Source organism: Henckelia pumila, chromosome 2 (genome assembly GCF_033568475.1).
Source record: "Henckelia pumila isolate YLH828 chromosome 2, ASM3356847v2, whole genome shotgun sequence".
Taxonomy (NCBI): domain Eukaryota; kingdom Viridiplantae; phylum Streptophyta; class Magnoliopsida; order Lamiales; family Gesneriaceae; genus Henckelia; species Henckelia pumila.
Genome location: NC_133121.1, coordinates 161,661,780 through 161,733,868, shown reverse-complemented (window position 1 = coordinate 161,733,868; position 72,089 = coordinate 161,661,780). Strand labels below are relative to the sequence as shown.

At 34.8% G+C, this 72,089-nt stretch overlaps 5 protein-coding genes across 10 annotated transcripts; 2 read left to right on the top strand and 3 right to left on the bottom strand.

The window, feature by feature from the left end:
• Positions 1–24,167: 24,167 nt before the first annotated feature.
• On the top strand, positions 24,168–26,105 carry LOC140884021 (GDSL esterase/lipase At1g71691-like). Its single transcript, XM_073290684.1, has 5 exons — positions 24,168–24,540; positions 24,641–24,762; positions 25,086–25,316; positions 25,475–25,724; positions 25,842–26,105. Exons 1-5 carry the CDS (start codon positions 24,300–24,302, stop codon positions 26,060–26,062), a joined length of 1,065 nt encoding a protein of 354 aa, XP_073146785.1. The 5' UTR covers positions 24,168–24,299; the 3' UTR covers positions 26,063–26,105.
• Positions 26,106–26,324: 219 nt separating this feature from the next.
• LOC140884310 (GDSL esterase/lipase At1g33811-like) lies at positions 26,325–27,838 on the bottom strand. The gene is made up of 5 exons (XM_073291028.1): positions 27,579–27,838; positions 27,356–27,480; positions 27,013–27,261; positions 26,672–26,936; positions 26,325–26,548 (listed from the first exon to the last, which is right to left on the bottom strand). Exons 1-5 carry the CDS (start codon positions 27,814–27,816, stop codon positions 26,325–26,327), a joined length of 1,101 nt encoding a protein of 366 aa, XP_073147129.1. The 5' UTR covers positions 27,817–27,838.
• Positions 27,839–42,489: 14,651 nt separating this feature from the next.
• Positions 42,490–54,017, bottom strand: LOC140879767 (protein SENSITIVITY TO RED LIGHT REDUCED 1-like). 6 transcript variants are annotated; one of them, XM_073283661.1, is made up of 6 exons: positions 53,639–53,999; positions 51,742–51,816; positions 51,231–51,406; positions 45,936–46,013; positions 44,694–44,765; positions 42,490–43,591 (listed from the first exon to the last, which is right to left on the bottom strand). In XM_073283661.1, the coding sequence occupies exon 6, from the start codon at positions 43,516–43,518 to the stop codon at positions 42,688–42,690; it is 831 nt and encodes a 276-aa protein (XP_073139762.1). In that variant the 5' UTR covers positions 43,519–43,591; positions 44,694–44,765; positions 45,936–46,013; positions 51,231–51,406; positions 51,742–51,816; positions 53,639–53,999; the 3' UTR covers positions 42,490–42,687. The 6 variants fall into 6 exon arrangements, with proteins under 6 accessions (XP_073139762.1, XP_073139761.1, XP_073139760.1 ...); XM_073283660.1 differs by having other exon boundaries at positions 51,746–51,816; XM_073283663.1 differs by having other exon boundaries at positions 43,515–43,591; positions 51,746–51,816; positions 53,639–54,017.
• A 12-nt stretch (positions 54,018–54,029) lies between these two features.
• Positions 54,030–54,786, top strand: LOC140879769 (uncharacterized). Its single transcript, XM_073283665.1, has 3 exons — positions 54,030–54,293; positions 54,380–54,494; positions 54,573–54,786. The coding sequence occupies exons 1-3, from the start codon at positions 54,075–54,077 to the stop codon at positions 54,644–54,646; spliced, it is 408 nt and encodes a 135-aa protein (XP_073139766.1). The 5' UTR covers positions 54,030–54,074; the 3' UTR covers positions 54,647–54,786.
• A 124-nt stretch (positions 54,787–54,910) lies between these two features.
• LOC140879768 (uncharacterized) lies at positions 54,911–57,464 on the bottom strand. The gene is made up of 6 exons (XM_073283664.1): positions 57,120–57,464; positions 56,861–56,934; positions 56,660–56,780; positions 55,524–55,646; positions 55,159–55,383; positions 54,911–55,063 (listed from the first exon to the last, which is right to left on the bottom strand). The coding sequence occupies exons 1-6, from the start codon at positions 57,198–57,200 to the stop codon at positions 54,923–54,925; spliced, it is 765 nt and encodes a 254-aa protein (XP_073139765.1). The 5' UTR covers positions 57,201–57,464; the 3' UTR covers positions 54,911–54,922.
• Positions 57,465–72,089: the final 14,625 nt, after the last annotated feature.

Genomic DNA, 72,089 nt, shown 5'->3' with positions numbered 1-72,089 from the left:
ATACGGTCCGGCTCATATTATTGGGGGGGCCCGTTCGTCGGAAAGCTGTACATTGGATCGACACATGTTGTAAGTTGGGTGGAACTCACATGGGATTGGCTCATATTATTGGGGATCCACATGGCGACCGTCCATCACAACTTAATATTGATGGGTCATCTTGACATGTCACAATAAACGGCATCATATTATTGGGCCCTTATTGGACATGAGGTAAAAACATGGAGGTTGCTTTGGAAGCAATTGGGCTCTACCTTTTGAAAATTATGGTTGGCTGATATTATTCGGGACCATAGTTTGTCAATTGGACTCCATGTTTCCACTAAAGAAAATGTTTCTCGTTTTCACTAGAGGGTAGTAAAATCGTCAAAATAGTGGGAGTGTGATTCATAAAATAAAATTCGCCATATTTTATGTCTTAGTAAATTATTAAACAAATCATCGATTATTGTCTGTTTCATCTCAGTATTTCATTACAATGAATTCGTAATCCACATGTTTCAATTCTCGAACAAAACAAATTTTCTGGCGCAATCTATACAAGATGGTTCCATAAGTTAAGATTGTCATGAGTTCGGAAAAGATTTTCTAAGTGTTAGAAAAGGCTTCTCCGAAAACAGCCTCGGCTGATGTAACAGCCGAAAGGTTGGCCGAACTAGAGAAATGGTTGGACCATGATATCAAGGCCAAATGTTACATGCAAAATTCGACAAGTCTAAACAAGTTTGCCATTACTGCAAGAAACCCGATCATTGGAAACGTAACTGCAAGGAATACCTCGAGCAGTTAAGAACTGCAAAGGGTATGTTTTACATTGAAATAAATGTTTTACTTAATACTACTTCTTGGGTATTGGATATCAGATATAGATCTCACATTTACAATGAGTTGCAAATGATGACAAGAAGTAATAAGCTAAGGATGGGTGAGACCCAGCTAAGGCTCAGGAATGGTTCTAGAGTCGAAGCCAAAGCTATAGGAGACATTTATTTAGTTTTGCAGAACAATTTTAAGTTATTTTTGAGAGATGTTTTATATGTTCCAGATTTGGTCAAAAACATTATATCTATTTCTATGCTTGATAGAGATGGTTTTTCTTGCAATTTTGTAAATGCGATTTGCAATATTTACAAGAATGAATATTTGATTGAAAATGGACAACTTGAAAACGATCTATATAGCTTAAAATTAAAAGACATTCCAATTAATTATGTTGATAAACCGGTAACAACAATTAAAAGGAAGGACGATAGTCAAAACCCGGCAAACCTTTGGCATGCTAGGCTAGGTCATATTTTCTCAAGGAGGATGAACAAGCTAGTGGGAGAGGGCATGTTTGATATGTCTGATATTAACTCTCTACCTACTTGTGAGTCCTGCCTAAAGGGAAAAATGACTAAATATCCTTTCAAAGGGAAACCTGAGCGTAGTCAAAATCTGTTGGATTTGATCCATACATAGATGTTTGCGGTCCATTTAGGATTGGTACTAAATGTGGCAACACCTACTTCATTACCTTTTGTTAGAACCTAATGGGGGGGGGGGGGGATTAGGTTCTTTGGCAACTTTAGCAATTTAAAGCGATTATACTAAACGCAAGCGGAAGACTAGTAAAGCAATCAAATATAAAGCGGTAAATAAATGCGTAAAGGAAATAAAGCAGTAAAAGAGAGATAGGAATTGTTTATGGAAGTTCGACGATAAATCGTCTACGTCTCCCCTTCTTGGTTAAGTACGATTAACCAAGGATCCACTAGCACTCGAACACTTGGCCTTGATGGCTCCAAGGATAGCCTTTACAACTCAACACGATCACCGCGCCGATACAACTCGAACACTTGGCCTTAATGGCTCCAAGGATAGCCTCAACACAAACACTTGACTTCACACTCAAGTGTTTACAACAATCTCACAATACACTTGGCTTCAAACTAAGTGTTTACAACAATAGCACAACCAACTCACAAACTATTTTCACAAATAACTCTTAAATATTGATTGAGCACTTTGATAGAGAGAATATTGCTTGCAAATGAGAGAAGAAATGAGTTGGGATGTCTCTAAATGGTCTTGGCAAGCCTCTATTTATAGTTGGCAAAGATTTGAATTTGAATTTGTGTGCTTGGAGCATTTATTGGGAAGCCAAGGAGTAGAGACAAAGTGTAGGCGCCGCTGCCTTCTTTTCCAGCACTGAGCGGATTTTGTGGAAAAATCATATATCTCAATCTAACCGTTGGATTGAGCTCAAATTTGGACAGTCGCTTGAAAACATCTCAATTCTTATCTGAACGGTGGAGATTGAATTTGAAAGAATCAAACACGTCCATTAAATCTCGGAAGTCGCAAAATCACGTTCTCGCTTTTGTTCTGAGCATTACTTTTCAAAAATTCGAATCTCACAATCCATCTGTTGGATTGGCCTGAAATTAACACACCATCTTTGTAACATCCTGATAGTGATAGTGATTGGTGGAGATTGGATTTGGATTCCTCCATCGATTCCAGTAGTTTTCTGAGTCCGATACTTCAGCAGTTAGCTCCTTGCAGAAATAGCTACTGTTCAACATATTTGCAAAAATCATAACTCCATATCCAGCCGTTGGATTGATTTAAAATTTGGGTACAGACTTTAAAACATCATGAAAACCCATGTGATCGGTAGAGATCGGATTTTAATAACCGAAGCATTCCCAGTTATTTTCTGAAGTTGAGTCTTCATAGTTCATTCCTTGCAGAAGTAAGTACTGTGCAGCTTTGTTAAAAAAATCATATCTCCATATCCAGCCGTTGGATTGCTATGAAATTTGGAGATAAGCTTGAGAACATCCTGATCTTGATTTTCACTATTGGAGATCTGATTTGGATGACTGGAAAGTGCCCGGTGAATTTTGCAAGTTTCTGCTTTATAATATTGGCTTGTCCTTGTCCATTTCTTTTACAACTTCAAAGTAACTTCCAAGAATTTGATTGTTAATATGATCTAATCTGCAAAGTCTCACTTTAAATGGTTAGTAACAATTAACCGAGTTTTGTAATCATCAAAACATAATAATATGAGATTTGTTAATGCATTAAAAATATTAATCTCATAACACGAGATTTGTATGCGTTTAAGGCGTAACAATCTCCCCCTTTTTGATGATCACAAAACTTGGTTAAATAGGGGAAATAAAAGTACAATATTAAATAAACAATTTAAATTTGCACAATATAATTGCAAGAATAAAACTGTGCATAAATAAAACTTCCCCTTTTTTTTATAGCATATTATTCTCCCCCTTAGTTAACCATTTATATTCTCTCCCTTTTTGTGATAATCAAAAAGGCTGGAAAATTAAATGAAGAAAATAAAAAATATGATTTCTAAATACAACACATAAATTTACATAATTAACAAAATATGAGCGTTTAATATTGAATAAATACAATTAATTTGTATTATCCAACATTAAATTTGCTCGAATTTTATATTAAGCTCTCACTTAATATGACATTAAATTTATTTATGTCTTCAAATGATTACAATTCAATCATTCCAAGTTCACCACGCAAACGAATAAAAATATTTTCATCTAGTGGTTTTGTAAAAATATCGGCAATTTGATTTTTAGTGTCAACATATTGAAGTTCAACTTCATTTCGTTCGATGTGGTCACGAATAAAATGATGACGAATGTCAATATGTTTGGTGCGCGAATGTTGAATCGGATTCTTTGTAAGACATATGGCGCTAGTGTTGTCACAGAAAATAGGGATTTTTGAAAAAGAGACGCCATAGTCGAGCAATTGATGCTTCATCCAAAGAATTTGCGCACAACAACTACCGGCAGCCATATATTCGGCTTCGGTCGTTGATAACGCAACACAGTTTTGCTTTTTGGAAAACCAAGAAACCAAACAGTTTCCTAAAAAGAAACAGGTTCCACTAGTGCTTTTCCGGTCCACCTTAGATCCACCAAAGTCGGCATCACAGTAAGCTTTTAAATCAAAGAAAGAATTTTTCGAATACCACAAGCCGAGATTTGGAGTATTTGAAAGATATTTAAAAATGCATTTTAAGGCGAACAAATGTGATTCCTTTGGACATGATTGAAATCGTGCACACAGGCAAACACTAAACATAATGTCTGGCCTACTTGCAATAGCATATAGTAAGGAGCCAATCATACTACGAAAGGAAGATTGATCTACAGGTTTACCATTTTCATCCTTGTCGAGTCTGATTGCTGTGCTCATCGGTGTGGATGATGATTTTGTGTTCTCCATCCCGAATTTCTTTAGAATCTCCTTTATGTATTTGCTTTGGTTCACAAAGAACCCATCTTTGCACTGCTTGATTTGTAATCTGAGGAAATAGTTAAGTTCCCCCATCATGCTCATCTCAAAGTGATCCTGCATAAGCTTAGAAAATTCTTGGCAAAGATCTTCGTTAGTAGAACCAAAAATGATATCGTCCACATAAATTTGCACAATAAGCAAATCATTATCTCTAGATAAAGTAAACAATGTAATATCAAAAATTTCTCTAGTAAAGCCATTGGTATTAAGGAAAGAAGAGAGTTTTTCATACCAAGCTTGAGGAGCTTGTTTCAATCCATACAAAGCTTTGTTGAGTCTATATACGTGATCAGATAACAAATTATCAACAAAGCCATCAGGTTGTTCAATATAGACCTCTTCTTTCAAATCACCATTCAAGAAAGCACTTTTAACATCCATCTGAAATAATTTAAAATTTCTAGAGCATGCAAAAGCAAGTAACATACTAATGGATTCAAGACGGGCAACAGGAGCATAAGTCTCATCATAATCAATGCCTTCTTCTTGACTATATCCTTTAGCTACGAGCCTAGCCTTGTTTCTAGTGATGGTGCCATGCTCATCAAGTTTATTTCTAAACACCCATTTAGTACCTATCACAGGTCTATCATGCAGCCTAGAAACAAGATCCCAAACATTATTGCATTTAAATTCATTTAACTCATCTTGCATAGCAATAATCCAGGAATCATCAAGTAAAGCATCATCAACACATTTTGGCTCAACATGAGAAACAAAAGCAAGATGATTACAAATATTATTGAGAGAAGAGCGAGTAGATACTCCCTTTGATGGACTTCCAATTATCAGATCTTTAGGATGATCTTTGTGATGTGTCCATTCCTTATAAAGTGGTGTTTCCTCAACTGTAGCATCTATATCATTTAAGCTTGAGGAAACCATTTCTTCTTCAAGTATTTCTTTATCGGATTTGGCATCAAATTTGCCAAGGTTGTCCTTACCATTGTTGTGAATGAAGCACTTAGATCCAAAAGCCCGAAAGAATGAAATGTTAGGCTTTCTCTCCCACCATAACTCGTATGGAGTTTTCTTGAGAATTGACCTTATTGATACGCGATTGATGATGTAACAGGCAGTGTTCATTGCTTCAGCCCAAAAATATTTTGGTAGAGAATGCTCACATAACATGGTCCTTGCAATCTCTACTAGTGTCCTATTTTTCCTCTCAACGACCCCGTTTTGTTGAGGAGTCCTAGGACAAGAAAAATTGTGACCGATGCCTTTTTCTATACAAAAGTTTGAAAAATTCTCATTTTGAAATTCAGTTCCGTGGTCACTACGGATCTTGTTTTATTGAAAGATTTTTCTCATTCTCAACTCGTTTAGCAAAAGTTTTAAAATACTCAAAGGCATCATTTTTGTGAGCTAAAAACAATGTCCACGTGTAACGTGAAAAATCATCTACAATGACAAACGCATAAAGCTTTTCTCCTAAACTAGCGTTCCTCGAGGGACCACATAGATCTAGGTGGAGAAGTTCAAGGGGCATAGAAGTGGATACAAAATTTTTGCCTTTAAAAGATTCCCTTGTATGTTTGCCAAATTGACACGCATCACAAACAGAATCAAGTTTCAAATCAAGTTTTGGCATACCAACGACTAAGTCAAGTTTTAAAAGTTTTTCGATGGTACTAGGACCAACATGACCCAATCGTCTATGCCAAAGAATGTTGTCATCAACATTCACGGATACAAGGCTTTTTATATTTGATAAAGATAAATTATTTAAATAGACCTTGTAAACGTTCTCACTTCTATATCCTTTGAAATTTATGGATTTGTCACTAATAAATGATACAGTGCAGTGTTGGGGAGTGAATTTGACTTCATAACCTCTATCGCACAATTGACTTATGCTTAGTAGATTATGCTTAAGTCCTTTCACTAGGAGTACATCATCAATTAGACAAGAATTAGATATACCTATTGAGCCGATGCCTTCAATTACTCCTTTGCTGTTGTCTCCAAAGGTGACAGTCCCCTTCTCATTTGGTTTGATTGATTGAAGAAGATCCTTGTTCCCCGTCATATGTCTAGAACATCCACTGTCTAGATACCATATGCTAGGGAGAGCATTTTTCTTGTTTCCCTGAAAATAATTGATTTTGGTACCCTTTAGTTCTTTTGGGTCCACAATGTTAGAAAAGAGAGATACAAAATAGACTTCTAAGAGTTCAGTCTCTCATAGCAACATCATCGCCACTTTCCAAGAGTGCTCCCAGTAGTAGGTAGGGCATATGGCCACTTTAAAAACCTATTTCTTTGGACAGAGCAACGTTCAACAGGGAGACCAGCCGCAAGTCAAGGCATTTTTAAGCCGGTCTATATTGAACTCCCTTAGATTGTGATCTCATAATGCTGACTAATGAGTTGTTAAGTACTCTTAGGCCTCCATTTCATATAGCTCTTTTGAACATATTGATATTTCAATGATCTGCATTTATGTCTAACATGACCAGATTTGCAACAATAAGAACAAGTAGGGGGTGATCTCATTTTAGCTTTAGCTATTAGACTAGCAAAGTCTATAGACTTTTTACCATAGCCTATTCCTCCCTTATCAAAGCTACATTTCTGCATGCTAAATAGGTTGTTCAATTTATTGCTACTCACATTGAATTTATCGAAAGATTTTTCTAAGTGATCTAAGTCATCCTTAAGTCTAAGGTTATCATGCTCCTTAGTTTCTAATTCCTTTTTAAGATTTCTATTCTCTTTTCTAAGAACCTTAACCATATCAAACATATCTTTACAAGCATGTAAGAGTTCATCGTAAGTAGGTACCTCGTCATCGTCGTCAGAGACGATGTCATCACTTTTAGCCATGAAGCAGAGGTTTGCTTCCTCGTCGTCGTCGTCGCTATCACTCCAGGTAGCTAGTAGGGCTTTCTTCTTTCCTTTGTCCACTTTCTTCTTGAGTGGGCATTCATTGGCGTAGTGACCTTGTTGTTGACAGTTGTAGCAGGTCACTTCTCTCTCAGGTTTCTTGTCTTTCTTGAATTTGTTTCCTCGCATGAATTTCTTGAATTTTCTTGCGAAGAGAGCCATGTAATCATCGTCATCTTCTTCGACTTGTGTAGTCAAGGCTATCCCTTTGTGCTTGACATCTTCTTTCTTTGATTCTTTTCTTGTGGACACTTCTAACTCATGGGTTTTTAGGGTCCCATGTAGTTGATCAAGATCATAGGCGGCAGTGTCTCCTTTGTTGGATTCGATGATGGCGGTTCTCTTTGCATCCCATTCTTTTGGTAGGGCACGAAGAGCTCTCCTCCAAACTTGCTTGGTAGGATATTGTTCTCCCAATTGTGCTAACTCATTGATGATTTGAGTAAGCCTTCGGAACATGGTGTCAACATCTTCGTTGGATTCCATCTCAAATGTTTCGTATTTGAGTTGGAGTAAGTCGATCTTTGTTTCTTTCACTTGGTTGGTGCCTTCGTGACATATCTCTAGCTTGTCCCATATCTCTTTAGCAGATGAGCACATCGATATCCGGTTGTACTCGTTCATATCTAAGGAACAATGCAAGATATTCATAGCTTTAGCATTTTGCGAAATTAATTTCATGTCCTCTTTTGAAAAGTCATCAATTCCCTTAGGAATTTCAACCCCATCAACTATTTTCATAGATGTATAGGGACCTTTCACCGTCACTTTCCATAGGTCATAGTCTACGGATTGGATATATAGGGACATACGATTTTTCCAATACCCGTAGTTTATGCCATTGAAAAGAGGAGGACGATTAGTAGATTGCCCTTGAGCATAATCACTTGCTAGGTTTGCCATAAAAAGGTTTTGAAAAGTATTTTCAAATGGCTCTGATACCACTTGTTAGAACCTAATGGGGGAGGGGGGGGAGATTAGGTTCTTTGGCAACTTTAGCAATTTAAAGCGATTATACTAAACGCAAGCGGAAGACTAGTAAAGCAATCAAATATAAAGCGGTAAATAAATGCGTAAAGGAAATAAAGCAGTAAAAGAGAGATAGGAATTGTTTATGGAAGTTCGACGATAAATCGTCTACGTCTCCCCTTCTTGGTTAAGTACGATTAACCAAGGATCCACTAGCACTCGAACACTTGGCCTTGATGGCTCCAAGGATAGCCTTTACAACTCAACACGATCACCGCACCGATACAACTCGAACACTTGGCCTTAATGGCTCCAAGGATAGCCTCAACACAAACAATTGGCTTCACACTCAAGTGTTTACAACAATCTCACAATACACTTGGCTTCACACTAAGTGTTTACAACAATAGCACAACCAACTCACAAACTATTTTCACAAATAACTCTCAAATATTGATTGAGCACTTTGGTAGAGAGAATATTGCTTGCAAATGAGAGAAGAAATGAGTTGGGATGTCTCTAAATGGTCTTGGCAAGCCTCTATTTATAGTTGGCAAAGATTTGAATTTGAATTTGTGTGCTTGGAGCGTTTATTGGGAAGCCAAGGAGTAGAGACAAAGTGTAGGCGCCGCTGCCTTCTTTTCCAGCACTGAGCGGATTTTGTGGAAAAATCATATCTCTCAATCTAACCGTTGGATTGAGTTCAAATTTGGAAAGTCACTTGAAAACATCTCAATATTTAATCTGAACGGTGGAGATTGAATTTGAAAGAATCAAACACGTCCATTAAATCTTGGAAGTCGCAAAATCACGTTCTCGCTTTTGTTCTGAGCATTACTTTTCAAAAATTCGAATCTCACAATCCATCCGTTCCGTTGGATTGGCCTGAAATTAACACACAATCTTTGTAACATCCTGATATTGATAGTGATTGGTGGAGATTGGATTTCGTTTCCTCCATCGATTCCAGTAGTCTTCTGAATCCGATACTTCAGCAGTTAGCTCCTTGCAGAAATAGCTACTGTTCAACATATTTGCAAAAATCATAACTCCATATCCAGCCGTTGGATTGATTTGAAATTTGGATACAGACTTTAAAACATCATGGAAACCCATGTGATTGGTGAAGATTGGATTTTAATAACCGAAACATTCCCAGTTATTTTCTGAAGTTGAGTCTTCATAGTTCATTCCTTGCAGAAGTAAGTACTGTGCAGCTTTGTTAAAAAAATCATATCTCCATATCCAGCCGTTGGATTGCTATGAAATTTTGATAGAAGCTTGAGAACATCCTGATCTTGATTTTCACTATTGGAGATCTGATTTGGATGACTGGAAAGTGCCCGGTGAATTTTGCAAGTTTCTGCTTTATAATATTGGCTTGTCCTTGTCCATTTCTTTTACAACTTCAAAGTAACTTCCAAGAATTTGATTGTTAATATGATCTAATCTGCAAAGTCTTACTTTAAATGGTTAGTAATAATTAACCGAGTTTTGTAATCATCAAAACATAATAATATGAGATTTGTTAATGCATTAAAAACATTAATCTCATAACACGAGATTTGTATGCGTTTAAGGCGTAACACCTTTACTGATGATCATTCTAGGTATGGGTATTTATATTTAATGAAATATAATTCTGAAGCATTTGAAAGGTTCAAAGAATTCAAGGCTGAAGTAGAAAACAAACTAGGTAAAAGTATTAAGGCACTTCGATCGGATCGAGGTGAAGAATACTTAAGTACCGAGTTTTTGGACTATCTAAAAGAGAATGGGATTCTCTCTCAGTGGACTCCTCCTATGACACCTCAGCTTAATGGTGTTTCGGAGTGTCGCAATTGAACTTTGTTGGACATGGTTCGATCCATGATGAGCTTCACTGAGCTCCCACCTTCGTTTTGGGGCTACGCGCTTGAAACGGCACTATTGTTGTTACACAACGTCCATACTAAAGCAGTAAATAAAACACCATAAGAGTTATGGAATGACAAAGCTCCTAAGTATTCGTACTTGAGGATTTGGGGATGTCCTGCTTACGTGAAGCAGACAGTGGGAGATAAGTTGGATAGTCGATCCACCTTATGTTATTTTGTGGGGTATCCGAAGAATTCAATCGGATATTATTTCTATCATCCTAATGAAACAAAAGTGTTTGTTTCAAGGAATTCCACCTTCTTGGAGAAGGAGTTCTTATTGGATAAGAAAGGCAAGATGATGGAACTCGAAGACATTTGAGAAAAACCCGAGATACAAAATAGCGATCCTACACCTCAAGAATCATCACAAGACACGCCTACTACTAGGAGATCCGAGAGGACTTCTAGGCCTCCTATTTGATATGGTCTTCTTCTTGAAGGGGATCAAAGTGAACCCGACATTGGATGTGATCCAAGAAACTTCAAGAAAGCAATTTCTGATGCGGATTCAAATTTATAGCTTGAAGCTATGCAATCGGAAATAGATTCGATGCATTCTAACCAAGTTTGGTCTTTAGTAGATCCTCCCGATGGAATTGTTCCAATTGGGTGCAAATGAATCTACAAGAGAAAGCTTGGGCCTGATGGAAAGGTATTGACCTACAAGGCACGATTGGTGGCAAAAGGTTATACTCAAAGACAAGAAGTTGACTATGATGAAACCTTTTCACCAGTCGCAATGTTCAAGTCCATAAGAATCCTTATTGCCATAGCAGCATGGTATGACTATGAGATATGGCAAATGGATGTAAAGACTGCATTTCTTAATGGAAACATTAAGGAAAAGATCTATATGACGCAGCCTGAGGGATACACATCCATGGGAAGCGAGCATAAGGTATGCAAGCTTCAGAGGTCAATCTATGGTCTCAAACAAGCATCAAGAAGTTGGAACCAAAAATTTGATGAAACAATAAAGGATTTTGGTTTCATCAAAAACCCGGAGGAACAATGCATATACAAGAAAGTAGTTAAGGATGCGGTAACATTCTTAGTACTTTATGTTGACATTCTACTCATGGGAAATGACGTAGGGATGTTGCAGTCAACAAAGATATGGTTATCAAGTAGATTCTCGATGAAGGATTTGGGTGAGGCCTCCTATATTCTTGGGATATAGATCTATAGAGATATATCTAAGAGAATGATAGGACTTACTCAATCAACCTACATCGAAACCATATTGAAAAGGTTTTCAATGGATGGGTCCAAGAGAGGACATCTACCTATGTGTCATGGAGTTTCTTTATCCAAGTCTATGTGTCCCAAGACTGACGAAGAGATAGAGAAGATGACACACATATCATATGCGTCAGCCATTGGTAGTATCATGTATGGGATGATATCTACCAGACCGGATGTGGCCTATGCTCTGAGCATCACGAGCAGATACCAAGCCAATCCCAGTCAAATGCATTGGAAAGCCATGAAGGATATTCTTAAGTACTTGCGAAGGACTAAGAATGTGTTCATGGTTTATGGAGGAAGAGAATTGAAGTTGGAAGGCTACACCGACTCTAGCTTCCAATGTGACGTGGATGACTCGAAATCAACCTCTGGATTTGTATTCGTGCTCAATGGCGGTGCTGTCTCTTGGAAGAGTTCCAAGCAAGACACCACAGCGGATTCCACCACTGAGGCAGAATACATTGCAGCATCAGCTGCTGCTAAAGAAGCGGTTTGGATAAGGAAATTTATCCAAGAGTTGGGTGTAATTCCTGAAGCTGTTGGTCCAGTCCCGGTGTACTGTGACAACACGGGTGCCGTTGCTCAGGCAAAGGAACCAAGGTCTCATCAGAAGTCCAAACACGTACTGAGGAAATACCACATCATCCGGGAGATCGTGGAAAGAGGAGACATCAGTGTCGAGAGAGTGGCCTCTACAGACAATATCGCTGATCCGCTTACTAAGCCCTTGTCAGGACCATTGTTTGACAAACATCGCGAAGCAATGGGATTACGTAGTATGACTAGTTGGCTTTAGGGCAAGTGGGAGATTGAAAGAGTGGGTGCCCGGTTAGCCAACTTGTGGCTAAGGGCTTTTATGACTCTATGTAAAACAATATTTTGTTTAATATAATTTACACTTTTATAATGGCATTGACTTTATCTTTCTTCATATTGTTATATTATGATATACTATTGTTGTTTTGATAAAGACCTTGAATATACTATAGTGTATGTAAGATGTGGTAGCACATGGGGATGGCTATCATGAAACACATCTTATAGTCACTGTATATTCTAAACTGTTCCTAGTCAATTGAGCCGTCCGCAAATAAGGATAAGGATCGCTCGAGATTGAGACTAGCATTTGCGATGCCGAGTACCACGTTTCATTGGTATGGAACATAGAGATGTTCAAAGCATGCAAATGGATATTCATATAATGAATGATCGAACTACCCTATTTGGATTTTCCAAGTAGTTATCACTTATCGAGTGGATAAAGTCCGCGGTTTTGGTTGTACACCATTAGTCCTTATTACTTGAAACATCATTGATACTCTATATGCTAGTACTGTGCTTTGACTCGTTTACCAACTCTATTGGGGTCATCAGGTGTCGGGATTGGGTACAGTTACAACGCATATAGGAGTCGATGCTTTGTTGTCAAGGATTCACCACATACTTGTGAGTGTGGATATCCTATGCGATCTGAGGAGATATTAGTGTGACGAATCTCTGGCCAGAGTGCATGATGTGTTTTTGGTTAATGGTTATCCTAGTAACACATGCGATGTCACTAATTGATCTCCAAGACGTAATGCATAGTTATCGAATCTCGAACGACTCTCGATGTACCAATGGTTGTTGATTCGATCGGGATATTTGGTTGAAAGGATCGTACTGTACGCTAACCAAAATCTACTGGTTCTTGCAGGCATTATCAGTAATACCTAGGGAATCATGGGGCGATGTTGCTAGGCGCTCTTACCATGATTCGATGGGTAAGTCGGAAATTGTTGTTCCGAGTCACAAGGAGTTGTGAGCCCACGGCTAGCTGTATTCCTGAACCATTGAGGGTTACACAAGTAATGGATTACTAAAATCCCGTAGAGATAGTTAAATTTAAAGAGTTAAATTTAATGAAAGAGAAGTTGAACTTCTTAACTAAAGGGAGTGAGATTTCTTAAAATGACATAGGGAAGGGCATTTTTGAAAATCACTGAATTCGGATTCAGAAAAATTATCTTGACTCTAAAAGATGCAGAAATGGTTTCTGTGCACATTGGTAAAATCAGTTTATCAATCGGAGTCACGATGAATTTTATATTAATTTCTATAACAACGGGCTTGGCTTGTTGGGCTTAAGTTATGGATTGTGGGCTTTAAGGAGTTAGAGTCCTGATACAATTATAACTAGAAATTATCTATAAATAGAGGTGTTGGGTTCGAAAATCACACACATTGTGTCTTATAATTTTCGAACACTGCATAAATAATTCTAAGGGATTTTTCAAAAATTCCTTGCTCTTTTTTGAGAAAATTCGGATTGTGATTTTTGTGAAAAATTACAATTCTGAATTAACAGATCATATCTGTTTATTCTCTACGCAAAACTTCTGATTGATTTCTAGTGCAGTCAATCAGAGGGTTTCTGTTTTCTGTTCGTGGACCTTATTCCGGTGATTGATCGTGACGCCATCGGTTCCCGGGATATACAAGAAGAGCAGATTAAATTCTGTTGGAGTCCATAATCTCGTTTCGAGATTTAAGGTAAAACATTAATTGTGATTATTTGTTTTACTTGTATGAATTTAATCGTAAAAGTTTTGAAACCCAGATATGGAATCGTTTCATATTAATAAAAATAAATTTTTAAACTTCCGCTGCACCGGGTATCAATTCTAATTGATTTGAACACAGTTTTCCAACAATATCATAATTTGACAAGTTTATGTGGATGATATAATTTTTTGTGCTTCAAATGATAAAATTGTTGATGATTTTGTGAAGTGCATGTCTTCTACATTTGAGATGAGCATGGTTGGTGAGTTAACATATTTCTTGGGCTTGCAAGTGAAACAAATGCATGATGGTATATTTTTGTGTCAAAGCAAGTATGCTAAAAATCTTGTAAAAAAGTTTCTGAATGACAACACTAAACACATGCGCACACCTATGGGGTCTAATGAAAAATTGTCTAGGGAGGATGTTGCCGAAGGTGTTGACAACACCCTCTACAGAAGCATGATTGGTAGTCTTTTGTATTTAAGTGCTACTAGACCTGATATCATGTATAGTGTTTGTTTGTGTTCTAGATACCAGTATAACCCAAAAATTACTCACTTGAAGGCTGTAAAACGTATACTGAAATATGTGGCTGGAACTTTGACTTTGGGTTTGTGGTACACTAAAGAAACCAATTTGAACCTGGTAAGATTTAGTGATGCTGATTGGGCTGGAGATTTAGATGAGAGAAAGAGAACTTCGGGAGGATGTTCTACTTGGGGAATAACTTAGTGTCATGGTATAGTAAGAAACAAAATTGTGTCTCACTGTCTACTGCCGAGTCTGAGTATGTTGCTGTTGGTAGTTGTTGCTCTCAACTCCTTTGGATGAATCAAATGCTAAATGATTATGATCTTAAGAGTGATACTCCAATTGTGTACTGTGATAATTCTAGTGCCATTGATATATCCAAAAATCCAGTACAACACTCTCTAACCAAACACATTGACATTAGACATCACTTCATTCGAGATTTGGTCGAGAAAAGCATGATCTTAATTGAGTTTGTTGGAACTAATAATCAATTAGCTGATATATTCACAAAAGCTTTGAATTTTGAGAGATTTTTCAGTCTAAGGAAGTCTCTCAGTATGTGTGCATTATAGACAGAACCGAGATGTTGTCAGGAGTGTTGCCAACATCCTGTGATAACACCTTTTCATGCATGTGCATTTTTAGGATCTTAGGCATACTGCATTCATGCATTCATTCTGTTTTGTGACGTGTTTGATACTTTGTAACCATTGACTAGTTTTCACTCAGGATTCTTTGCAAAATATTTTACAGTTTAATTCGGATAAATTGAAGAAGAATTCTGACTGAGTCACGAAGTAGTGGAGGGACGTTCGTGTATTCCATGATCTTGTCCCAAATGAAAAGTGACTTTGCAAAATCAGAATATCAAAAGAACAAGGATGACTAAGCTTGAATTTACTCAATCATCAAATTTGATTGATAATCAGAAGCAAATGGAAAAAGCTACCTAAAGGGGTCTATTTGAAGATCGTTCCTTTAGTGTGCAGGCTACCACTTCTGCAAAAATAATGAATTGGATATAATAATTTTTTCCCGGAATCCTGAAGTGTTGCTGGGAGATGTTGCCAACATCGTGGATAACACCTCACTTTCAACATATTTTTGTGCATAAAATTGCATTTTATTTTTAAGTCGCACTCTGTTTTTAGACATAATTAGGGCATGCATATTTGTGAATATATTTGGCCGAAAGGTTACAAATTCTGATCAAATAAAAATTTTGATTTTTGCCCTATCCTCTGAATTTTTGAATTTGAATGTGATTGGATTTTGTTACAGTGGTGTTATATTCTGATGAGAAGTTAAATTTGGAAATATTTGATGAAATATTTGGGCCTAGATTATCGGTGGAAATCAAAGAGATTTATTGCCTAATTAAATTGGATTTGTTACCCTTTTTCGAATAGTTACCGTTGGGGCCTACTCAGAATCTGAGTTAGAATAGGAAAAGATTTGGTGTGATATATATTTTTGTTCTTATCTGTTTAAGGAAATATTATATTTCTTTGCTTCCTATCGCTCCATTGTATTCTCTGTACTCCCTGTTTTCAAATTGCTCTAAATTTCTCTGTGTTCACTCTCTCATATACCAATGGCAGTAAAGGGTTTTGATTCACAAGATATTCGTTCTGAGATAGGATATACGGAAGATGCTGCGGAAGGTGTCACAGCACCTACATCACCATACCCCGTGGTTGAGCAAGCAATCATTCCCGTTGCCGAGGAACCTGTGCCTCTGGACTCCATCGCTCCAGGAGAGCCTGGTAATGCCATCGATGTGGAGAATTTACCAGACATAAGCATGCTGAACAAGGTGTTTTCCACGAAACCCTTAACTCGCCGATCAAAGAGACAATTTGGATACAACCCAGATTACACTTCTTCAAAAAGATTCCGTGGGAAGGGTCAACCATCAAGACCATCTCTGGTGGACACTGAATTTACCTCTGGGGATGAAAGCTACGATGAAGACTTTAAGTTGGTACATCGAAAAAGGGGAAAGACGAGTGTCATGGAACCCTCTGTCCCAACCATCCCCGTTCCGTTTGAATCTGAGGAAAAATCAAAGGGAAGTTCATCTTCTGATGATGAATCCACTGAATCAGATGCTGCTGCTGCTACTGCTGTTCAGAAAGATGCTTCTGCATCCATTCCTATTCGTGAGGAACCATCATCTACTGTTCCTCCTGTTCTGTTTGATGAAGAGAAGATGTCGATAGCCCAATTCATGGCTAAAATGAAGAAGTCTAAAGGTAAGAAGTCTTCATCCACTGCTACTGCTCCTGTTCCAGAATCTGAGGATGAACCAGACAAGGAGATGCTCGTAGAATTTGCTGACAACCGCTCTCAACCTTCTGATAGTTCCAGCTCTGATTCGAGCGAAGATTCAAATGCTGAGAAGGAGTTGGAAGAAGAGTCCGATTCTGATGACTCTGAAGAAGAAGAGAAAGGTGCTGAGGAAGGTGTTGCCGACACCCTGGACAACACCTTAGGTGAAGAATACCAGGTAAACTTGTCCTATTCATCTGCTTTTTATTCGAAGGAGATTGCTGATTGCTGATTGCTGGGAGAAGTATGCTGATCGTGAGTTCTTGGAAGAACACAACATTGATGTGGAAAGCTACAAAGCTCAGAACATGGTGAGATTTTTTGAGGTAAGGAACATACTCTCTATAGTTACTACTGCTGGTCCTTATTGCAGAAAACTTGTGCATGAGTTCTACTGCAATCTCACTGAAGCTGTGAAGGATCCAAGATACATGAAGTATGGGAAAGTTTATGTGCGTGGACAAATTTTCTCTTTCAGTCCTGCTATTATAAATGGATTTCTCCAGACTCCTGCCTCTGATGATGTTGCTCTGCCTACCATGGATGAGATGACATCTGTCATCACTGGAGGACATGTTACTGTTTTCCCAGCTCATCCTAAGAAGCTGCCAGCAGCCAAGCTCACTTCTTTGTACTCTGTTCTCCACAAAACTGCTGTGAAGACCTGGACTCCATCCGAAAATTCTACTGTGGTTACCAAGCATCAAGCCCCTGTCTTGTATGCTATTGGTACTGGAATTGCATTCAACTATGGCCGACTCGTGTTTGACACAGTCATGGCCTTTGCAGATTGTGCTCAACCTACATTGAAGCTGCCTTATCCATCACTCATCTATTCTATGCTGTTGTCTCAAGAGATTGAGAAGGATGATGATGAAGTACTTATTGAGCCTGAGGAGTTGCTAAAGATCGTACCTGCATTACTCAAAGGAAATAGGAAGATAAACCTTCCATGGTCTGAGTCAGCTGGTGCCGCAGGTGTTGTGGCAGGTGTTGCCAACACCCCCTCTGCCACTGCTGTTTTTGTACCCCCTTCTGCTGCTTAAGATGTTGATCCTGCATTCATTCAAGCTCAATTGGTGCATGCTGAGCAGAAGATTGCACAAGCAAAGGCTGGCCTAGCCTATTACGAAGGGTTAAAGGCTTACTAAGAGTCTCTTTTAAGTGAAGATGGCTCTTCTGAACAAAAAGGGGGAGAAGGAAATGAAACAGAAGAAGCTGAATCCGAGAGCAATCAATTTAAATCTTAGTTTTAGTTTTCTTTTTGGTTTTGCTAGTTTAGTTTGATTTTTTTTGTTTAATTTTTTAGTATTTTTTTGTCTGATCCTAATCAAAACTATCTTTATGTGGTGTTAAATCTGATATGATTTCTTGTTTTTGTTTTTTCTTGCTCTTATGGTTTCTGATTTAAGGTTTCATAGCTAGATGTTGCCAACATCTCGCGACAACACCTCTAGATATACTTAGGAGGAGAATCTATTCAGAAGGTGTTTTGATTAAGGGGGAGTTTTAGTTGATCTGTTTGTGAGTTAAATGTGTTTTGTCCAGAAAGGCAGAAAGAGGGAGATTGAAAGGAATATTTTATTCCTTAAAATCATCATATTTTGAAAAAAATTTATTTAATATTTTTTGCCTTTCTTGGATATGAAGTAATTTTATATAAGTTATTTATTTCCTTGAATAACTTGATTTAAGATATGATTAAGTTTATCATAATATTTATTATCTTATCTCTAATGATTTAATTTCATTATTATGTAGATTTGACTTGATAAAAAAGGAACAAGATCTAGAATCCTATGTCTACAAGTAAATAACTACAAGGAAGGATTCTAGACTATATATTGAAGGAAGGAGACCGACTAAAAAGAAAGAACGATATAGTTTCAATATACGCACGTTGAGAAAGAATTGAAGATCTTCTAAAGTTAGTGCCGGTCGTGGTTGCTTGAAGCCGTGAAGAACACTCGAAGATTGTTGATCGAAGAAGTGTGCTACTCACATGTTTTGGCTTCAAGATTTTTCTCCTTACTTTGTTTTCGTTATTCTATTTTATATAGAATGTTTTAGGAGAACTTTTACTATTTATTTTCTCACTTGTTTTGAGAAATTGAATTTTACAATAATCACTAGTGTTAGAGTTTGTAAAACTCTTTGAAATTTTTTTAGTGAAGTTTTGTCCTGGGGCGCTGCAAGAGTATTTTATACTCTTGCTTAAATCATTTGAGTCTATTTATTTGGTTGATTGTTTATTTTATTTACGCTTTAATTATATTCCGCTGCAAATTACTCAAGGTGTTATTGTAGGTGTTGTCAACACCTTGTGACAACACCTCAAACTGTTTATGTGCAACCCTCATTCCCTTAAAATTTTAATATGGGACGCGTAGGAAAGTGAATAAAGCCGGCCATGGATAGCCAATCAATTCCACTCCGCTCCCCCATTCCCTCCCAAACTTTCAGTAAAAAAAAAACTAAATATTGGAACTCACTTTATTTTTCAAAAAATGAAATTTTTGGTCAACATTCCCCAAAAGTGACTTCATTTCAAACATACATATGTGTACATGTATGTAATCATGTTATTCTAGCGTCCGTTTTTAGTATATGTCGATCTCGTATGATGTTTGTGTGAATATCTTATTAAAAAAGTTAAGTTAAATTTTTGGAAGATGGAAAGACGGCTGTCTAGCATATTCAAATTATACATGTTATGATTATGATTATTAATGTTATTAGGTAGTTGGAGATGGTAATTAACTCTGATCATCATCATGACCTAATTAAAATTGACGTTATTGCACCATATATATATACATAATAGAATAAAAAAATAATTTTTGATTCATATCATTGAGAAAAGTTTATTAAAATAAATATGTGGTTTTATATTAAAATATGTAAAAGTTAAAAACAACTATTTTAAAGTTTTTCAATATTTAGATGCTAAAATTAAAAATTTAATCACTGCAAATAAAATATTTAACATGCAGATTAAAAATTAAAATAATATGTAATTTTTTATTTATATTTATATTATATTTAGATAAATTACAATACTCGATTTTTTAATACAATTTCAAACTAAGTACTGATTAAATTTATTATGAAATTTTGAACAAAATATGCATAAGTATAATATTAACGAATAAATGTTAAAATATTAATTTTCCATATTTAATTACAAATTTAACAACTAAAACTCTACACTCTATAAAATTAAAATTGAAATAGTTAAATTAATCTAATTAATATATCTATGACATACTAACATATATATTATTTTTCAGTTTTTAGAATAGTGATTATAATTTTAATAGTTTGATACATTCAAAAATTGATGATTATACAAGAAATCAAATTAAAAATATAAATATTTATCTAAAGGTAACTGTTTTTTATTTGTTAATTCGTCGAATACATTTGTTTCAATTTTTTTGCAATTAAATGTGATTCATGTTATGTGAATTTTTGTATCAGAGTTTGTTCTTGCGGAATTAATGACAAATACATTGATATCACAAATATAAAAAAAGTTCATTTTTAATTGTTTATTTATTTATTAATTAATTTCAAAACAGAATATTCCAAGCATATATCCAAAAAAACCATGAATGCCAGCCACTTATATCGATCATACAATATAATTGTAATTTTATTATTAGTTGAGAAGTAGAATTGTTACAATTGAGTCTCGAACTCGAGGTTTCATATGTACACGTACGTTTGAAATGGCATGATTCAATTAAAGGGTAAGAAAATTTTCCTTGATATTGTATATTAATTGTGTTTTTTTGTCAAGTGTTGCATCCATGAATTTAACATTTTTAGTGTCATTTCATATGTAGCTTAATTATGGTTTAATAAGTCGTAATCAGAGACGGAGCTAGGGGTTAGTGATCGAATTTATACATATGTACGTAGGAGGGTATACCGTATACTGCAAGAAGCAAACGTTCATCTTCAAGACAAGGTATATATGTAATGTACTAAATATTATGTCTTAAAACAGCTATATTTATATTTATATATATATATATATATATATATATATATATATAACTGATTTTATAATCCATAATATTATATATTTAAGGATCAATGCATATATCCATATATGTGTGTGTACGTATATATATATATGTAAAATTATTTCGGTGATAAAGTGTTTATTCATATATATATATATATATATATATATATATGTATGTATGTATGTATGCTCATACAAAACTAGCTAATTTTGCAGATCGATGAGCAATTAGAGATAACTGCTTATAATATGGCACCAATGTTCAATGAAGACCTTGATTACACACTAACTACTAACAATATTCTAGCTACACAAAATGACTATGGGATATATCAGTTTTAATGATATATATATATATATATATATAGACAAATACATATATATGTGTGTGTGTGTATTGATGTCAACTAAATTATCGAGCACATTATACTTGGTGAATAAAGCACGTGTATTGTGTACTTTTAAACAAAACTATGGGTGGCAAATGTTGCATAAGGTATAATTTCTGTAATATTGTTTGTGTCATGCATGTATTCTAATACACGATATTTCGGTATGGTTTGATACAATTTGGATTGCTCAGTTTAACGTTTGACGTTATTACTATTTGTTATATATTTTTTTTATCTTCAATACTTCTCTGCCCCTCTATGATCACTCTCTCCGTCCCAATTATATAGTAATACCTTTTTTTTCCGCACAGATTAAGAAAAATCATCGGGAAACAAATTTTGTACAAACTTTATATTTTATCTATATTTAATGTATTCAAAAAATGATACCGTTCTCCGTCTCAATTATATAGTACTACCTATTTTTTCCGCAGAGATTAAGAAAAATCATCGGAAAAATAAATTTTGTACAAACTTCTTATTTTATCCTTATTTAATGTATTTAAAAAATGATACCATAATTTTCAAGGTGTAGTTAATAGGAGTATATTACTAAAATAATGTACAAAAATATTACTAAATATGGTATATGTCTACATATTTGGGACAAATAAAAAAGCCATGACACATATAATTGAGACGGAAAAAATATATAAGTTAATTTTCCTTTTTCGTTCGTCTCATATATAAATATGCATTCGCATTTAGCAATATTTTCTCGATTCTTCTCCTAATACACCTTTATTTAATTTGGAGTTTTGTGTCACTAAATATTGGAAAAGGATAATTAAAATATTTATATAAGTACTTATAACTAAATAAAGATAAAGATAAATCTGAAAAGTTGTTTTTATAATTGATGTTTCTAATAAAAATGTCTAATTAAGCGGTGTGAAAAAATAAACAAATATCTAAACAACAAATAAATATCTAGAAAAAAAGGGTTGACCCCGAAAGGGACCCCATTCCACATGAATCAGAGGTCCATTGGCTCATGCGGAGGGTAAATCAAGGGATGTGCATGAGCGGCAGAGACCTGAAGGAGGGAGCACATGATCCAATCCCCAGAGCATACCCCACAATATTTCAGCAGAGAATATGCTCCATACGAGGATCGAACCCGCAACGCTAGGAAATTTCTTCCCACGTCACCTCACGTCTTACCAACTCGCATATGCCCATGTGACAACAACAAATAAATATCAGGAATGGAGGTCATGGAATTTATAAGAGTATGTATTATTATTATTTAATTTAACAGGGGACGCGTAGGAGAGTTAAAGAAGCCGGCCATGGATAGCCAATCAATTGATTCAATTTCACTCTGCTTCCCCATTCCCCTCCCACATTTTCAGTAAAAAAATATATATACTAATATTGGAACTCACTTTATTTTTTCGAAAAATGAAATTTTTGGTCAACATTCACCAAAGTGACTTCATTTCAAACATACATATATGTACATGTATGTAATCATGTTATTCTAGCAACAGTTTTTAGTATATGTCCATCTTGTATGATGTTTGTGTGAACATCTTGTTAAAAAAATTAAGTTCAATTTTTGCGAGATGAAAAGACGACTGTCTAGTATATTCAAATTATACATGTTATGATTATGATTATTAATGTTATTAGGTAGTTGGAGATGGTTAACTCTGATCATCATCATGACCTAATTAAAAATGACGTCATTGCAAATTCTTGAAAAATAAATAAAATTAAAAATGTTTGAAAAATATTTTATAATTAGAACTTAATAAATATTGTGTATTATTATTTAATGCAAATTCTACAATGCATTTAAAAAATTTAGATTTTGGTTAAAAAATTTATAATCCTAAATTAAAAAGTAATATACATGAAATTATCATTTTGATTTAATATTTTGGTACATTTAGGTATTTAAATTTCGTTTATGAATGCATTTTTAATTGAAAAGTTGAAAACAAGGAGAAACTTTAATAAAATAATGATAACAAGATAAAATAATAATATTTTTAGAAAATAATTATATAATCATAATAAATTAAAAATTAAAAATAAAATTAATAAAACAAAAAGTTTTTGCTAAATATTTTATAATTAGATTTTAATAAAAATTATGTATTATGGGTTGAATAGATTTAAATATTATTTTCACAGGGGTCAAATATGCATGCATTTTAAATATTTCACAGGGGTATTTGGTACAAAACAAATATCAAAATCTTTGTCCAGTCGTATGAGGGGCGCGTGCCCAACAATCACTCGTCTGAGAGGGCGAGTGTGCTAATTTTTTTAAAAGGTTAGGGTTTAAGATGCCTATTAAAATTTCACAGGGGAGAAGTGTGCATTTTTAATATTTCACAGGGGTGTTTGGTGCAAATAACTTCATATATATATATATATATACATGTAGTCTCTACTCTTCTTTATTGGTGTACGTAATATTTATACATGCTATATGTGTTAATTATTACGACTAATTAAACGATAAGCTACATATGAAATGACACTAAAAATGTTAGATTCATGAATGCAACACTTGACAAAAACACAATTAATATACAATATCAAGGAAAATTTTCTTACCCTAAGCATGCCATTTCAAAAGTACTACGTGTACATAGCAGCTCAAATAATTAATTTCAAAATAGAATTTTCCAAGCATCTAAAAAACCATGAATGCCAGCCACTTATATCATACAATATAATTGGAATTTTTTATTATTAGTTGAGTGGCAGAATTGTTAAAATTAGGTCTCGAACTCGAGATTTCGTCCCAAATTTGAAATCTTGATGCAGTTCGAGATTTCGTCCCAAATTTGAAATCTTGATGCCAGATTAGCTACAAATTATCGTTTACAATATTTAAGAAAAAACAAATTAAATTGATGAATAATATGATAGAAATAATTGCATGCATATGTGTGCTAATTACTGCAAGAGTTACACCCACCCACCCTCCCACCCCTTGGTTCAATAATATTTACTCCTCCCCTAACCAGTAACCACCTCTCCATCCCCCCATGCATTAAACCTATACAACCAACCTCAATATCCATCCATTAAATTAAAGCTAGCTAGCCCTGTCTAGTCCACTCCTAGATCCATTCAGAAATGGCTGACTCGGCCGCCGGTGGGTTTCTTGCGGTGGTGGTGGTGTTGGGGTTGGTTAGTCCTGCAATTAGGTGCGCCTCCGTGCCCGCCATGTTCATATTCGGCGACTCCCTTATAGACAACGGCAACAACAACAACATGCCTTCTCTTGCTAAAGCCAACTATCTTCCTTACGGCATCGATTTCAATGGCGGTCCCTCTGGAAGATTCTCCAATGGTTACACCATGGTTGATACAATTGGTAACTAAATTACATACATACTGTATTTATGTATCATGGATCCAACCATTTATATATATATATATATATATTTGTTAACTTGATTCATGCATGCATGCAGCTGAATCGCTTGGACTCCCGCTAATTCCTGCTCATTCCGAGGCTTCTGGTGATCAAATGCGATATGGCGTTAATTACGCCTCCGCTGCTGCTGGTATTCTTGATGATACAGGCAGAAACTTCGTGAGCATGCAACTCATAATATTGTTACAGCTTTCATTTCTTTATTTAATTAATTATTACATATGCTGTAAAATTAGATTAATTAAGGTGGTACGTAGTGTTTGGGATAGCTTAATTCTAGAAAGCACTTCTCAGCTTCTCTTTAACAAAATTTCACAAATTTTTATCAAGGAAAAACAGAGAATTGCTTACTAGAAGCTCTCCCAAACACTTTCACAAATTTTTATTAAGGAAAAACAGAGAATTGCTTACTAGAAGCTCTCCCAAACACTATCTTAATTGTGGGAAGTTGATGGATGATGATATTGCACGTATGTATACAGGTTGGTCGGATTCCATTTAATGAGCAGATAAAAAACTTCGAGACCACTCTTGATCAAATGTCAGACAATCAGCTTGCTGCAGACGAGTTAGCAAAGTGCATTTTCTTCGTTGGGGTCGGAAGCAATGACTACCTCAACAATTACCTCATGCCCAACTACGATACAAAGAATCGATACAATGGTCAACAATATGCAGATCTCTTGGTTCATCAGTATTCCCAGCAGCTCTCAGTAAGAAATATTATTATTATTATTATTAATTCCCATATACTAAAATTTTGAGGAAATATATAATGATGGATATATATATATATAGTACTCCTCATGAATATTATTTCTTGATTTTTATGTGTTAATAATAATTAATTAATTAATTAATGTGAGTGCAGAGATTATATAATCTTGGGGCTAGGAAATTTGTGATAGCAGGGGTTGGACTAATGGGGTGTATTCCAAGCATTCTTGCTCAAAGCAGGGATGGCACATGTTCACAACAAGTTAACCAGCTTGTGCTTCCATTCAACGCAAACACAAAGGCCATGATCAACAACCTCAGTGATAATTTACCGGCCTCTAGATTCGCCTACGTTGACATCGCCACCATGTTCCAAGATCTCCTTGCAAATGCTAGATCATACGGTAATTATTCGAAATTAAACCAAGATCGAACTAATTGACGTTCATTATATATATTATTCGAAACCGTTGTCAGTATTATTAATTGTACGTGTATATATATATATATATATGTTGTAGGATTTAGCGTGGTGAATCGTGGGTGCTGTGGCATTGGGAGGAACAGAGGGCAGATCACTTGTCTTCCGTTCCAGACACCGTGTCCGGACAGGAGACGCTACATATTCTGGGACGCATACCACCCAACGGAAGCAGTTAATGTGTTGTTTGGCCAGAGTGCCTTCAATGGAAATACGGATTTCGTTTATCCCATTAACATACAGCAACTAGCCAATCTTTAATTTGCAGACAACTACCTAAACAGATCGATCAATGTTTAACTTGTCAAGGCAGGAAATTAATTTAATTTATTTAGGTATTTTGTTTTGGAGTGATGATGTAATAAGAATTCATGACTATTTTTTTTTTTTTTTTTTTTATAGTTCCATTGATTATAATATAATAATACATAATCCAGATTAACATATATATTACATATCTCAAATCAAACTCAACTGGTGATCATAAACTTGCAGCAAGGATTTAAATTAAAGCTAATTAATCTTAAAGCATGGCTAACTGCTGTATATTAATTGGATAAGCAAATGATTTAGACTTGGAACTATATGCGTTCTTGGCGAGCAAAATGTTGACGTTTTCGGTGGGATGAAATGCATCCCAGAAAACGTACTTACTGCGATCATCGCATGGCGTTTGAAGAGGAAGGCATGTTATCTGGCCATTGTTTTTCCCCACTCCACAGCATCCCTTGTCAAACACTTCCAATCCTACACCAAATTAAAGTGTTCACAAAAGCAAACTGTACGTTGTAACAATATACAAAATTTCATCAAAATTTTCAATCAGGAAATGCATGATGAAATTGTATGTGTAAAAATGTATATATGCACCATAAGATTTTGCGTTCAGAAACAACTCTTGGCTGGCTTGAGATGAATCAAGGTAGACAAACTTCGCCCCTCGAAGCTGGCCATTGTTGAATCTATCGACCAAGTTCTTAAGGCCGACGTCAAAGAGTTCAATAGCCCTGTTGATTTCTTCATTACACTTGCTGTCATTGCCATTGCCATTGTATCGCGCTAGATGGTACGGTATGCATCCTATTTGTCCAACTGATGCCACCACCACTTTCCGCGCGCCCAAGTTATATAATTCCTAAAGACACACACACATATATACACTTGTAAAATCAAGATCAACATAAATGATGAAGAAATTAAATGTGCAGTACCATCAATTGTTTGGAGTAATCTTGGATGAGAGCAGCTGCATAAGCGCTAGGAGTGTAGTCGGAACTCGTGGAATAGTAGTCCGTCATGTAATAATTGTTGAGATAGTCGTTGCTTCCCAGTCCCGAGTAAAATATGCACTTGCTAAGATAGTTCCCTACCGCATCAACGTCTCCTCGAAAGAACCTACTAATCTGCTGCACACTCCTTGCAAAGCTACCAATTTGCTGGTTCATGGACATGTGATCACCCTGCATCACATCGGATATATACTCGAGATAAATACCAATCACTCCCTTTTGACATTAACAAAAAACATGAATGTATGTATGTATGTATAAAGACCAAGTTATTTCCAGTTTCGTCGCGTATCCCAGAAGCTCCTGATGCATAATTTACTCCTCGGAGTAATTGTTGTCCCATAGCCCTGGAGTTTGGTGGAATGTAGTTTGGAAAACCCAACAGTTGAGCTGAAAAAAGAATCAATCTTTTTTAGCATATATACATTATTATACATATCATTCTAAAAAGGATATGTGATTAATATAATGATATGATAGTACCGTACCTAAGATATCGACGAAAGTGCGGCCATTGGTGAAGCGTCCTGTGGCGCCTTGCAAGAAATCAATCCCATAAGGATCGTAGTTTGATCTGGCAAGAGTGAGCATGTCATTGTTATTTCCATTGTCCACCAACGAATCGCCGAATACAAAGAAACAAGGCACTTGGGGAACTTGATTGATAGGCTGTGACTGTGAACATATCACTGTTATTAAACACCACAGATTCAAAACAAGCCACATAACAAATTCATTGATGATCAACTTTGCCATATTTTGTTATCGATTTTCGACACAAAAGAATTCTAATCTATGTATATTATATACATGGTGAACCTGAAAATTAATTAAGACATGCACTTGTATGGTATTCTTTTGAGCTGTATTAATTCACGGATGTTTTCTGAAAGTGCATGAATGTGCGTTGGAACAGCTACGGGTAAAACATACTTCTTCTGTCCCGTGAGAGAAATTGGTTTGATTGCTAAAGCAATGTCAACAAATGTTGATTTAAGGGCAACGTGGAAATATGTACCCAAGCCAAACAAAAGTTTGAATTTAGTACCTAGACTTTCATTTTCCAAAAATGCCCTTGTCTTATCCGGAAGCATTATTATTTTCGAAATTATCAAATGTAGAATCGGATTCAGAATCTGATTCACTTGATTCATCAAGGTAATAAATATTTTCATCATCTGATGAAAATTCAATTGTTTCTACTGGATAAAATCCAAGAGTGTATAATTCATCTAAAATTTTAACTTTGTTTTTCTTTTCATTTCGTTTTGGACACTCATTTGCATAATGACCTTCTTCATTGCACAACCAACATGTGCAATTCTTTCCTTTACCTTTTGGGTAAGGTGGTTTTTTATTATCAATCTTTTTATAAAATTTTCTTTTATAAGGTTTTCTGAAGAAATTCCTTTTAAATTTCTTTTTCTTATAGGGAATAAATTTTCTATTAAAAGATTTATAAGGTTTATTAAATTTATTTCGTTTCTGTCGTTTTAAATGTTTGTGTGACTTGTTTGTTTTACAACCCTATTCTTTTACTGTGAATTCCATTTTGTCACAACAAAGTTTATTGTTTTGTTTGTAAGATTTGGATATTCTTTTATTTAATGTTATTTCATGACATTTTTTTGTTATAATATCTTTAATATCTTTAATAGCTCCTCCTAGTGTTTTGGCATAAGCGCTAGTTAAAAATTCATCTTTACTATTTATTGGTATATTAGGTATTTTATTAAAAATACTTAATTTATAATGTTTTTTTTTATCAGCATCTATTAACTGATAATAGTTTGTTTCATAATCACATATAAATTCTTCTAGATAACATAAATTGAATAATTTTATATTATCCAGAATAAAAATTGCTCTATTTTGTTCTATGTTTTTGGCTACTAAATTAGCGTCATTATTAGAAACTCCTAAAAATTCTTGGTACAAGACATCAATAAATAGTTTGAAATATCGATGTCCTGTCATTCCTTGTGGTAGATTAGTAATTACTAGGTTTTCATCCCAAGTTCTTACTGCTCCTATCAATGTCATTTTTATCATTACATGAGTTAATACTTGGATGTTCTCACTTTTATCTAATAGTGATGTTAATTGGATTTGTACTTATAGTTCATTTGCCCAATGATCTATCTTTGATATTTTTCTTTCCTTAGTAGTAGAGCATCCTAAATCTAAAATATTTTGTTTTACAAATCCTGAAGTTTTTGATTCTCTAAGAATATCTCTAACATCTTTATATGTTCCAGAATATTGATCTTTATTATATTCGAATCCTTCATTTTTGGTGCCACTACCACTACCTACATTCATTCGTAGAGTTAATCGTGGTCTAGAATCATCTTCTGATTCTGGTTCTAAGATATCCATATCTCTATATTTTTCTGTTTCTTGATGAGAATGATAAAGTTCTTCTTTATTTATTCATATTTGTTCATAATCAGATTGATCTGTTTCACTAAAAATCTCCATACTTAGTTTTTTCATAAATAAGAGGATTTCGATAATCAGATTGATCTGTTTCACTAAAAATCTCCATACTTAGTTTTTTCATAAATAAGGGGATTTTTATACCATGATTCAATTTTGAATGGTGGTTCTTCTTCCAGTTTTCTTTTTCCTTTATCTATTGGAAGAACTTCCTTAAGATAACTTAATATTTCATTACTATGTCTTTCTTGTTCTATTATTAATCTGGTCGTAGCTAAATCAATATATTCTTTGAAATTTCATTCTAATTCTTGTATTGTTAAATTGATCTTCTCAATTTTACTCTCTAATTCTCCTAGATCTTTTTCTAATTTTGTTAAGGATGTCATTACGAGGTTGATTGATCAGTAACCATGTCTTGTTTAATTTTAAGGATATTTTGATTCATGGTTCCAATCTTTTCAAGAATATCTTCATCATTTCTAGCTAATGATAACGATCTTCTTGGAAAAGAATGTTTCGTTCTTTGGAGGTCATCTGAACTCCATTTATTTTACAGAAATCGATTTCTTCAATAAATGCCTTTCGGGGATGTTCAATTATTATAATATTTTTAAACATTCTTTCAACAAAAATGGTTGGTTTTGTTGAAATTATTCCTTTTTGAGAATTATTACTCATTGCTAAACCGACAACATAGTTTATATTGATCGGATAATTTCCTGTTAACATACGATTATTTTTATAAAAACAATAATCTAATGTTAAAAAATCATTTATGTTTTTATCAAAAAGAGATATAAATACAAAATTTCATCTTTTTATAACATAAGTTTCCTATATTTTTTCCAAGGATTGAATCCTCAAGATTACGTATCCTTTGTCACGAACTATGATTTCAATTGGTACATCTATTCCTTCTCGGTAGTGAGCTGATACAATTATTTCAATTCCTCCGATATGAACATATTTCAGTTCAGATTTTTTTTTTCACTGGCTTTTGCCATGATGGTATCAATATCTTGAGTTGTTAATAACTTCAGTGTGTTAGACCTTAGTTCGTTATTTATTTTACATGATCGTTCTTTTGTTCGTATCGAATAATAAATTAAATTTTTTCTGGGATTAAGAAGATTTAAAATTTTACTTAATATTCCAGGTTGATTTATTAAATTTGTTTTTAAATTAGAAAATCCTGTTTTTTGTATTTCAGCAAACTTACTTTGATTGAATATAATATTCAAATTATACTCTTGATGCTCTTCAGATTCATCAATCTGAATGTTTTGATTTGAAGTTATTATCTCTGTCATTTTAACAGATGATATAAATTCTTAATTTTCTTAAAACTATTAAAAGTCTTTTTGTTGAATCTATTTGTTTTAATAGATTCTGGAAATATTCGAAATTATCAATTGAAGATTGACAATTCTTAAGATGTTTCAAATTGTTTTCACAATTTTCTATATCAAAATTTATATTTTGAGAATATAAATTAAAGATATTTGTTTTTGTATTTTCATACATTTTCCATTTAGTAAAAATTGTTATTTTTACTATTTTGTTTTTGTTGACCGGGTTTCGATAATAGAGCTTATTCTTATACATAACAGATTGTTATGTCTTCAATTTCTTCATTTTCAGAAATTTGAATTATCATTTTCCAGTTGCTTGAAAAATGTTTTTTTTTATGATTTTTGAAATAACAGGTTTGAAGATCTTTTATTCTATTTCATAATTGATTTATTTGACGTAAATCTTTTAGTAAGATTATTTTATCAAATAAATTTTTAATCTCAATATCAAAAGTTAATCCAAAAATTAATAATCTGCTTTAAACCTGCTCTGATACCAGGTTGCGGAACTCTTCTTATTCATTAGTTTACACATCGGTTTATAGATCTGATTCATTTGTAACAGATAAATGATTTAATTCCAATTTGGTTCCATTCATTCATTACTATTACAATTTTTAGTTGATAAACTGATTCGAATATGGTTAAATCAAAATTATTTATATGATATTCATGAAATATATCATATCATGATCATCCTCTATTTCAAACAAGTTTTTAATTATTAATCTCCCATTTCTTATAAAGGATGATGACATGATTAATATATTTTGAATATTTCTTTGATTATTATTTTCATTATCAATTTTATTATATATTTCCTTTATACTATGTTCACCAAACCGAACAATTATATAAGTTTCAACAATGAATAATCTTTGATTTATTTTATTCATTTTGTTATAGATCTGAATGTAGAGTGGATCTGTAATTTCTAGATTTTGAATTTTATTTCTCAGATCTCGAAACTTTTTATTTAATATGAGTACTTCTTGCTTCAGAGTCATTCCAGAAATGATAAAGTTTTGAATAATTTTTAAATTAAGGGAAGCAGGAGGTTCAGGAAGGTTACCTTAATTGATTGATTCTTGGTTTTGAGCAGAGGCCAAATCTTTGCTTTTCCTTAAAAGATCTCCTGATCGAATGGTACTTGCTTTTTAGATCTTCAGGTTTACTCTAACCATGAATATTCAATTATCAGCTTCCAGCCTTCTCACTCCTTTCGCCATGCTTGCTTAGTTATTAGCCATAAGGCTTAATTTTGTTTCTGATTTTTATGTTTCTTAGTTTCTGATAGTTTTCATACATCTTGTATGAACCAGATTATAAGAAACTTAAGAAGAGAGAAAGATACTCAAACTTCACTTGTTCATTTACAACACAAACATCTCCTTTTATAGGCGTGGAGAAACGCGTACAAAATTAAAATAAAGGAAAATAAGGGGGACCACCCGACGCTACATAATGGAAAACAGCTCATTTTACATCTGAGTGGATGTCTTTCACATGTGGTGTGGTCCACAATTTCATTTGTTTTTACATTGCCTCACTATCTGAATCACTGGCACCTTCGGACCATTTCTTTATTGGTTTGTCTTCTTTGACAACTGCTTTTTCTGTCTGAATTGGTTGGCAATGTCCACATCTATGAGTGGAAATCATTGTCTTAGTCTTTGACACAGCATTTGTTGAGTTTCTCTGGTCATGTCAACTCTTGCTTCATAGATTGGAGCTTCGAATTGAGCTAACATGGCTTGTTCTTTCTTTTGGATTGTCTCCTTGTGTCCAGTGGTTAATAAAATTTTACTAGTTGCAAAATTTATTTTAACCTTTGAATTTTCATCAATCTTTCCTGTCTTTGAGATCATGTCAATCAATGTTTTTATTCTTATCTCAGGAAGTGTTGAGATATCCATTACTGGTTTCTCTTTATTTGATCCTTCAAATAAGAACTTGTCTTTATTTCTTTGACATTGAATGTATATCATCGGTTGATAGAATTTGTCATTTTTTCAATCTGGAAGGTTGAATGAATACTCAATGTTAACACCGGATCATCTTTGAAGACTGTTTTCTTGAACTGGATGATACTATTTCTCAGTTGATATAAAAATACTTCTATCTCTTGATTGTTGGGACTGACTTCTAATCCACTTAATAATCCATTTGAAAAGAATCTTGCGACTTCATGCGCTGGAGCACCCTGCAGTGTTCTTGCTCTTGATATGCTTTGTGTGTTACAAGTTTGTAGCCAAGATCCTACAGATGGTTTGGCTATTCTCAAATAGTTTAGTGTTTCAAAGAATTCAGTCTTGAGTTTTTCTGAAATTTTTTTTTTTTCAAAAATTGGTTTTTGTGGTCGCAAATTGACCATCTTTCTTTCTTTTGTTTCAATGGCGCTTTTAAACGTCCTTTCTTCTTTTTCTTTTTTCTCGGTGTTGGCTGTGACCACCGATTCTTTTTTCATTTCTTTTTCTTTGTTGTCAGTGTTGGCTGTGACCACTGACTGTTTCTCATTCATCTCCATTATTTTATCTAATGGAGTTGCTATATTTTTTGGTGTTCTTGGTGAGGATGATGATGATGATGTTGTCATCTTTTCTTTTATCCTCTGAATTTTTTCATTTATATTCTTTTTCCTTTGTTGAAGAATCTGAATTTCTTCATCTATGTCAATCAATTGTTCTTCTAATTGATTTAATTGCTCCATCCTGCACAATATATATATATAATGATTAGAAATTTAACTCTTTATCGTGAGTAATTTGGATAGTTTTATTATGCGTATAATTGTATTTATGGATTCTTTTGCAAGAATTGAACCAATCTTCATAAATGAAATTGATTATTTTACTCATAGAGTAATTCATGTTTTTGAATATAAATCTCATTTCATAAATTTATATTTCTCATGCTTTCTGAGGCATGTTCGGATGACTTAAAATCATTGAGTAATTCATGTTTCTGAATATAAATCTCATTTCATCAATTTATATTCCCCATGCTTTCTGAGGCATGTTCGGATGACTTAAAGTCATTTTCTGGATCACTTAGGATCTCTCTCTTTTGTTATTCCGTTACTACGGATAGTATAATTTGGATGAAGTTCTCTGGTTAATGCGTCGGGTAATGAGTTATCCATTTCTTTGACATGCTGGATCTCGAACTGATAATGGTTCAATTCCAATTGCCATCTAATTAACCTTGCTGCATTTCTCCCTGCATTTCTTGATATTTTCCTTGTCTTGAAATATGTTAAATTCATATTATCTGTTCTGACTAGAAATGGTTTAGAAATAAGATAAATTTCATAAGTTCTAATTGTAAATATTAAAGCTAATAATTCTTTTTCATTTGAGTGATAATTTAGCTGTGCATCTTGAAAAGTTCCTGATGTATAATTACATAATTCTTCATTATTTCTGGTAGCTGTTTTAGTAAGTTCTTCTAAAGTTCTTTCACCTGTATAAGCTTTTAAACATGCTCCTCAGTATTCATCTGAAGTGTCTGTTTCAATTATTATTATGTCTTTATTAGAAGGAAAATATAACTCAAGAAGATTACTAATTATTTTCTTTTTAATAGTGTCTATATAATTAGTATCTTCTTTAGACCATTTCCACTTATAGACCTGTTTAAGTTTTGCCTGAAGAGGTTTTTTGATTTCTGCAAGTTTCTTAATGTAATTTCCAGAATAAGTTAATAATCCTAGAAATCTTCTTAATTGATCTTTATCCTTGATTTCATTAGGAAAATCATGAATTTTCTTAAGTATATGTTGTTGTAAACAATGTTTTCCATCTTCTATTTGTAATCCTAAATAATTTATTTTTGTTTTAAACAATTGTGCTTTATTTTCAGAAAGTATAATTCCATCTTTATGACAAATATCTAATACTGTCATGAGGTCTTTATAATGTTCATCTAGTGTTTTTGAATAAATTAATATGTCATCTATATAAACACAACAAAAATCTACATATGATTTAAAAGATTCATCCATATATCTTTGGAAGATACCTGGTGCTTGTTTAAGTTCGAAAGGTAATACCGTCCATTGATACTGTCCTTTTGGACAACTGAATGCTGTAAGTAATTGTGTTTGTGGTTCTAGCTGAATTTGCCAGAATCCCGATTTATAATCTAAACTGAAAAAATATTTCATTTCTCCTATATAAGATAGTAAATCATTCTTATTTGGGATGTAATATCCATCCATAATTGTTGCTTTATTCATTTTTCGATAATCAATTATCATTCTTTTTTTATCAGTATCTTTCTTACTGACATAAAAGGCTGGTGAGGAGTGTGGACTCTTACTAGGGATGATTATCTTAAGTTTTAGTAATTCTTGAACCTCTTTTTTGAATATTTTTACATCATCCATGTTGCATCTTCTTGGTGCTTCACAGATTGTGATATTAGGGTCTTTAAGTTTTATTGAAGCAATAAATTGTTTTCTTTTCTTAATTTTGTCATGAGGATTTTCAGAACAAATATCATGAAATTTTTTCATGATTTTTTTTTCAAGATTAATCGTTAAAATATTTTCTATTTTTAGTTCTATTGGAAAATTCTTTGTAAATCCTTCATTTTCTACACGAAATGATGTTCGTATTTTAGGAATATAAATCATTGATGATCCTTTGTTTAAAGTTATGTGATCTTCAAATTGTGTAAAAGGAAGATATTGTCTTAAAAAGTTATTTCCTATTATAATGTCCATTCCTGATTCTATTTGGTATATAATGGATATTACAAATTTTATTTTCTCAATTTCTATTTTTAATTTTTCTGCTACTGTATCAAGCATGATTATTGATCCATCTCCTATTCGAATTTTTATCCTTTATCGTATTTCTTTCAATAATGATTTGGAAGTATATGTTTGCTTCCTAAACACATACTTGCTCCTGTATCAACATAAGCATGTATATGATATGATTTATGTTCTTTGATTTTAATTTGAATTTATATATATATATACTATTTGGATTAGTTTTGTTTTTAGTTTCCATTCTCTCAACTCTTTTTTTTTAAAAAAAAATTGTAATTTTAATGGTTTAAGAGGAGGGTAATAGATAAGGGTAGAAGTGACATTTTTAAACAAAATTTTCTCTCTCCAGGGAGTAGAAAATAAGTTTTAATGGAGTAGGTATTGAAATGTAAGTTAAAAATGGGTTTAGGTATTGATTTGGAATTTATCCTTGATTTAATTACTATAGTTGGCAGACATATTCCGTGCGTACATATTCCGTATTAAAGTAAAGATTTCTCAAATATATATATGTGTGCATTTATGGTTTTGTAATTTTGATGCGATTTTAGTTATTTTATGTTGTTAAATTTTATTTTTAATTGTGTAACTTTTTGGTGAGAAGAGGTTGTACGGAAAATGAGAGGCATCTGGCAGGCTTCTTGGCAAAAGTAGACATAAATGAACCGATCTCGTGCCAGAATGAGAGAGATTCTGAGACTGTGTGTAATATGAGATTACACGGTTGAGGAAGGCTTAAAAGATTTGATAAGTAATATTCATATTAAGAAGGTGCATCTTCTTTTCGGAAGCTTATGAAATAAAAACTCCAAAGTTAAACGTGCTTGACTTGGGGAATTTATAGGATGGACCGATGGGTGATCTCTTTGGAAGTTTTTCAGGGTGCATGTGAGTGAGAACACAAGCACACTAGAAAGACCCGTCTTGATACAGTGAGGATCAGACAGTCGCCGAATCTGTGATGCTACATCAACGGGGAGAGTTCGAGATGGTTTTGACAAAACCCGAGACCCACCCCACAAAAAAGGAACCGAACCCGGATGCCTCTCCTGCCTCAAAATCTGACGGGTTGGACCCACGAACTAGTTAAAAATTTAATAGAAAAAACTAAAATAAGTCGCTTGTTATGTGAAAAGTTGGTCCACTTCAACTTAACTAAACTGAAGAAGCAACTGAGAAACTAGAAGAAGCTGACTGAAACTGGAAGGCTCAGTGGCGATACTAAATATATCAACTGAGGCTGGAAGTTTGTTCTAAAACTAAATGACAAGTCAACTGGATGAGTGTCACTTCAACTGAAACCTCAAACTGAAACTGGACGCGAAACTGAAGATGGTTGCCAGACTGAAACTGGATATTTCAGTCTGGTTGGAGCTCGATTGAGAATATCAATTTACTTAGAGCAGATCGAGAGTTTTTAGTTATGGATTTTTTACTTAGAGCAGACTCCACATCACCACAAGCATTAATAATCATCAATTTTTTATTTGGGCATTGACTAGAAATATGGCCAATACCTTGACACCTAAAACATTTAATATCTTTAGATCGAGTATTGAAAGTTTCAGATATACCTTTAACCACTTGCTTTGGTGCCTCTGATTTGGTGTAATATTTTGGTTTGGACACTGGCCTGTTGTCCTCTCGTTTTGCAACGTTCGGACGCCAAGAAGTCGACAATCCTCCAGCTAAAGAAGATCGTCCAGCTCCTCTTCTCTTGAGCTGCTGCTCTACCTTCATGGCCGTCTGCACCATTTCATCCACATCTAAACAGTGACGAAGTTCCACTTGATTTTGGATTTCTCTATTCAAACTGCACAAAAATCAAGCCATTGTGGCTTCATTATCCTCCTCGATGTTGGTCCTGATCATCGTGGTCTCCAACTCCTTGTAATAATCCTCCACGCTCCTTGGACCCTGCCTCAAAGTCTATAGTCGCCTGTACATTTCACGATAATAATGGTTAGGAACAAAACGTTTCTTCATGACACGATTCATCTCTTCCCACGTCTCGATAGGTGGCTCTCCACACCTCCTTCTAGTGGTCACTAATTGATCCCACCAGATTAATGCATAATCTACAAATTCAACCATTGCCAACCTCATTTTCTTAAGGGCAGAATAGTGATGGCAATCGAATACAAACTTCACACGCTTTTCCCATTCCAGATACGCCTCCGGATCAGATTTCCCATGAAACACTGGAATTTTCATCTTAATGCTACTAATATTCTCATCCTCCTTACTGCCCTCCGTAAATTTTCCACGTACCACTTCTCGCCTATGTCTACCCCCATGTATTCTTCTCTCCTCATCCCAATTCTCATCAAAACTTTCCTCATCGTCTTCAAAATCATTACCCTTCCTATTTTTATTTTTTTTTTCACTACCACTACTCTCCTCCAATTTACGCATCCGCTCATGAAGAGGTTCTAACTCCGATCTCATCACCCTAGTCAACTGCCCCATCAACGCCTCCATTTGAACCTTAGAAATTCCTTGGTTCACACTTTCACTAACATCTTTATTATGATTCATGGTACCTTCAAGAAAATAGTTAGTAATAAATGTCCTCACACAAGTTCTCACAGTTCACTCCAAACGAATCACTCAATCACTCTTTTTTTTTACTCAAACTTATGGAGAGGCTTTGCTTTGTAGAATAAAATTCAAACCTTCAAGTTTAAAACTTTTAGACGCTTGAAAATTGACCCACAAAGATTGACAAAAACAAGCAAGAATTTTTATGGACAAATTGACTTTGACTCACGCCCATTAATGAACAAAGACAAAGGAATTGGCCACAAGCTACTTTCTTCACTTTTTTTTTTTTTTTTGAATTTATAACTTGTAGCACAAGACACGAGACGTGGATAACAAGTTTGAAAGAAACGACACAGAAATTTGATATGAGATAGACGAAGAACACAAAGAACACAAAGAACAAATCTAGATGTAGATAGGATACTTACTTGATTCAAAACCTTGGCTTTGATGTCAAATGATATGAATCTTGATGTGTAAGATTAGAAAACACGATTACAAATCTGAATCATACCCTCTAATCAATAAACAAAAGATCCAAAATTTTGCCCAATTTTTGAAACAAGTAAAAGTGATAGAATTTTGGACTTTCATCTTTAATCGACGGAACGATTAACAACAGAAATCACGACAATTGAAACCAAAGAAAACCTTCAGATAACTTGTATCTGACAATCTTCAGTGAGAAACAATCGACAAACGCTTCCAAGTAATTAAACTGGAAAAAGTTTGATTTGAAAAGCCAAAGCAAAGTTTTGAATAAAATTCTAGATAGAATTTCAATAATTTGTGTATAAACTGAATCTGAATTCTTATTAATGAAATAAACAAAAGTATTTATAGTTTACAATCAAAAATAAAAGATAATGCAAAATATAGCCTAAAGATATCAAAGATATCATCTAGAAAATTTCCTAGTGTAATTAAAACTCTCAAAAATAGGAAAATAACATCAAAATATCAAAATCCCGCACACACACAAAACACGCTGAAGTGTGTAAAAACTCGCTCGCTCGAGCGGACGCAACCCACGCTCGAGCGAGAAACTTTCTGGTCTCGCAATTTCCCAAGCTTGCTTGAGCGGGCACGAAGTGCGTTCGAGCGAGAATTTCTCTGCCCCAAAATTGTTTTTGCAGCTCGCTCGAGCGGAACTGGGTTGCGCTCAAGAGGGACCTCTTCTGCCTTACTTTGATTTTTTTTTACTTCTTTTGACTCCCAACACTTCAAGGACGCATATGCAACTCCCAAATTGATCCTCAAGTGCTCCAACTCCATCTTGGTAATTTAACATCAGCTTTTGAAGTGCCTTCTTGAATTTGTTAGCTCGGCTCCTCGTTATTGGCCCTCGTGGCAACTCCAAAGGATCTCGAACTCCACTTGCCACTCGATCCACATGCGAGCTATCCATGATCGCATCACACATACTGGAGTATGGATTGCATTGCACAAGATATCCTGCGGTGCTTGAAGTATACAACAATGCAAATTGGATTCCAGATACCAAAGACTCTAATTCCACAAGTGACTATGTTTTTAGCATTGGTGGTGGCGCAGTCTCTTGGAGGTCATCCCAACAAACTTGCATCGCTAGATCAACAATGGAATCTGAATTCATAGCACTTCATAAAGCCGCAGAAGAAGTTGAATGACTTAGGAATTTTCTGGAGGATATTCCTTGTTGGTCAAAGCCAGTGCATGCAACTATGATACATTGCGACAGTCAATCGGAAATTGCAAGGGCACATAGTGCTATGTATAATGGTAAGTTTTGACATATTCGTCGAAGACACAATATCGTATGAAAATTGATCTCAAATGGAGTTATCACAATTGATTACATCAAATCAAAAGATAACTTAGCGGATCCGCTTACAAAAGCATTGAGTAGATATAAAGTTTACAACTTGTCAAGAGGAATGGGCTTAAAATCTACAAAATAAAGCTCTCATAGTGGTAACCCAACCTTGTTGATTGGAGATCCCAAAATCTTGGTTCAATAGGACAACTAAATTATGAAAACTTGAGTAACACTCTAGAATTTTTTTCTGACTCATTCCTAGGACTAAGAGTGTTGTAGCCTACGTATGTAGTGAGGTTAAGTTTGAACTTTTAATGGTTCCTTGCCTGGAAAAAGGTGGAGTACTGTAGGATAATCTTCATAGGAGACCACCTATGTAAGTGTGAGGACGGGCCGCCTCAATGAAATACTTTATGAAGCCAAGATGTGTTCCATGACCAAAACGGACACAACCGGAAAACCAATAGAAATGAAGAAAAGTCATTGTGTAGGTACTATTGTCTGGGTTTACACAAACCGCCAAGAAGTCCAAGACATCATGTTTACTTCGTGGCCTAGTAAATCCGATAGTATTCTACTAAAATTAAAATTAAGCGATTAAGCAATGAGAAGTTCAGAAAAAGAAAAAGGGATGAGAAGCTCGGAAAATATAAAAAAAATTGGAAAATTTAGGTGTAGGGGCGCTGAAAATTGCGCCCCTGCACTGGTCATGCTGCCTGGGCGTTTGCCCAGGCAAGCTGGGGTGGCTCAGGGGCGCAATATATTGCGTCCCTGCACTAGATCTTCTGCCTTGGAATTTTCCAAGGCACATGGAGTGGTACAAGAGAGCAATATATTGCGCCCCTGCACTGGTGCTTCTGCTTCACGAAAAGGTGCATATCTTTTTCAAGTTTTCTGATGGTTTTTGACATCTTTTGGTGATATTTGTCAGTTATTTCGACTAAAAGACACACCACATGATTGAAAAGTTTTGTCTTTACACCAAAACAATATAAATATGAGAATCAAACATCATTTTAATAATTTTTAAAAAGATTCTCAGATTTTTTAAAAACACATTCCTGCATACAATTTTGTTTCTTCTTCTTTCTACAAAATAGAGTTTATATCATTTCTGGTTATTGAACTTGTGATTTATTGTGCTATTATCATAAGTTTGTTGTTGTTGTATCTTGAGAGAAGTTTGTCAAATTCTGTCAGCACCAAGAGCGGGGCAAAAACTTGTTAAGGATATCGCATTCAACAAGAGCTTCAACAAATATTCATTATGTTTCTGTTTACTACCATCTTCAAATCAATCCTAACAATACACAATCTCGATATAATTCTACATCTACAAACAAAGTGAACCAAAAGGGTCGAGTTACAAGCTAATAAATTCTTACAATGACCGATGATGCTTCCAAACTTCGAAAGATCAAGGTCTTTTGCTTTCACCCCATGATAAACTTGTTGCGCATCCACCTCAAACATGATATTTTGGAGATCTAAACTACGAATCCATGAAAATGCTTCCAAGAGTCCGAGTGCTTCTCCTTCCTTTGCACAACAAATCTCTTTCATCAATGTTGATCTGACCATTAAGAATATTCCTTCTTCATCGCGCACCACCATCCCAAGACCAGCAGAGTTGATATCCTCAAAAAATGCAGCATCGACATTGCATTTTAGTCCACCAGGAGGTGGGGGATCCCAGATGCAGGTATATATGGTTCATGGCTTCCGGGTCTTGTGGTATTTCGATCCTACTTGAAGCAGATAACCAATCAAACAACAAAGTCATTGCTTCAAACACCACTCTATGAGGAGTCTATGCAATTATCCCATAACTTAGAATTCCTATGCAATTATCCCATAAATACTTTATATTACCTATATTTAGTGTCGCATATAATATCTATGTGGTTTTTATAAGTTATATGATCTGTTAAAATTGTGAATATAAAATTTTTGAAATAAATTTTTATTTTTATTTATAATTTTAAAAAACAGTCGCTTAAAAAAAAGTTTGTGTTCCATGCAAAAATTTGGTTTGATGATAACCTTTTACGATTGTCCGCATGTGTTAGTCGATTAAATTGTAAGAAACGTGATAAAAAGTTATTATTCGTTGAATGAACTCAATGCCCCTTATGCAATCTGCATGAGAACATAAAACAAACCACTTGAGTCACGTTTTAGTCAGAATGGACAATTGCACTTAATATTTATTGAATTGATCTACATATTTAACAATTGATTTCAAAATACACTTTGTTATCACTCTTGTATCTTATATATAGAATAATTTTAGCGATCTTTCACACAAGTAACAATCTACGACTTGATGTTGCCAAAAGAATATCTCAAGGGTAATTGCAAATTTACAATACTTTGCATCTCCTATTTCTGAATGGTGATATAATATGGAGAAAAATGTAGCATTTAAACCATCGAATGCTGAACAGTATCACGAATATAATAAGAACTATGGAATACTATCTAGACAGCCATTCAGCATCAGAAAAAGATCAAAGTTAAACCAACAACAAAAAAACAGGTCAACAGGAATAGCAAACGACAATCAACTCAGTTATGCAACTACCATCAACTGTAAACAAAAGAATCGACATGTAGTGCAGTTCAAGAAAACTGTATTGCAATCAGTCGAATCTTTCAACTGCTAAAGACTAAACTAATATAATCTAGAATTGCAACTCTGCCTCAGTAGCAGGGCCAAAAAAATGCCAGCTTGAACCATGGAAGGCTCGAAAAGAATCATCAGAAAATTTTTTAACCATAACCTCTTCAGTGAAGTTCTTGACAGCTAGGATGTGTTTTCTTGAGTTTGAAACAACAAGATTATTACAAAGCGATGCGTGCTGCTGGTAGGAACCAAAACTATTCCCAAAGAGTACAAGACGAAACAATCGATCAACTACCCAATTTACTGCTAGGAGATTCTCATAAAGATCTGCCTCACAGTGTGGCATGAAGAAAAGAGTAGGTTTTAGGACTTGTCGACGGCCCTGTTCATTAACCGACAGAACAGAACAACCAAGAGAATTCAAAACCTTCGATTCTGTCAAAGAAATAATTGGATCAAAAACTTCTATTTCTCCAATCCAATCAAATTTTGTCTTCATCAAAAGTGCGAGACTAAGTTGAAATCGAGGGGGTTCAAATGATTCGATGCTACCAATACCATAAATGACCATCAGCATTTTTTCTTCTGAGCCTAGAATATTAAGAAACCTATTCAACATCTCGGGATTCTGCATCTGCTCCAAGAAAGAACTGAAGAAGTTAGAAACAGCAAGCTTTTGAATATAAATCTGCATTTTCTGCATCAATTTGGATTCCCTCTCAGGATCTATTTCCATATCTGTTGGAGTCCATGATTGCACTTCTTTTTGTTGAATCAGGACCCCAGGATTGCGAAAACTTCTATTCTTCTTTCCACGACGTGGCAGAACAATGGTCCACTCTTCGGCCATACTAGATTTTTCTGAGAGGCCTTTCGCAGTAGCAGCCATTCATTCAGGCACTAAATTCTCCCACACTCAGAACAGCTGACATTTAATTTGTGAGCAATTGTTGTCCTTGTAGCTAAAGACATCAACTCCAATGTTAATTGCCGTCAAAAACATATATCCATAGTTTATTAAACCACTAGCCAGTAAAATCAGAAATATATGTCCATACTTAAAATGTCAACATTATGAATTTAATATCTCAAAAAAAAAAAAACATTATGAATATAAGGTGAAATGTAATGTGACTTAAGCTTAAAAGCATTTGTTTATCGTTCAATAATTTGTAGAGTACATAATACATATTAGATGATACGAGATAACTTCCTACATACATGCAGATTCTAAAATACAATATTCAATACGCCTTAGTGTACCTCGTTAGGATATCCATTGTTTCTAGCACCTAGGCTTCATGTTACTCAAATGCAATTCCGAGACGTGCATTTAACAACTACGCATATAATATAGGTAAAATCGAGAAGAGATTATTCAGCCCAATTAAAACAACTTGCAATCCCTATTTGCTGCCCTTCTCCTGAGAATTGCTTTCAGTTAAACCCCAAAAGGAACATTAACCAAAATCAGTACCAATCCTACAAGCTATCAAAAAAATTACGTTCTTGCAGAAAATTCACCACTTAACAACCAGAATTATAGATAAGAGTGCAAAAGCCTCCTTTTCAGTTGAATTCAAATTCAATGACTTACACCACCCAACCTAAAACTATATTCCACGCCGAATAAGCCAATTCGAACACTATGTTTTCAACTTCCAATTTCCAGGGAATTTGTAACCATTAGTCCAATAATATAAAATAAAAAAAAAAGGAAAAAAAGATTAAAGCTCTCAAGAACAGGTAACATACACTCTGACCATCATTTAAGCGGTGTTTATTTGTATATCAAATGAGTACTGTCTAACATCAATATTCTTCTTTTTATATTTTTAGTTGAGTAATTAAGGAGCTCAAAGCAGCATAACAATATTAACTCCAGTGTCAAGAGGCTAAGGTGGTAACGAGCATAAGGTGGTAACGAGCAGAGGAAGTATGCAAGTGTATAGCATTTCAAGTTTCTTCATAGTAATTGTTATTGGATAGTTTGATAAAAGTAAACCAGATCTTGCAGTGCAACATAAAGATAAAGGCAATTTTAATACAATAAATAAACAATACCATAGCCTCTATGTGGTTCCACTTTACGAGTAATGAATGCTTTTCTCCCCAAACTCAAGGTCAATTGAACACCTAAAATTGAACGTCTAAAATTGTAATTTCAATTGCACACCTAAAATTGCCAAACTCACGGCCAAATAGAAGCAACAATATTAATTTAAAAACCCAAACATGGAGAAGAGAAGATCAAAGTGCATATTTTAACAATAAATCCATATGCAAACATGTTATTTTAACTACAAACACAATTATTGAATTTTTCAGCATTCCCAAGACATAACTATACTGACTCGGAAGATATTTTTGTAGGCAAAATATTTATTTCTCCTAGTGAACAGCAAAACGTCGGTGGTTCTGAATAAATAAGTTTTGCATGACAAAATTAACAATTTGGCACGTAGGCAATAAATCTGGACTACTTGCTATATATCTTAATGGGACGTGACATCCTCAAGATTTTGTGTATCAATTGTACTTAGGATTGGCATTTGCCTCTGTTCCCTTCTCCCAATATTCTTTGCCAATCTACGATCTTCTAAACAAGAATATTTCCTTTTATGAGAATTCATTATCTTGTTAACTTCTTAGACGTTTTCTTTTCTACTTCGGGGCATTATAACCAATTTGAATGACTAAACAAGATAAAATAGCCTAACTTTAATATTTTTCAGTTTAGTCTTGTTTAAGACTATAGAATAAAACACTATATAATACAGAACTAATTTTAATAGTTGAGTACTAATTAAACTTAAACAGAAAACTACAAGGTAAAACAGTGTCACCTAAATATTTTTAGGTTTAATTTTGTTCAAAATTACAAAATAAAACACTATGACACAAAACTATGCGCAACAGTTGAATACTCATCAAAGTTGGACAAAAAACTGACAGAGGAAACATGTATATACAAAACAGCTAGTAGTAATAAAATTGTAACAAAGAACCAAATCTATATGATGGCCGAGTCGAAGAAATTAAAATTTTTTATTTATCACCCTTCGGTAAGTGTAGGACATATGATTTGATACAATAACACCCAAGTAGTCCTACGAAGAAAGCAGTATAAATAATCAGCAAAGTAAAAATCAATTTTTAGTTGTACTAATCCTTTCAAAATCTGAGCAGGCATATTTAAAAGAGTCTGGTATGTGGAAATTTTAAAAGCAAAAGTGAGATGGTAACATTTACATTTATGCACACTTGGAGATCAATCAAAATTTAAAAACGAATGTCAGAATGCACCTTTCACAATCACGTCCAAACATTTTTCTTTTTCTTGATACAAAGCTCCTTTCACAATTGAGTGAACTTGGAAGTTTGCTGTCAATCAAAAACAAGATAAAAATGAAAATATTCAGGCCATCGTCAAACGATATTATACAGTAACAGGGTGGCCCGTTACTGTTATTATTGTAAGAAAGCCAGACGTATTATGAGTCTATGACCAACTAAATACCAACATTATTCGATGGAGGCTGCAAATATATAACATTAATTTACTTCAATGTAAAATGTTCCACTAATGGAATCTATTAGCGATAGGTGCTGGAGTTTTGAGATCCAAAGTTAAACAAGCACATGGAGCCACAACAAATAAGTATGGTTATGGAATCTAAGGAAAATTCCATCTCCTGCAGGCTGCCTATATTAAAGACTACAGTTGGAAAGTCAATGATACATATTTGGAAAACTGTACTTACGAATCTAAAAAATCAGATCATATTTGGTTATTCAACAACCCCCAACTTCCAAAATTTAAACTTCGGTAGATCTTATATGACATTTGAAATATCCTTGTTGTATCAAGAGTATATTATCCATATGATCTACATGCCGAATTAAAATAAGATATGGTATGTATGTAACAATTGCTCATCCTATAAGGATCACAAAGCACTAAAACCAACTTAAAACATAAATGGCTAAGGCTTCTGCCCAAAAAACAGTGTAATCAATTTTATGCAGACACAAAGGTTTTTAGAAACTATTACTTCTTGAACCTATACCCAAAAACAGCCTAATCAATTTCAACAAGATGAAAAGATTTCAACCAGTTTAAGGGAGTGAACAAGAAATCTTGAGCAATTTTCTTTTGCTAAATGCTCTCGTGAGGTCTAATATAGTAATTCACATCGTAAGAATGTCAAAAGACCAAATGAAGAAACCAAACATTGACAAAAAGTAGAGAAGAAAACAAATGAAGACTGAAAGTAAGAAGAGGCCACATAAAACACACTGGACAGAGAATAGGAAATCAGGTCATATTTGATTATTTAACAATCCCTTTAATTCCAAAATTTAAATTTGAATAGATCTTACATTAATATTGGAACATCCTTGCTATACAAGAGTATATTATTGTCATGAACCGTGAAGAAGATGTGGGCCAAGAATGGACTGTGGACCACGATTTACAGGAGGGAACAGACAAGCCCAAAGTTTATCAACGCTTCACTCATGGAAAATTCAAGTCTAAAGATTGAAGAGCAAGAAGATTTTATTTCCTTAGTTGATAAGAATAATTATTTCCTTGTTTTTTATTTCAGCGTATCTCTTAAATTTGGTAGGATTTTTCTGTTTATTTTTGGATTGCATCTTCGTTATATGCATGGACTTGGTGGGAAGAATTATTCATTCAGAAAATATATCAATATAAACGTTTGTTTCACAAGATCGGGTGGTTCTCTTGTTTTCCTCGAGCCACAAATATTCAACTAATCATAGGTCGTCAAGGTCGTAAATCAAATCGGCAAGAATCTTATTCCGAACTAAGAGATTTCTCGGTCCAACGTCCCATAACTCGATCCCAAACTCAGGCACGCAACATATTGGTATCAGAGACAGCTGTTATGGGGGACATGAGCAAGCTGGAGCAGAAATTCGAAGCATTCATGAACATGTACCAGGAGGATAAATGTGCTACGGAACAGAGGCAGCGCGAGATGGCCGCACAATTACAGAAACGTTCATTGAGTACGACAAATATGCGCTCTGAAAATACAATTGGGCAGAACAGGGAGAATAGCTACAAGGACTCACGACATCAACGACGTGAGGAATCGAAGCGCACCGAAGATGGAGAAAACCGCGGGTATATTCCAAAATACTCAAAACTGGAATTCCCTAAATACAATGGTCAAGGAGACCCGTTGGGATGGATTAATAGGTGTGAACATTTTTTTTCGACATCAACGCACATTGGAAGAAGAAAAGGTGGAGTTAGCATCATTCCACCTAGAATAAGAAGCGCAAGTTTGGTTCCTAAAATTGGAGAGAGATAGGCCGAACTTACCATGGGACGAATTCAAAACACAATGTAATCTCAGATTTGGCCCGACAATCCGCAGTAATAAATTGGGTGAATTATCCAAGTTACGTCAAACGGGAACCGTAGGAGAATATCAGCACAGGTTCGAACAGTTGGCTGCTCATGCTTGTGCACTCACCAGCGAACAAGTGGAAATATTTATCAGTGGGCTCAGGGAGCAGATTGCAATAGAGGTGGAAATCCAGCATCCAAAGGATTTAATGAGTGCCATGAGCCTTGCTCGATTATTTGAGCGCAAAGAAGGCACCAAAGAACCGCGCAAACCAGGGGTTAATCCTAGTCCGCCATCATTTGTTAAGAAATTAAATTGAGGGGAGATGGAAGAACGACGATCACGTGGGCTCTGTTTTAATTGTGATGAGATGTATGCCCCCCGTTATCGATGCAAAAAATTATTTTGGTTGGAAGTGACCGATGAAGAACAAGGTGAATCAGAAGAATCCCAGGATTTGGGACTGACCATACATGTTATTCCCAAGCACAAACCATGAAAATTTGGGGGGCTATTAATGGTGTTCTAGTTTTTGTGCTTATCGATTCTGGTAGCACACATTGCTTCTTGGACACCAACTTGGCTCATAAATTGCAGCTGCCCATAGAGAAACCAGCGGGCCTTTGGGTGACAGTGGCCAGTGGAAAGAAATTGCCGTGCATCGGAGTTTGCCGTCATATAAATATCCAACTGGAGCGACATCTCGACAACCACGGGCCATCTTGGATACACGCATACGCAATGGCAACCAAGAGTTTTTAGTTCATTGACAAGGACTGGCACCATCTGAGGCTTCTTGGGAAGCTGTTTCTGTTTTGCTAGCACAATTTCCATCATTCAAGTTCGAGGACAAACTTGCATCTCAAGGGGACGGCAATGTCATGAACCGTGAAGAAGACATGGGCCAAGAATGGACTGTGGACCGCGATTTACAGGAGGGAACAGACAAGCCCAAAGTTTATCAGCACTTCACTCATGGAAAATTAAGTCTAAAGATTGAAGAGCAAGAAGATTTTATTTCCTTAGTTAAAAAGAATAATTATTTCCTTGTTTTTGATTTCAACGTATCTCTTAAATTTGGTAGGATTTTTCTGTCAGTTTATTTTTGGATTGCATCTTCGTTATATGTATGGACTTGGTGGGAAGAATTATTCATTCAGAAAATATATCAATATAAACGTTTGTTTCACAAGATCGGGTGGTTCTCTTGTTTTCCTTGAGCCCCAAATATTCAACTAATCATAGGTCGTCAAGGTTGTAAATCAAATCGGCAGGAATCTTATTCCGAACTAAGAGATTTCTCGGTCCGTCGTCCCATAACTCGATCCCAAACTCAAGCACGTAACAATTATCCATATGATATACATGCCAAATAAAAATATGATACAATATGTAGGTAATAACATCTCATCATTTAAAGATTCTGAAGCCCTAAAACCAACTTAAATGGCTAAAGTTTTTACCAAAAAAACAGAGTAATCATTTTCAGCAAGAAGCAAATATTTTAACCCAGTTTAAGGGAGTTAAAAAAAAGCCTGAGGAAAACTCTAATTTTCTTTTTCTAATTGCTCTGATGAAGTCTGATTCAAAAAAAAAATACACGTCACGATAATATCAAAAGAACAAAAAAAATCAAGGAATAAAAACCAAAACCAGAGATGAAAACTAACGAAAATAGAGTAGAAACTGTTACTTATTGAACTCTCAACCAAAAACAGATTATGTCATAAGCATTATTCAGGTTTTATTCAGTGAGGTCATTAGCTTGAGCTAAGGTTTTTGAAAAAAGGGCTTAAGCCTTTTGTTCAGTGTTTCATTCAGATTATTGTAATACCTTTAGTTTTAATCTATGTTGTCTGGTATAACTCCATAGTCCTGTCTGTATTCTTTTTCTCTCTGCTCTATATCTAACATATCAAATTGTCACCAAGAAAAAATAGAGAACCCCTCCTAAGGACACACAAAAACCCAGACTACCTCGTTTTCCTGGAATTATATTTTATGCAGTAGCTATTATTAACTTAAAAAAAGGTAAAAGCCAGGTTTATTCTACATGATGCGTGTTTTATCTTGCAGCGGTGATGCAATAAGCCCACAACGCATGTAATTCTTTTTATCTGCAACCGGACAAAAAATTAGGATTAAAACTATTTTTATTAACAGTAGAAACTTTTTACGTAAATTTTAACGTCCAGGTCCAGGTCAAATATACGTACACAGTAGTAATATACAGGTAAACAACCCATGTAATTTCATTCAATATCAAATCAATAATTTGACATGAAAGTAGAGTGGTCTCTCGTTTGCTTTCAGTTTATATCAAGAACAAGCTAAAAATTCTGGTTCCATTACCGATGTCCTTAAAGTAATAAGATGGGATAGGAGTAGCCCTTTGATTATGATTTTTAATAAACTTTGTGAATTTTTTTATATACATAAAGTTAATTTATCGCACCAAAAAATGAAACAATTTTGGGGATCGAGAAGACTCGAGAGTTTAGAGCCAGTGGAAAATATAGTTCAATAATGATCAAAACAACAAAAAAACGAAAGAGAAAGTAAAAGCAGTAAATATACATGGAAGTATGCTAACACGTCAAACCAAAGTGATCACATAAAAAAAATAATTATTCAAAATTCTCATCAATCTCTTCCAATAAAAAAAAAAAGACATTAGACTTCGAGCAAACAAAACAGACTGAATATTGCTGAAAAATAGCCTCATTGATTTCATAAAAACACTTTAAAAAATGACCAATGAGTCTTCAGACTCCAATTTTCCTAATATAATTGCTCTAATGAAATCCAATACATTAGGAAAAAATTCACACATCTCAAAGTAAAAAGAATGTTACTTGAAATAAACAAAAAAGAGGTATTGTAAGTAAAGATCCAAAGAAGCCATATAAATCACACCAAGAAGTGGCGATGAAGAAGGATTGAAATATTTCGAGATTATCTCAACTGACTTTTGGACGAAAGCGAAAAGAGAGAACACCACAAAATGTGGGGAAAAAAAAGCAGAAACAAAACAAGAGCAGCACACCAACCCAGTCGAAGAAGGATCAAAGTCGAGAAAATCCTAAGCAATCTAAAAAAAAGTGCAAGAAATAAGAAACGAAGAACAAAGAGGAAATAATAACGTAAATAAAACTAAACAAAGAACGTGAAAGAGCAGTGGAAAAAAAAAGCAAAAACAAAAACAAGAGAAGCGAACCAGTCGGAGGAGGACCGAAATCGAAGAAATCCTGAGCCATTGAAGGTGGAAGAAATTAGAATCGAAGAACAAAAGAGGAACTGATAACCTAATGCCCTAAACCACTCCGGCTTTGATCCATATTTTGTTTGCTGCGGTGGATAAAGAAGCGAATGCACGCATGTAATTTTGTTGACCTGCAACCGGGAGGAAACTGACCCATTTTTCTTTCTTTACGCTTTAATATATGTAGACTAGGTAAATATACAAAAACATGTACAGCCTAGGCATAACATAAATATAATTTGGTTTTGTTGTATTCACTTTCCACTGTTTTGATTATTAAAAAAACACAGACAGTATTGGACTTGTACGTATAATAAGTACCTTAGTCTTGTTTTGGATGTTTTACGCTTTTGTATCTTAAATCTATTTCGGAATCGAGGCACATCACAAGTGAGTGCAGCAAAACACATAGAAAAATTTAGGCAACACGTATAAAGGAAAAATGAAACATAGCAAGTGAATGTACCCACTCAAAGTTTTCCAATCCGTTTCAGAAGCAACACCTCGCAAAACGATCAACAACCCAATAAATTGCGAACAGCTGAAACCAAATATGCATAGACAACAAAACAAAGGAAAAATCAAGCACAATATTGGTTAATCAAAAGAGAGGTATTCTAATCCAACATTCGCACTGCAACAACATATATAATGGAACCGAAGCATTTGAAGCAATTAAAACACTACAGTAAGAGTGAGTAAAACCTACAAACATACAGCCTCTATCAAAAAAGCTTACAACCGATCGCAAGAACAGCAAAGAAATCACCAAATCCACAGATAAAAATTTCCAGATCTATACTAAGCCAACGACACCCACAATTTACTACAGCATAAATCTAGATGCAAACATAAAATACACAACCTATATCAAAACAGTTTTATAGCCTCTATAAAAAATCATATGAATCAGCAAATCCACATGCGAGACAATAATAACTATGTATTAGCAGCATGGTATGTTACCAAATCAATTTAAATATATAGCTAAAATAAATATAAATATTCTGTCTACCTAAAATCTTCATTTTAAACTGGGTTTCAAAATATATGCCATGGAAAAGATTCACACTGTTACTGGAAAAGAAACCTTCTAGTATCTATATTTTTTAAAAAGAAAATGCTTCTTCTTTGTTCTCTTCCTTAATTAATTAAGAATGAAATAAAAAATTTAGAAAAGGGAAAAACAAGTAAAATAAAAAGGTTGTGACTGCAATAGAAGGAAATCAGAAACATAAAGAACCATGAACTTTCGTAATAATAATAAAATTGGCAGGAGGGTATATTGGACAATTCAGACAAAATATTAGTTTAATAAACCAAATAAAAATCACACCAAACAGTACATAATTTATCACGTTATATTAATTATCCCACATATTTCATTTTATAATCATCCTTATATTATATATTTTAGTTATCGTATCCTATGAACCAAACGGTACCAATAGTATAAGAAGCAATTTTGGGGATGAAAAAAAATATGCAGGAACAACATTAAATGTCTAGAGAGTGGAAAACTGACTTATTCCAAATAGAAACTGTTTGGACCAAACAAATAATTCCTGACGGATTCAAATTTCTAATTTTTAACATAACTGCATAAGTCCGCTCAAAATGTCCGGGGGAACTTTTAATTCCATGGTTCATTATAACGGAAGGACTCCATTTTAACGACATAACTAGATAAGTCCACTCAAAATGTCCGGGGGAATTTTTAATTCCACGGCTCATTGTAATGGAAGGACTCCATTTTAATGAATCAACAACGTCTACCAAGTGTAATTACAATGCACAATGTATAAATTTCGAGCCATAGTAAGCAAAAGAGGTGTAGAATACTAAGAGAGTGTTTGCAATCACTAAAAAAAAGTGATTGTTAGCTTTTGACTTAAAAAAATCATTTTTGTGTGTGTTAGCTTATGTTTAACTTAATTGAAATCCAAAAGCTAATCATGTGGTAATTATGATTCTCCAGCTAAAATCAGTCTAATCACTTGTTTATCAAACACAACGAAACTGTAATTTTTAGATTTTCAAGTTTGTTTCCAAGCACTACCAACTTTTGATTTTTCTTAACTTTTTTATAATCTATAAATTAATCAATTCCACAAAAGCACAATCTATTGCAAACACTCCCTAAGTATATCAAGATTAATGTTCCAGTCACTTTGTTAGAACATAGTTGCATCAGTTCAGTCACAACTGATTCTCACGAAAAGAGACAAGAATACATGGACAAACATCACAATTTAGTGATTATTTCCAGTATTAACGTTCAGTATAAGGGGGCATGGCAAGATTTATGAATCTACAGATAATAAAATCAGTAAAACAAAGAGACAGAGAATGAGAGAACTCACAATAAAGCACGAAACAAACCACCATACGTCAGTAGCAACTCAAACCAGTCAGTCCCAAGTAGAAAGACGCAAAATGAGGGTCGGTGTGTAGACAGACGCTTTGCTTGATTCACGAAAGGAGAAAGGCGATAAACAGTCCCAACTATCCGATTCGATATATGTAAATAATAATAATAATAATAATAATAATAATTGACGGAAATTATGATGAGGGTTTAGGCCTAAGAGATCCAAAGGAATAAAATGAAGAATAATTAAATTAAATTAAAAATAATAAGATTCGAATCACTTAAAACGACGTCGTAACAGCCTCTAAGAGTCTTGGTTTTGGGTTTTTTTGTTTTTTTTATTATATATATATATATATATATATATCTTGTTCGCTCGTTCGCTCACTCACAGAGAGTTGGATGGATAAATGAAATAGAATTGAAGAATGGCGAAGAAGACGAAGAAAGAGCTGCTGACGTCGGCCCCATGGAGAGTGGAAAGCGATGAAGAGAAATTCAAAGACGCGAGGCTCAAAGTCACCAGCCAACCAGGCTCCACTCCTACGATGCACGTCCCCGCACCCAACAAAAACTCTTCCATCCACCACGATTCCCCCACGGAAATCGACCCCGAGCTACGATACAGCTTCCACCGCAACTTCCAGGTACCAACCAACTAACATACATAACTCCCATTCAATTCTTTCCTTTGCTAAATAAATATTAAAATTTTCTTTTCTTTGTTTTCCAGTTCCTTCAACGAGTTTTTAGTATCGATACCCTCGTCAAACCTCTTCCTCCGCCCATGGCCTATAATGTTTCCCGCAATTTGACCTTCTTCACCAGGATTTTCACTCAATTTTTCGGTAACTCACTTTCTTTATTTTATTATTATTATTATCTCATTTTTCTTTCTTTCTAAAGATATAATTCCAACTTTGCAGATCCCCAAGGTATCGCAGATGCACAGAAATCACTGGGACTAGGCCAGGAACAGAAAGCTCGCAATGTCCGTTGAAATGTATTTGCTGTTCATTTTTATTTATTTCAGACTTGCTTTGTTTTGCTGATTTTCCATTAGTCTCTTTAAATATTACTTCAAACACCGCTTGCTATCTTCAAGAATTGTTATTTACAAACTTTTCATACTAGAAGAAATCTCACTAAGCAACAAACTTTTATCTGACACAATTTTCTATGCGGGGAAACTTTATAAGTTTCAGGGATATTAATTATTACTATACAATCACCAGCAGCTATTGATGCCATAATCTTGTTACTATGACATCCAACTCTATTCGGGCGAACCTCCGCGCCAGTAACCCCATTCACTCATTCCACACTTGGTAAGGAACTTTTGATACTCATCTTCTACCTTTGCATAATCACGAGAGTGCTCGTGGATATACGATCGATCCTCGTCTTCCAAGACTTGCTGTCAAAAAATATAAAAGAAGCACAGCATTTCAACAAAATACCCACAAAATTTGTACTTCAAAGAAAGAATCAGATATAAAACACAACTCTTACAGCAAAGTCTGGTTCACATTCGGTATCCATTGCATCTGGATCCCTCAACTCACTGAGAGCCGTTCTCCATCTCGTGCTTTTAGACATGCGGTGACCAACTCCCGAAATTTGTGGTTCTTGATTTCCCAGATCTCTTGCATTTCTACTTCTAATAGCCACCATTATGCATCTGATGCAAAAGACTACCAGAGGGACCAGAACTAGAAAAGAACCTGTGGTTTTAGCCTGATGATAACATGAACAAGTTTGTTGTGGTAGAAACTAACTTCTAGCGTTCTTGTGCGCACACAAACGCTGATGACATAGTACTCGCAAAACAATTTAGTGAAACTTGAACCCAAAATGAGTACAATCAAGAAGCTTACACGAAGTAAATGATGGTGCGATGACTTAATAATGATCTGATTCCATTCTCTGCGACGAAATCCCAAGTCTTGACTGGTTTTAGACAGCTTATTTCTAAGCCATTCCCTGCCTCCGCAGTGATGCTGATAAGAAAGGAGACAAAAGTACCAAACAATAACAAAGATTTCTCAAGCCAAGGCGACAATAGCTAATCACATAAGTCACTTGATTAAGCTGCATGTGGCATCTACTTGTTAGGCCCAACCGATGAGATGTGAGTTGACAATAGTCTTCCACTCCACACTCAATTCATAACGTTTAAGTGGGTCATGGGTAGCAGGGCAGAAACTAAATGTCCAGGAAGTATACATATTGGCCAGATATTGAACAACATCAAAGGAGTGTCTCAAACAAAATTCATGAAATATAAAGGGGTTTCTAACACTAGTTCGATTTCAAGGAAATTTTGAACTTTCCGCACTCTATTCATAACAAACCAAGTCACCGGGAAGCTAAACTTGAGATTCAGAAGTTGCAAGATATAGCATAGTAAGAATCACATCTAGCTGAACTTAATGATTCAGAAGTTGCAAGATATAGCATAGTAAGAATCACATCTAGCTGAACTTAGGTAGAGTTTAGGAGAGCTTCGAGGTAGAAATTTACATTGACATATAAGTTGATAATTACAAATGAGAGTCTTTGTCTTATTTATATACTTGGTACTACAATAACTATACTATGATAACTATTCTTTGTCTATTTCTTTTACAATTATATGAAACTATACTAACTTGTTTAACTTCGAATCCTCATATGCTCAACCCATTTACTCTACACACTCATATCAGAGTGGTTCAAACGAAATTCATGAAATATAAAGGGGTTTTCTAACACTAGTTTGATTTCAAGAAAATTTTGAACTTTCCGCACTCTATTCATAACAAACCAAGTCACCGGGAAGCTAAACTTGAGATTCAGAAGTTGCAAGATATAGCATAATAAGAATCACATATAGCTGAACTTAATCACAACCCCAAAGTATCAATTACTCTACAGATTCCACACAAACCCAACCTCTTAAACTTTTATTCTCCAACTTCCTGCTACATTATTATCTCCATCCCCAATAACATAGGCATTCAAGAAATCTCACCACTTGAGCATATGTGATGACAGGAGAAGTCCCTTCAAAAACAAGATTACCATCCACAATATCCTTGTCAGCAAGAATGGGCATCCCATACAATTCTGAAAGGGAAGGCAGATTTTCATCTCTGCAAAATGTAAATAAATCACACCACAAGCAACAATTTTGGTAAAAAAACAAGTAACAAATCAAGGTAAATGGATTTACTGTTTGACAACATGAACCAAGCTTTTCTTATCTTCACTCTTCCAAGATATCCGCTGAAGATGAAGCTTACATCTCTGTAACGACAAAAACCCACAAAAGTTTTCAGCTCCTTTTCACAATCCAATCTTCCTACAATTTCTTAGACAACTAGTACACGCATTTCTCCGGCAAACGCTCATTTAGTGCCCACTCCAATCCAATGCTTAGAAAACAATGTCATCAACTAGGAATAAGATGAAGTTAGGACAGGGAAGATAACCTGCGAAGATATTGTAGAGTTTCTGTCAAAAAATGCAGAGGATTTGAAGATGTTGGGGGGATGAGCAAGCTTCAGTTCCATTGACCATTGTTTGATTTTCCAATCGATCAGAATCACAAAATCGTTCTACGGCCTTTCTTCGTGAGAAGAGTGAAAGTGACCCAGTTGGGTCTTCTTCGTGATGGGCTTTGATTACCTTACATTACAAATGGCCCATCAAACGGCCCACTTTCATATTTTTAAATTTTTTTTTTTAAAAAAAAAGAATTGCCCAATTTTGGGTTTTTTTTTATTTTTAATTTGAAAAAAAAATCGATTTCAAAAATAAAGTATAATAAAACATAATAACAAAAATATCGTAAAACACTGTCAGAGAGAGCGGACGCTCGAATGGTGGTGTGTAGTGTGTCCCGGCTAGGGGTGTTATCGAGTCGAGTCGAGCTCGAGTAGCACACTACTCGAGCTCGAGCGCGACTCATATTTTACTACTCGAGCTCGAGCTCGATCGAGTAGTAAAATATGTGCTCGAGCTCGAGCTCGTTTGTAGTTCAAATACTCGAGCACGAGCTTAAAAATTATATATATATAAATTAAAAATATATGAATAAATAAATAAATAAATATTATATATATTATAGATTATAAAATAAATAAATATATAAATATTATAAATAAATAAATATATAAATATAATATTATATATATTATATTTATATATATATTTTTTATTTTTTTATATATGGTTTATCGAGTAGCTCGCGAGCTACTCGAGCACATAGTGTCAAAGCTCGACTCGAGCTCGATTGTATGCTCGAGCTCGAACTCGAACTCGGTCAAATCAAGCTCGAGTCGAGCTTGGACCGAACTGCTCACGAGCTGCTCACGAGTAGCTCGGCTCGTTTACACCCCTAGTCCGGCCAAGGTGTGTAGTGTGTAGGGGCAAGGAAGGGTTTTAATATTTTTAATGAAAAAAAGTGGGGGTCGTGTCCCCCACTCATATTTTATTTTTTAAACATTTTTTTAATTATATAATTTATAAAAAATATATTATATTATATATCATTTTTGTTATCAAAATTTTATATTTTTTTTTCTACAAACTTTAATTTTTTATTTTTGAATATTTACTCCAAAAAAATATTTTAGAAAGGTAAAAATACCGTAAAACGCTTTCAAGAAGAGAAAATATTATAGTTATTGATTGCATATCTAGGTAATAAAAACAGGTAAAAATTTGAGTAAAAATTATGAAAGAAAAAAAATTGATATTTTTTTGATTTTGCATAGATATCTGAGCATGTAATAATAGTAAATACAAATTTTATAATTTTGATAAAAAAATATTATATATATATACATACATATATACATGCTTTATTTTTTGGGCCCAGTGTAGGCAAAAGCCCACACTGGGCCAAGGCTGGCTCCGCCAGTGCTTGTGCGGGTGTCTTAGAGCCAAATAATAACTAGAAAACGTAAATCAGTTTTACAAATCAATAATAGTGATTTTTACAAAAAACATTAAATACTATTTTTCTCAATAAGTTGAGAAACCAAATTGCATCTTAAACACTTAGAAACATAAATAAATCAGACGCAACTCCCGTATGTCAAATTTGAAAAAAAAATATCGTCAAAAAAGACTATGCACTAAGTGTTGTCTCCGATGTCTTCAACATTCACGGCAATACGGGTAGACCTGGCCAAGGGACGATTTTGACCCGGACCCGACCCGGAATCGGTCCGTGGTCAACGGGCCGGTTAACCGGGTCAACGGGCTGGACCCAAAACGGGGACCGGACCCGCAAATGTCCGGTCCGGTCCCGGTTTTTCCTTTGGAAAATCGGCAACCCGCCGGGTTGTACCCGCCGGTTAAACGGGTCTGACTTGCCGGGTTGGACACGTGGCGCGCATCCAACGGCCACTAGCAAGTGGCTGTTGGAGCTCTCAATCGTGGCCGTTGAGATCCGGCCGACCCGGCGGGTCGGTCGAATTTTTTTTTTCTTAAAAAAAAAAACTACTTTTATCTATAAATACCCCCAACCCCCATTTATTTTGTTTACACAATTCTCTCTTCATTTTCTTCATTCTCAATTCCTTTTAATTTCTTGAATTATCAAAAATATCAAGTTTTGATTATTGGTTTATTGTCAATTGTTGATTTATTTTCTTATTTATACAATTACAAATGTCCGGAGCGAGATCAAGTCGTAAGGGTGAAAAAGGAAAAGAAAAGGAAAAGAGCATCATACCACCCGAGGTCGAGTATCCTCAATTCAGTGTCGATGGCTTTGATCTTGAATATTCCGATGATGAAATTCAAGAAATTCGGCAAGAGGCGCAACAAAGACAAGAAGTTGAACAACCACCACCACCACGTCATAATGCAAGTCAAGAAAGTATGAACGATCCGACGGCCTATCAAAGACAAACTCGACAGTGCCTCGCCCGACATCCAATATCTTCACCAAACATTTCGACAAGGTGACACTTCCCTCCGGTGATTTGCAAGCCAAATGCAAATATTGTTCAAAATGTTACAAATTTAAACAAGGAGGTGGTTATGGAACTTTGACGCGGCATATCGAGAAAAATCATCCGGTGGAAATTGGGATGGATCGTGCTCAAACTCAAATTCCGGCATTCTCTTCTCAATCGGGTAATGAATCTCAACTATTTAAATATAACAAAGCTAAATTTAGAGAAGAAACGGCTAAATTTTGTGCGGTTGAAAAACTTTCTTTTAGTTTTAGCGATAAATTATTTTTTGAAAATTGGCTTTCTACAAGTGCAAATCCTTCTATTAGACGTATTCCAAGAAATAGTCTCAAACGCATAATGAAAAAGTTAGTTGTCTATCAAAATAAAGAATTAATTAAGAAATTTTATAGTTTGAATAATAAAGTTTCTTTGTGTTCCGATATTTGGAGTGATCATTGGCAAAGTTGTTCACATATGGGTATTACATGTCATTGGATTGATAATAATTGGAACATTCAAAAAAGGTTGCTTGCATATAGATGTTTTAACGAATCATAGACAACACAAAATATTTCTCAACTTATATTTGTTATTTTAGAAGAATTTGGTCTAACTACCAAAGTTTTTTCAATGTCTTTTGATAATACTAGTGCAATTACTTCTAGTATTAGTGAGCTTATTGAAATATGTAAACCATCACTAGGTGGCAAATTTTTTCATATTAGATGCACATGTCATATTTTAAATTTGTATGTTCAAGATGGGCTAAAAATCTTAGGCATACATATTCAACCAATTAGGAACGCTATTCATTATTTATGAACGCATCTTCAAGTTATAAAGCAATGGGAAAAATTTTGTAGAGTAAATGGTATGAAGCCTAAGCGGTTTGCACGAGATGTTCCAACTCGTTGGAATTCAATATATAAATTGTTATTATCATCTTTTGAATATAAAGATTTATTATGTACATTTTTTCGTCAATTTGTTCAAGCTCGTGATATTTATTTATTTTCAAATCAATGGAACATATGCACTAGTATTTGTGAAATTTTAAAAGTTTTTAATGATGCTAGTGACCAATTATATGGTGTTTATTATCCTACTTTACATTTAGTTTTAATACATTGTTGCAACATTGCTTGTATTTTTCATGAACATGTTAAATCTAATGATAGTGCTTTATCTCAATGCATTCTCGTCATGAAAGCAAAATGAAAAAAATATTTTTTGCTCATTCCTGAAATTTTTTTATGTTCTTTTTTTTTAGATCCTAGACTTAAATTAGATGGCTTAAGCGACATGTTAACATTATATTATGAATCTTTGGAGCCTATTGCAAAAACGATTCCTTCTATCTCATTTATTTTGTTTAATATTAAAAGTCATTTACTTGATATTTATAATGAATACAACATCAAATATGGTGGACAAATTATTACACATAAAACACAATCCACTGCAACTAGTAATGTTACTTCTAAACTTACTAAAGCACAATTTTTATTAAGGGAACGGACAAAACGTCCACGAGGATCCTCAAGTTCCAGTCAGTAACTTGAGAATTATTTTACCACTACTTTTGATTTTAGTGATACAGATGAGGAAAACTTCGACATTTTGAGATGGTGGTCGCAAAAAACACAAATATATCCAATTTTGGCTATAATGGCAAAAGAAATTCTAGCTTGTCCGGTTTCAACAGTTGCAGTGGAGAAAACATTTAGTATTGGAGGAAATACATTGGACGAGAGACGTTCTAGCTTAAGGCCGGAAAATTTGGAATACCAATGTTTGCTCAATGATTGGTCAACCGCTACTCGAACACAACATATTCAAAGTGTTGAAGAAGACCAAGATGATACCGAAGATACATCCGGAACTACGACAGGAGAAAATGCGAGTGAAGCAGAATAAAATGTAATTGATATTGAAATTCTAATATATATTTATTTAATAAATGTAATATATATTTATTATAGATATGAACTATTTGAGTAAGTTTATTTAAATAATAGTCTTACAAAAAATATTAAAAAAAATTTGAAGAGCAAAAATAAGCTTAGCGCCTTGGAGACGCGCCCGTGCCTCTCATTTGGGCGGCCACGTGGCTGCTGCGCAGCATTGGCGCGCCCGCTCCTTGAGCGACGCGGCCGCTTCGCATAAAATAATGCGTAGCAGCCGCGCGGCCGCGCAGGTATAGGCGCGGACGCGCCACGCCTGCGCATTTAAAATGGCGCAAATTTTTTTTTAAAATTATAAGGGTTGACCCGGACCCGGAACCGACGGTTAACCGGACCCAGACCAGAACCACCGGTTCCCCAACCCGGACTGGAACCGGCCAAGGGCAGGCCGGTTAAGGGTTGGTAAAATACCAACCCGGACCCGGCGGTTCCGATCCGGAACCGGCCCGTGGCCAGGTCTAAATACGGGGACAGTAGCAACGGTCGGCTACAAAAACTTTCTTCAGAAACCTTCGAATTCCTAAACATGATTCTTCTTTGGATGCTGTGTGAATTCTCGTCTGAAAAAATTGTTTTTTTGTGTGCGGTAATATAGAAATATTTGAACCTAGCATATCATCTCATATCATATTATATCTATAACGTCCCAAAATTATCCTAATCGAGATTATAGGAGATTAATCTTGATAATCAGATATTATGAAATCCGAGGTTTGAATCGATATTTGATCAGGGACTGAATTGCAATTTTTGAAGAATTCAGGGATCAAATGAAAAAATGGGATTTAATATATTATCTTGCACTTTATTGTTGACTAAGTCTTCATTCCTCTCCTCCTTCTTCTCCTCTAGGCCGACACATCCATTGAAGAGCAAAACGTTTCCTCCAAGATTTCTGATTTCAGTTCTTGCACGATCCGTCATATTGAAATTAAATCCGAAGGTATATTCGCGATCACGACTACGAGAGTTTCGTTCTATTGTAAGTTTATCTTCGATCGATTATACGTCAATTTTTTGATGCCATTAGAATTTGATGATTTTTGGATATATCGTTCTTGACCTAGCATGTATTGTTTTTTCGAAGTCGGATCGGAAAATGAACGATGTTCGGATTTGTAATGAATTTTGGAAGCTAATTCGAAAATGAGGTTATAGATTTTGTTGGGTTTTGAATTGTTTTGTTGGATTATTGAAGTTAGGAGTTGAATTGTATTGATTTGTTGAGTTGTTGATTTTCGGTTAGTCGATATACATCCGTTATGCCTTCGGTTTGAGATTTTTGGATTTTGGGAATTTGATTGAGTTTTGGAATTGATTTGTATTGGATCTATTGATATTGAGCTCTTTTTATCTTTGTACAGATTGGACTGAAGACGATTGAGCTCAGAATTCGTGGAATTCGAATCGTAGAAGATTTGATCGAGAATTAGCAACAAGTTTACTTAATCGTTGAATTACGATTGAATGAGTTTTGATTAGAACTCTCGTTCATGTAGCTTGTCCAGATTGGAAGCGACATCGAATCGAATAAAGGTAAAAGTCAACATCGAATCGAAAGGGATGAATACTCGAGTTTTGATTGATTCTCGAGTCTCTAAGTCACATACATGCATGATTATTTGTTTTGATTGATTTCATGGTTTTATTTGAATCACTGAATGTATTTCGAATTTTATATGCATTCATCTTGAGCCAAATTACTTGATTATATATCGAATTAGACGATTTGGGGATTATAGTTGAGGAGCATTGATAGTCGAGTTTAACTCCAATGACCCGACCAACTCCCTATAATTGCTCCAAAGTCTAGAGGAGCAAGATATACCACATTCACCTCGATCGGGAGAGTCGGTGAGTTGCGATGATATATCTTGGCTCGGGATCCCAATCGACGAAACGAAATTCTTTTTGATTATCCGAGTTAGATAATCTTTAACCCCGATGACATGCATTACATTTATTGCATTTGAATTGAGTTATTTTTATTCATGTTGTTGATATACTACGTGAAATTACATGTCTGGTTGTTGATATATTATGTTTTGTTATATTAATTGATATTTCTTGTAATGAGTGCATTTTTTATGAATTATTTCGTTATATTTTTATGTTTATTTTGTGTGCATTCATATTTTTTATGTGTTTTTATGTTTTTTTATTGCATATGTGTGCATTTCACTTTCCGGATTAATTTTTTAGGAAAATTGATTTTTGAAGAATGAATTACGGAGCAGCTTTGGTCAAAAATTCATTTTTAATTTTAGATTGATCCAAATCCAATATTTACTGTTCAAAATGAATTTCAAGATGTTTTGAAGCTGTTGTCCAAATTTCAGCTCGATCCGACGACTAGAACTCGAGATATGATTTTTTCAAGAAAACTGCGCGCAACACATACACGGACCCAGGAACGGACCTGGCATGGGGTCCGTTCATATCGCGAAATTTTCAGAATTGGGACCTAAAACAGATCGCTCGAGTGCCCCTTGAGCCTATTCGAGCGAGAATTACGGACAAGAAAAAAATAATACAGAAGATCTCTCGCTCGAGCGCATCTTGAGCCCGCTCGAGCGAGACGGGGTGCAGACCTTTTATTTTTGGAAAAATTATTGAAGGATGCAATATTTTGAAGATTTGTGGCGTATAAATAGGCTTTTTATCATCAGATGAAGGGTTCTAGATCGTGCACAACACAGAGGGAGACGGCTACAGGCTTGGGAGAGAAGATTTCTCTTTTTTTTTTCTTCTGTTCTTTTTTCTTAATTTTTGTTTAATTATTGTCTTCAATTATTGAGTAGTTTTTATTCAACCAAGACGGCGTGATTGGGCCGGACAAATATATGTAGAAAACTTGGATGTTTATTTGGAATTTTTCAACTTGATTTTATTTTATTGACTGTCAGATTTATATTTGTCTTGTGAATAGCCTGATCAAATGTTTGTTTGAATGTTAATTGATTCTAAGTCGACAGATGAGGTATTGATTTTGATCACTTTGATAACCAACACATGCTAAAATCGACTAGAAATGGAATTCGATTTCAGTGTGCGGTTTAGGTGTAAACTGAAATTTTCACAGATATTTAATGCATTAAAATTTGATTAGAATTACGAAAGATTAATCCGTCAATATTTGAATAGGTTTGATTGTTCTATAAATAGACCTTTGAACAAGATAGGATAATTTCCGTAATTTAAGATTAAATCTGAGTCATGAATCGACTACATGTTACATGATTTGTTCGGTACTTGCGAGTATCTTGGTTGTCTCGTTTTAATTAAATTTTCTTTTCAACTATTTTAATTCTTATTTCTTCAGCGATTTTTATTTTAAATTCTTATTTTATTCAAATCAAAGTGCTTTTTATGATTTTGTCTAAATTAAGTAAAATAATTAATTCTTGAGAATTGACAACAGTCCCTGTGGGATCGATACTTGGACTCTCTGTCCACTTTACTATTACTTGACCTAGTGCACTTGCTAATAAATACCGAATTAAGCAGTTACCTATTTTGTTTCTTTTAATGGGAATTTTATTCTCACCAAAGTAATCCGGCTGTTGTCTTTTTTTGTATGTGTGCTTGACAACAGGTGGGATAGGTTCAAGTCAGAGGCATCATGACTAGATCGAGTTGGGAATGATAGAAGTGAGGTCTTGGTTTTAGAGTCGAATTGTGTTTTCGAACTTTTGTATCTTGTAATGTATTTTGAATAGTAGAACCTAGAACCGATGCATGTTCTAACTTTCCGAGTATATGATCAACCTTAGAACTTCATGTATTGTATGATGTTAGATTGATGGTTATAATGCATGTTGTATATTGAGATTTGAGTATTTGAATTGGTTTTGGAATATGCATGATCTGCTGCCTATGTTTTATTTTTCAGAAAATTAGCATGGCACGGACCCGTGCCTACGTCCGTGTAGGGGTTCGTGTACATTCGCATTTTTTGAGTATGCTAAATTTGTTCATGCACGGACTCCGGACATGCATTCGTGCATGGGTTCGTGTGAACTTTGTCCAAGGCAGTAACTTGTTGATTTTGAAAATTTGGGCACGGACCCGAGCACGGAGGGTGCACGAGGTCCGTGCATAAAACAGAGAGTTGATTTTTTAGTGCATTAGCTTCGCACAGATCCAGGAACGGAGGGTGCATGGGATCCGTGTATTTTGTTTTTTTCGAACCCTTGGATACAGGTTAATGCACGAACCCGGGAACGGAGGGTGCACGGGGTCCGTGCATGTCTTTTTTAAAAAAATTCTTTACCTTTTTGTCCGGATTCTCTGTCGATTATTAAATGATTTATTTTGGTTAGATGATTAGAATCAAGGTCCTCACATTAAGTGGTATCAAAGAGATAAGATCTTGGTTTTAATTAGAAGTGCGCGGGGTAGATCGAGTCCGTTTGATTTAAAATTTATTTCTCGCATGTGATTGAATTATTAAATTGATTAATTGAATTCCATGCGAACATGCTTTCTTATTTCATGATTTATTTGAATTACATGATTTTGTGATTTAAATTACGAAGCATGATTATTTGTTAAATAGTAAAACATGATATATTAGAATTGCAGATTTGAATATTCCTGAGATGGATGAAATTTTTGAAAAAAATATTATGGACACAGAATTATTGAAATTGAGATATTTGTGTCCTAATTCTCTTGAATATGATATATGTTTCCTCGACGAATTTTGAACAGGAAACATCCAGCATCGAACCCCGATTGAATAGAGTAGTGCTGTGACTGATCAAATGGATTCCACTCCGACACCGATGGAAGAATTACTGATGAGGTTTTAGTCGTTTAACCCGCCGACTCTGAAAAGTATTGAGAATGCAGTTGGATGTGAAGGCTAGTTAGAGGAAATTGATCAGTTGTTTGATTCTCTAGGATACTATGATGTCCGTCGAATTCGGTTACTGATGTACCAAATTCAGGGTATTGCGAAAAGTTGGTGGATATCGAAGAAGAAAACATTGAAAAATCAAGGTACGATCATTTCATGGAGTCTGTTCAAATCCGAATTTCTTCAACATATTCCGTTTCATTATTCGACTGGATATAGAGGAAGTAACTTTAGAAGTCACTTACAACCAAGGGGAAAACAATTCAAGAAGTCTGGGAGTAGTTCTTTGAGCTTTAGCGAATCAAAACAGTTTGGCTCAGGACAGAGTATGGGAACATCAGGTATGAATTGTAGTAGTTGTGGAGGTCATCACCTTAGTGAGCTCTGTCGTAGAACCTATGGTAGCTGTAATATCTGTCAACAGCCCGGACATTTCTCTAGAATATGTCCTCAACGAGGTACTGAGCGATCTCAGAGTGTTCACTCTTTCCAACCACCTCATCAGAATCTATTGGGAATTAATCAGAATTTGAATCAACCCCGATGAAACAGGCCTTTGTCTTTGCTCTTACTGATGATTCTCAGACTCAGGCTGCACCCGATGATGACATAGCAGGTAACTGTTCGATTTTGGTTTTCTGCTCTTTTATTGATAGATACTGGTGCAACCTTTATTTCTTATTGAGAATTTACGTTAATGCATATCTTCCTTCTGAACTTCTGAATATCTTATTTGCAAATCTTTGCTTTCGAGAGGAAGATTGAGTTGCTGCGAGGTTAGTCTAAAATTTTGAACTTTGATTTGATTGGAGTAAGATTGAACTGGGAAGTATTGTACTTGAGTATCAGACTTTGATTATTTTATCTGTTTAGCTGCTTTAATCAAGTACAGGGAAACTGTGGTTTGGTTTCAGAAAGTTGTCAGAATCAGATCCGAGATTATAGACGAGTGGAAATCTTTCGTGATTATAGAGTTTGCTGACGTTGATCCAGATGAGATTTTTGGATTGCCTCCGATTCGTCAGATTGAAATCAACACTAAATTGAGATTAGAATATCATCAACTGAGGGTTCGTGAAGAAAATATTCTAAAGATTGCAGTCAGAACGAGGTATGACCGCTTTGAATTTTAGTTCTGCAGTTGGAATTGTCACACGCTCCTGCAGTGTTTATGAATTTTAAGGACTGAATCTTTCAGAAGTTTGTAGTTGGACTCATAATTATTCTTATTGATGATTTTCTTATCTATTCAAAGAGTCGTACTGATCATTCAGAGCTCTTGAGAATCGTTTGCAGATTTTGCGTGCCGAGCAGTTGTTTGCCTTTTATCGAAGTCCGAATTTTGATGAGATAGAGTTATCTTTTGCTATCATACTATCTCTGGCGATGGAATTTTTGTTGACCACCGCAAGACTGAAGTTTTTATGAATTGATTTAGATCGACATCTGTACCTGAAATTTGAAGTTTTTTTAGTTTAGCGAGTTTCTATCGCAGATTCATCGAGGGATTCTTATCGTTTGTGAAGACGATTACTCAGCTAACTTCGAAGAATGTGATTTTTTTTTCTGAATCGAATCTTATGAGACTAGTTCTTATTGACTTGAAGAAGAGATTGATCAGCGCTCCAGTATTCTCTATTCCTTTTTGTACTGATGATCTTACAGTACATTGAAATTCTTCTTATCGAGATTTGGGTTGTGTTCTTATTCAGTGGAAGCGTGATAGCGTATGCATTGAGACAGCTGAAACTGCACGAGACTCAATGTCTGAATCCTGAATTGGAGCTCGCAGTGATCTTATTGTTTTGAAAGATTTGATGTCACTTTATTTTCGAGCAGCTGATGTTTTGAGCCAAAAGATCTGATCTTATTTTATCAACTATCGGTATTTCTCTTTGATCGATGATTAATGAACTTCTGATTCAGAGTTTGAAGCAGATAGGAGATCTATCAGAATTTTTCTTTTCAATCCGAACTGGAGTTGATTGAGAAAATCGAGAAAACACAGAAATTGATTCAAGTTTTTAGAATTCGATGAAGAAAAGTCAGAACTGGACACAGTCTGAGTTTTAGGTCAGTGTTGATGCTTTATTTGTGAATAATCTTATTGTTGGGCCAGATGTTTATGATTGAGACAGCGTATCTTGTGAGTGGCACATTGCATTCGATTCAAAATTCTTTCAGATGGCCGAAAGATATTCAACGATTTGAAGAATCAGTTCTTGTAAAAGCAGATGAAGAATGATATTCGAGGTATGTATCCTGATATTTTTGAACTGTCAGCAGTTGAAAGCAGAAAGAGAACGATACGAGGGTCTGTTGTACAGTTTATCTGTATCAGAGTGGAAATGGGATTACGTCTCGATATAGTTTGTCACAAAACTACTACGATCAGTCTGAGATTGAGATGTCATCTGAGTAACGATTGACTGATTGATGAAATATGATACTGTATTCCATACAAAATGGCTTTCAGACATGATCAGATGATCGATATTCTGTCAGAGTTGTTGTCAGATTGCAAGATTTGCCGAAGTTTGTCATTTCAAATAGAGGTCCTCGATTCACTCATTATTTTGGCATAGTCTTCAAGAGGCTTTTGATATTCGATTACATCTGAGTACATTTTATTATCCTTAGAACGAAGAACAGTTAGAGCTGATGAATCAAGCTTTAGAGGATATGCTTTGAGTTGTAGTTCTTGACTTTAGCACTAGTTGGCAGGAATTCTTCACTTTTTGTAAAGTTTTGTACAACAATAGCTATCAGTCAAATATATTGATGACATATTTTGAAGTGTTGTACGAGAAGAAATGTAGATCTCATTTGTTTTGAGATGATTTTTTGAGTTACCTGATTTGGGACCAGATATTATTCGAGGCCTGGTTAAACATGTGATGATTATTCAGACGAGAATGAAGACAGTTCAGGACAGATAGACAAAGTATATGAATATCTGAAACCGACCGTTGTATTTTGATAGAAAAGATTGAGTATTCTGAAGATTTTGAGAAAGAGAGATTGTCTTCGGGATTCATTGAATTTTTAGGAGATTCTGGAGACGATAAGCGATCTTGCCTATAGATTTCTTTTGGTTCAGTCTCTTTCCGATATTCACGACATAATTGTCGTCTCCTTGTTGCTGAAGTACTCACTCAGAACCTTCTTTTGTTCTTTAGCCGATGAGACCAAATTTAATGAGGCGCTGATTTGCTTTGAAACGATCGATTCAAGTCCTTGACCGAAAAGAGAAGCAACACCAAAACAAACCGAATTCAGTTTGTGAAACTGCAGTGGAGCCGATAGGAATTTGAAGAAGCATTTGAAAGATAGAATTCGATATGAAGCAGCGATTTTTAGAGTTATTCCAGTGAAGTGAATTCTTATTGCAGTCTCTTGTCTCTATCTCTTATCTTATGTGATTAAACTGTATTCGATTTCGAGGACGAAATCAATTCTTAGAGGGGAAGAATTATAACGCCCCAAAATTAGCCTAATCGAGATTATATGAGATTAATCTTGATAATCAGAGATTATGAAATTCGAGGTTTGAATCGATATTTGATCAAAGACTGAATTGAAATTTTTGAAGAATTCAGGGACCAAAGTGCAAAAATGGGATTTAATATATTTTCTTGAACTTGATTGTTGACTAAGTTTTCATTTCTCTCCTCCTTCTTCTCCTCTCGGCCGACACCTCCATTGAAGAGGAAAAATTTTCCTCCAAGCTTTATGATTTCATTTCTTGCACGATCCGTCGGATAGAAATTAAATCCGAAGGTATATTCGCGATCACGACTGCAAGAGCTTCGTTCTATTGTAAGTTTATCTTCGATGGTTATACGTTAATTTTTGGATGTCATTAGAATTTGATGATTTTAGGATATATCGTTCTTGAGCTAGCATATATTGTTTATTCGAAGTCGGATCGAAAAATGAACGACGTTCAGATTTGTTATGCCGCCGGTTTGATATTTTCGGATTTTGGAAATTTGATGGAGTTTTGGAATTGATTTGTATTGGATCGATTTATATTGTGATCTTTTTTTTATCTCCGTACAGATTGAACTGAAGACGATTGAGCTCAGAATTCGTGGAATTCGAATCGTAGAAGATTTGATCGAGAATAAGCAACAAGTTTACTTAATCGTTGAATTACGATTGAATGGGTTTTGATTAGAACTCTCGTTCATGTGGCTTGTCCAGATTGGAAGCGAAATCGAATCGAAGAAAGGTAAAAGTCGACATCGAATTGAAAGGGATAAATACTCGAGTTTTGATTGATTCTCGAGTCTCTAAATCACATACATGCATGATTATTTGATTTGATTGATTTCGTGGTTTAAGTTGAATCACTAAATGTATTTCGAATTTTATATGCATTCATCTTGAGCCAAATTACTTGATAACACATCGAATTAGATGATTTGGAGATTATATTTGAGGGGAATAGGTAGTCGAGTTTAACTTCAATGACCCGACCAACTCTCTATAATTGCTCCAAAGTCTAGAGGAGCAAGATATACTGCATTCACCTCGATAGGGAGAGTCGGTGAGTTGCCGTGATATATCTTGGCCTCGGGATCCCAATCGACGAAACGAAATTCTTTTTGATTATTCGAGTTAAATAATCTTGAACCCCGATGGAATGCATTGCATTTTATTGCATTTGAATTGAGTTATTGTTATTCATGTTGTTGATATACTACGTAAAATTACAATTTCTGGTTGTTGATATATTATTTTTTGATATATTAATTGATATTTCCTGTTTTGTTGCTTTTACTGGGAATTTTATTCTCACCGGAGTTATTCGGCTATTGTCTTGTTTTTGTATGTGTGCTTGGCAACAGGTGGGACAGGTTCGAGTCAGAGGCATCATTATTAGATCGAGTTGGGAATGATAGAAATGAGGACTTGGTTTTAGAGTCGAATTGTGTTTTCGAACTTTTGTATCTTGTAGTGTATTTTGAATAGTAGAACCTAGAACCGATATATGTTCTAACTTTCAAGTGCCCACCTATCATGCCCACTACCATGCCCACCAATGATGTGGCACTATTCTATTGGATGTGATAAAGATGTGGTCCAATAGAATAATGCCACATCATTGGTGGGCATGGTAGTGGGCATGATAGGTGGGCACTTGAAAGAAACTCTATATATATATATTATATATAAAAAGAAATGTGAAGGGTTATGTTGAATGACACAATTCCCATGCATGCTTCCAATTTTCCATGCATGACCTCTTGTGTGCTTTTGACCATAATAATATATACACATTTCCTTCTCCAATAGACATACACATGGCCGAAACATTCATTCAAAAAATCTCCAAGTTTTGTCTTTCAATTTTTGGGAGAAAAGGCAAGAAACATCTCAATGAAAATGCACTAAATATTCTAGTGCATATTTAGAATGGATCTAGATTGTCTAGTCGTGGACCTAATTCGAAGGAGGAGCTATTTTGAAGAAGGTGTGCTCTTGGAAGATTGTAGATTGTGTCTACCATTTCAAGAGCTAAGTTGTTCACAACTTGGTCTAGTGCATATTTAGAATGGATCTAGATTGTCTAGTCGTGGACCTAATTCGAAGGAGGAGCTATTTTGAAGAAGGTGTGCTCTTGGAAGATTGTAGATTGTGTCTACCATTTCAAGAGCT

Coding starts and splice junctions, on each gene's coding strand:
- LOC140879767 (XM_073283661.1), bottom strand. CDS start 43,518: ATGGCTGCTACTGCGAAAGGCCTCTCAGAAAAATCTAGTATGGCCGAA.
- LOC140884021 (XM_073290684.1), top strand. CDS start 24,300: ATGGCTGACTCGGCCGCCGGTGGGTTTCTTGCGGTGGTGGTGGTGTTG. Junction 24,541..24,640: donor CACCATGGTTGATACAATTG/GTAACTAAATTA, acceptor GCATGCATGCAG/CTGAATCGCTTGGACTCCCG. Junction 24,763..25,085: donor ATGATACAGGCAGAAACTTC/GTGAGCATGCAA, acceptor GTATGTATACAG/GTTGGTCGGATTCCATTTAA.
- LOC140879769 (XM_073283665.1), top strand. CDS start 54,075: ATGGCGAAGAAGACGAAGAAAGAGCTGCTGACGTCGGCCCCATGGAGA. Junction 54,294..54,379: donor GCTTCCACCGCAACTTCCAG/GTACCAACCAAC, acceptor TTTGTTTTCCAG/TTCCTTCAACGAGTTTTTAG. Junction 54,495..54,572: donor GATTTTCACTCAATTTTTCG/GTAACTCACTTT, acceptor CCAACTTTGCAG/ATCCCCAAGGTATCGCAGAT.
- LOC140879768 (XM_073283664.1), bottom strand. CDS start 57,200: ATGGAACTGAAGCTTGCTCATCCCCCCAACATCTTCAAATCCTCTGCA. Junction 55,647..56,659: donor TCATCACATATGCTCAAGTG/GTGAGATTTCTT, acceptor CTTTCTTATCAG/CATCACTGCGGAGGCAGGGA. Junction 55,064..55,158: donor AATGTGAACCAGACTTTGCT/GTAAGAGTTGTG, acceptor ATTTTTTGACAG/CAAGTCTTGGAAGACGAGGA.
- LOC140884310 (XM_073291028.1), bottom strand. CDS start 27,816: ATGTGGCTTGTTTTGAATCTGTGGTGTTTAATAACAGTGATATGTTCA. Junction 26,937..27,012: donor ATTACTCCAAACAATTGATG/GTACTGCACATT, acceptor GTGTGTCTTTAG/GAATTATATAACTTGGGCGC. Junction 26,549..26,671: donor TCTGAACGCAAAATCTTATG/GTGCATATATAC, acceptor AATTTGGTGTAG/GATTGGAAGTGTTTGACAAG.